Here is a 72,089-nt window from a genome sequence, read left to right on the forward strand (position 1 = left end):
TGTCATTCTCTTTTATGATGACAGTTTTCTTCAAATATCTGGTGACCAATGACATTTTGTTTATATAGAAAAATGGGACAATAAAAAGTGATTGGTAGTTTCATATACCGAAGTAGAGAGTTAACCATTTTGTTGGAGGGTTGTCTAAATGCAAAAATACAAAGGACTCTTCCCTTGAACCTCTCAATTTCTTTGAAGAATAACACTCCAATTTTTTTGGAGCTCATGGAGGGTATAGCTGGCTACAAGGCATTCTGCACACCAGACTAAGGAGGAAAATGAGGAGATTAACAGTGTATAAAATGACTTTATTCATCCCCCTTTCTGCATTACATTCTCACTTGGTTGTCTGTGAAACCTAGTATTTACGCAGGGGAAGGCTGATTTTATCTTTCACAGTATCAACCCTCTGCAAGTATCCTAAAGTGTGGTTTCTCCCATACTGCTTCATCAAATATCACTCCTCCATCTACTTTCCAGCTTTCATCCATCAATGTCTCCTTTCTCATTTTCTTCATTGTTTTAAGTTTATATCTTTTGTATGCCTTTGCTGCCTTGGGATGTAGAGGCAATACATGCATATAATCTATGTTCTATCTTTAACTTATTAAAATATATAAATTTATTTTGAAGATAGCTTGAGCTCTCACTTTGCTATTTCTTCCATATTTTCTGGGAGTAGAGCAATAAAGAGTATCATATGCATTACTGTGATTACTGATTTGGTAATGAAAGCCCATTTTAAAGCATAGATGACTGAAACATTACAACTGCAAACTTCTATTAATATATACCTCCTTCTTAAGCAGAGTTTCTAGACATTGACCAAGAATGTCTGATATATTAAGTATAATTAGCTCATTAGGCACCTACCCATCTGTTCACCCAAGGTAGTTGTTCTTAAGCTGGGTAGCTTGTTAAAAAATACATATTCTTAGGCCTCATCTCTGCAGAAGATTTGGGATGGGGCTGAGACTCTGTATTTTGAAAGAGCTCCCTGGGTGAAAAGCATAGCTCTGGTTAAAAACCACTGACTGCTGGAAGGCCAGCAATAGCAAGGTTGAGCCATTCGCATTCCCCCTCCTCCTCATTTCAACTCCTATTCTTGCTGACTCCAAGAGTACGTGGCAGGCTTTAAGGTGAGTGTTTTTCAGACAGTAATTGCTACATGGCTAAATCTAGCTTTTCAAACTATGCTACCTCAATAAAAATCCACCAAGCAATCAGTGAAAAATTGACAGGTTCAATCTGTGCTGAGTGAACTCACTTTCCCAAGGTCATCAGTGTGAGTGATGAAGATGAGAACAGTATTTGGATCAATCATCATATGTAGTCTAAGCCAGAGGTTGCCATTCCTTATAAATGTCTAAATCTATAATGAGAATGTAAGAAATTACATTATAGCAGTGCTAGAGCTTAGCTACCGGAAAAAAAAGCACTTCTGTAAGGATGAAATATGCAAACTCCTTGAATTTGAGCAATGTGTGCCATTTTATTGGGGGCATGGGGTTATTTTTAAAGGGCATACTAGAGTTCTAATTTAGACAACCCAACATTATTGATAATTGATTCACCACCTTATTTTTAAGGTCTGTAAGCCCTCTTAGAACTTTGTCATTTTCACCCCCAGAAGTGAGACAAACAGAGCTGATGATTTGCAAATACTATAAGTAGATCTTAGAGATAGCTTCAATACTAGGGCAGGAATATGATACAATGGCTAAGAGCACATGTTTGGAGTCAGATATACCTGGGTTAAGAGGCTAGGCTCCGTCACTTACTAGTTGTGTGACCTTGAGCAAACAACTTCTCCAAGGCTCAGTTTCCCCTTCTGTAGTTTCTAAAGTGAACCAAGCTCTCTCAAGATTTGGTGCCTCTGTACAGGCAGCTCCCTCTGCCTTGAATACCATTCATCTCCTTAACTTGCACTAACTCCTACTCATCCTTCAGGTCTCAAATCAACATTGCCTCTTCCTAGAAGCTCTGATTGCCCATTCAGAGTTAGATAATACTCTTCTGTGTCTCCTCCCCAAGTTCTCTAAACACATAATAAAGGTATGATAATTGGTGGCTTTAAAAAATTTGTTTCTTCCATAGTTTAGGACCCAGAAAACTAGGGTGCACAGGCCAAGTCTGACCCATGGCCTCTTTCTGTACAGTAATCAAGAATGCTTTTTGCATTTTTAAAGACTTAGAAGAAGGAGGAGAAGGAGAAGACGAAAAGAAGAAGAAACAGAGATCATATGTGTCCCCTGAAGCCTAAAACACTTAGCCTCTGGCCCTTTACAGACAAAATTTGAGGACCCCTGCCATAGACCATAAGCAATATGAGGGGCAAGAGCTCTTTTTTTTTATTTCACTGTATCACTATATGTCTTACTTCCAAAACAATGCCTGGCATATCATAGACACACAGATGCTTGTTCAATGAAGAAATGAATTGGCGAGTACAATCAGTATTTTTAAAAGTACAATTTGTCATAGAATCAAAACACAACTTTGTCTCCCAATGTCCTAACAAAATGTATCCCATTGGCAGAAGCTTTCCCTGACCCTAGATGGAAGCTTGGATAGATCACATGACTTTTCTATTCACTTTTACAAAAATAAATAGTCCTAAGGACACTCTAAGTCACAAAACACAATCTTGATTTACTAATCAGGATGCATTCAGTCCAAGATATTAATCAAATTCTTCAGTCTTTACTCAAAGATAAGGTCCCCTCTCCCCACTCCCATGCTAAGGCCTGTAGTGGTAGCTACCTTCCTTTGGAAAAGGAGAATTGATAGGTTTTCTTCTTTCTCTCCCCACATGCCAGTTTCTATTTGGATTCTCACCAGGGTAGAAGCAGGAGTAGGGAAGAGAGGTAAAGGGATTGGTCATATCTTCCTTGGTGGCATGGCTCACCATTCTCTGAGTCTCTGGCTCTTCTGTGCATTCTTCAAAGTCTCCATCACTGAGGACTCTTCCTGTAATTTGGAAGACCTGAGTTGATGCATTTCTATTTAGGTTGGTAATTTACAACTCCTTCCTCAGCTCCTAGAAATCTAGCAGTTATCTCCAGTTTCCTGTTGCTGGGTCCTTCCTCCCACTGCAGGTGGCTCCATTGGACAAAGTCCAGAATGACTCCACCCTGGCTCTCTCTCTTGCATGGCCCCCATTTATTTCCCAGGAAACACTCAAACATCCCTTGTGCCCTGACAAACTATGAGAATGCAAGCCAATCCCAACACAGTCAACCCTGTTCTCCTGCCAAGGGCCACATTAGCTTTCTTGGAATGGAGTACAGCCCCAATTCTCTGCCTCTCCACTGCAGGGAATAAATGTCAAGGTCTCTGAGTGGTCGAGTAACATACTCTCTCACTAGGCTTGAGGTGAAAAATGTTGTGTACCCCCATTCCCATCAGTGCTATGCAAGGTGAAGTAGAGTCTTAGCCTGGCAACAGCTCTCTGCAAAGAAATGTTTTCACAAATTTCCCTTTCCACTCCCCTCAACAATCTGACTCCTTTTTATTTCTTGGAACCTCTTCTGGAGATTTCCTTTGTAAATTCTTTGTATGATAACCTGGCTTTGGAATTCCCATCTATTGTAGGACATCTATTATGTCTTCTTGGAAATTTGAATTTTAATATCATTTTAAATAAGGCTTATTTTTTTCTAATTAGGTAAGAAAAGGTAAACTACCCCTGGTGAAACCCTCAGTTAGATTTAAGTAGCCTCATTTTCTTTTAACATCTAGAAATTTGAAACAACAATGTTAACATTTATTGATCATCTACAATGTGCATACTTTAGATATATTTTCTCATATAATACCTCTTTTATATTTTTGCCTCTTTTACAGATCATAAAAAAACATGTCTCAGAGAAATGAATTGCCTTTCTTAAGGTAATCCAGAAAATACAGATCAAAGCCAAGGCTAAATCCTAGGTCAATATGACTTCAAAGTCCCTGGTCTTGCTGCTACATCATGATCTCTTCCACCAAAATACCCCAAATGGCAGAGGAGACTGAACAAGTATTCCTGGGAAAGTCTGAGTGGCCCAAAGAGGCCCCACCACAAATGCAAAACTTCTCTGAAGTTTCATGCTTGATCATAAAAATGAATGAAAATTTGCATTCTATTCTATAATATGTTTTTATTGTCATGTAAGCTATATTTAAAATCACCACTTAAATTAACTATGTTCCTCCTGTCCAAATAGTCAAGTAAAATCAATCCTTTATGAAAATGCACTATGTTTATCCTGTACTTTCATGAATTTCGAGCTTACTACTCCAGTTTGAGAAACCCCAGCACACTCCATCTGGGTGAGATACAAGATAATAGAACATGCTGGTAAAGGATTAAGGATTTCAAGGAGAACCGCAACCCATTGTAACCACTGGAATGAGGTAAATGAAAAGACATAAGATATAAGAGTTGTTAAGGGGAATTTGGGAATAAAGGGAAAATCACTGTAGTAATTTCTTAAAGACTGTGATTAATACTGTTATTAATATTGGTACCATAATAAAAATTGTTGATGGCATCTATTATTGGATGAACAATGCACTAATGATGGTATAATACTGGAGAAGTAACATGGGGACATTCAGCTGTTCTTCACCTGGAAGCCATGGAGCATGGAAATTGTACACCTATTTCTGAGGGAGGGGATGGTCCATAGCTTTCATTAGGTTCTCAAAGGAATCCAAGATCCACAAAGGTTAAGAACCACTGTGACAGAGAAAAGAGCAGAGACCTTGAAATCACACTGCCTGGTTTTCAAATGTCAGCTCCAGGCTTACTAAACTGCATGACAAACTTTCCCTCTGAGCCTCAGGTTCCACATTTGTAAAATGAGGATTATGATACCCAAATTACAGGGTTGTAAGGATTAAATGAAGTTCTTTATGTTAAATGTTTGATACAGAGTAGGCAGTAACGTTAACCTCCTTCCTCCTGCCACAATATGCAAAAGTTGGTAAGGGCATTTAAACTACAGGTGGATAAATCATTTATAATGGAACATATACCCTAGATAGATATGCCTTCTTCAGAGACATTCTACCTAAATCTTAGAACCCCAACCAGAAACTCAGGCTGATGTTAAATTTCCACTAACTGAATGTATTAAGTTGGTGCCTAAAAAAACTTTCCCAAACCTAGAAACATACACATGGGGACATTCTGTCTGTAAAGATGGAATTATTTAAATACTACCACATCCTGGTATGTTTGGTTTCAATTCTAAGTATATATTAATGTAAGACCTAGGATGAAAAACCTCTTGAAGTGAGCAGATCTAATCCTCTTAAGTGACATATGAAGCGGCTTTTATAAAGCTAGGGAGCCTCAGCTAATCCTACAGATTTCACGAAGAGGCCTTGAAGGGGTTAAAGTGGAAAGCTTACACAAACTTTGCTTCTCAGCTTTCCTCTTATCTCCTCCCTCTCGGGCTCTGCACTAAGGCAGAGTGAAGCTGAATCACAACCTTTCCTGCATTACTCTCAACTGTTGCCTGCGAAAGAGGAACTGGGGATTTAACTAATTCAAGCTGCTTCCATTCAAGTGTTCCAGACGGCACGTACACATCCAAACAGAGACTTCTCTTTGCTCTTTGGAGATTACAAGGAGCAGGCATCTGAAACTGCACTCCAAAACCGTAAGTGGTAACTGGCATTTTAAGTAACTAATAGAAGGTGCTTTTCTGTTTTTCTGGAAAGGGTTAGGGGAAGATGACAGAGAAAGCATACTTTGCATGAACATACTCCTGCTTCTTTAGCAAAACAAGGCTTTAATTCTATTTTCCAGCTATTCCTGAGATGATCCCGAACAAGTTGCCTGTCAGTGCAAGCTTCAAAAGGGATACTTAAATGGCCAACCCCAATCATACTGTGAACCAGAAGAGGTAAGAGAGATTTAGAAATATTACAGTGTTATTCCCTGTGAAGTGAGCGGCATTATTTTATTTATCGGCAGGTGTGACAAATAGGCACCATCTGCCGCAGAAGGTATAGCAACTCCCACTTGAGCAAGCTTATTACTTAATGGCTCCAGCCATTGAATAAGCACTTGCTGCTGGAATTGTTTTTTCATAGGCTGATGTGGAACTAGATTCTCTAACAGCTCTTACCTTCCTTAGTCCCCCCCCACACACACTGGGCAGATAAATACAAACAGAATGCGTTAATTCTTGAAAGCTGTTGCAATTTATAGTTTAGGTTTTCTATTCTGGATTGTTCCACTGATTATCCTCCCTAGCTACTTGGTGAGATTTTAGCTCTGGAATTATATAGGCAGGTGCCATGCAGAAAAATGTAAAATTACCAGTAGATTGTTTTCAGAACTTTATCATGCTAAAGAAAATAAAAGTAACTACTAGGAGCACCTCAAGAACCAAAACAGGTGTAGGGGTACACTTATTTCTATATCCCCAGCACATAGCAGAGTGTCTGGCGCTCAATAAAGGTTTGCTGAATAAATGTCAATCTGATTTTGGAGGTCCATGCAGAACTTTGTCGATCTTGTTAGAAACAAGTTTCACCCCAGGAATCCCTCTCAGGGTTAATAGATAGGGAAAGCTCTATAGTCCCTTCTCATCTTAAGAAGCAAAATTCATGATCTGTAGTGTATGTTATTTTGCTCCTGTGACATTATATATACCTTGCTGTTGTCAAACATTAGCAAGGACTTGGCATTTCAATGCTCATATTAAAAAAGCCATTAGTTTTTTTTTTATTACCACGAGTTTTATTTACCAAGTTAATGACAAAACATGCAATCAGAAAACCAAAGGTGCATTCACATCACTTGTGAGTATTTTGATTTACATTAGAAGTTAAATAAACCAGATGTTCAATTTAATGTTGGACATTGGCCAATTATTAAGTTAATCCCTTTCCCTTCTCCCTTTCCCCAAACTTCTCCCTCTTTCCTGTCTTCCTCCCTTCTTTCTTGATTTCCCCCCTTCCCTTCCTTCTCTCCCTCTTAATCATTCACTTCCTCCTGCCTCTTATCCCTTTTCCCACATCCTTCAACCTCTTTTTACTCCTCACATTTTTTCCCTCCTCTCTTCCATCCCCCTTCCTCTATCTTCCTTCCTTTCTTTTCTAATTCCTTACCCTTTCCCCCCATTCCTCACTCTCCTCCTTATCCCTCAGCAGCGTTCAATCACTTTTACAAAGACTAGAAACTGATTTTTATTTTATGAGCTTTCCAGAAGGACTGTAGGATACTAAAATAATTCTTTCCACAAAAATTGGATCCTTCAAAATTAATAGAATTTCAGTTCCTTTTGAAAGTGCATGGTTGTTTTTCTTTCCAAATGGTGCAGAGGTTTTAATGGAGCAATCACATTATCTGTGCAACTCATTAATTAGTTAGCAAAGAGAGCCATGGCAATCCTCTTTGGAAAGCTTTTATGAAAGGTTGTCACAGATATGGGATCGAGTAACAACGAGGATTCCCCAATACCTAACTTTTCATTTATTCATTTCAAAGTCCTTAATGGATTTAAGGAATTAAATTGATGGACCTGTGTGAATTGACCAGGCTATTTGGTCTCCTACAGACTGTAGAGGTTTTATGAAATATGTGATTAGTTTGTTTTCCAAACCCTCAAAGGAAACAGTTAGAGAAATTGACAACTGTAGCTGAGATCATTATTTTCTGAGCTTCTTCAAGCTTCACAGAATTCTAGTAAATATTTAATAAATACTCAGACCTAAGAAAGATTCAGGGTCAATTGTGTAGGAGGCAGAAAATGAATGTACTATAAATTATTACTGAAAATCATCTGTAGACATGATTGGCCTTTTTAAAATATAAATTTAAAATTTAACCCATCCCCATGTAGTTTTCCTTTAAAATTATATAACTGAAATAGCACTTCAAGAGCAAAGTTTCTAACAAAGTGATCTTTCCTTAATTCTAATCTAGAATTTAGTCTCTTTTATACAATAAGAGATTGGGGAGCCGGGGGGGGGCGGGGGATAAAAAGAAAAGGGAGGCCGGGCGCAGTGGCTCACGCCTGTAATCCTAGCACTCTGGGAGGCCGAGGCGGGTGGATCGTTTGAGCTCAGGAGTTCGAGACCAGCCTGAGCAAGAGTGAGACCCCTGTCTCTACTAGAAATAGAAAGAAATTATCTGGCCAACTAAATTATATATAGAAAAAATTAACCAGGCATGGTGGCACATGCCTGTAGTCCCAGCTACCCGGGAGGCTGAGGCAGTAGGATCGCTTAAGCCCAGGAGTTTAAGGTTGCTGTGAGCTAGGCTGACGCCACGGCACTCACTCTAGCCCAGGCAACAGAGTGAGACTCTGTCTCAAAAAAAAAAAAAGAAAAGGGAGATTCAGGCTCTTTGCCAAGCTATATTAGCAATCAGATCAAAGATAAGACTGTGCTTCTTTTCAAATTGTCAGTATTAAGTATGTTTCTTCAGTCATACTCATGCATTTATTCAATAATTATTGAGCAGCTACTGTAAGCACTGTATAAGGCATCAAATGTTGAAAAAGACCCTCAAGGAGTTTATAAATTAGAACGTAGGGGAAATATATCAAATAGAAATCTACAATATTAGGCAAATGTAATTTCTCAAGGAGAGCTACAAAGAAAGCATTGTGGGAATTAGGATTGGGGTGGAAAATCAAGGTCAACTTCATGAACTGAACTTTGAAAAATGGTAACATTTCCCTATGCAGAGATGTGTTCATACAAAAACATGGAAGCAGGGAAGTAGGTAAGAGTGAGCATTACAGTTTGATTGGAAAGGGGGATAATGGAGGGAATTAAGGTCAGCCAGAGCCAGGGCATTGACAGCCTTGAATGTCAAGCTAAGGAGAATGGAGTAAAGTCCTAGGCAATAAGGAACCTCAAAAGCAATTTGGGGCATTCCAAAACTTTACTCCTTTTTCATCCTATAGAATAGTTATAAATAAACCATATAGTAATAAATGTAGAGTAAAAAGAGCAAGTTGAAAATTACACACAACCTGATACTTTTTTTATAAAGTTCAAAATAAATAAAACTAACATATTGTTTAAGCATAGGAATATGTGTGGAAGGGGGAAGTGTGTAAATAAAAGTATGGTGATGATTCACAAAATTCAGGGTATTGGTTATGTCTAGGGAGGGGTAGGTAGGAGGACGAGATGGGGAGGAGCATAGGTAGATGTCATGTAAATGATTAGTTATTCTCAATCTTAAAGTTGGTAAGTATTTGTTCACAGGTATTTGTCTATGGATATTCATTATATCATTAAATAAGCAAATAAAAGAGGGCTCGAATTTACCAACGATGACAATGTTTCATAAACTAAGGAGTATGATTTATCCCATTCTATGTATTTGGGGTCCAAAGTGGAATAAAAAGATACTATAATACTATGTAGATTTCTCCCCCTAGGCTTGCACTAGCAGTGAGTATTTTCTTTCCACTTCTCTCTGGAAGGCAGGTGAAAAACTAACTCAGGATATACATGGGTGAAAAATCATTCAACTCTTATCTCTGGGATAGTCCCATTCCTAAGGAAAGGAGCTTCCTGGAGAGAAGAGGTGGTGAAGAGAAAGGCTGCTTGCACTGACGACCTATATATGAAGCACATCTAATACACAGGGGGGCAGCTGAGATCAAAAGATGCCTCTGTGTGAGCTGCCTGGCACTGTCTGAGTCCTGAATTTCAAATGTTCTGTTCTATTTGTAGAGTGGGGCTTCTCAGCCCTGGCTGCATACCTAAATCACCTGTGGAGCTTTTAAGAAATACAGATATTCATGCCCCACATAGACCCACTGAATCTGAACCCCTGGAGGAAGGACTCAGGTATATATATTTTCAAAAAGCTTAATAAGTAATACTGAAGTACAACAAGAACTGAAAAACATTCCCTGAAGAGTATACTTAGAGACTTCCAGCGGGCAGCTTGTTACACACATGTATTCCAGGGTCGCAGAGACTCTGCTCTAAGAAGCAAGGGAAAGGGTCTAGGAATCTATATTTTTGATAAGCACCCTTTAGGTGATTCTGATAAAAGGACTTCCCTAGACCATGCTGAGAAACATTGCCCCAAAGGTTCCAAAACACTAGGGCCTCAGGGTGATTATGCTGTGTATTTGCATCCATGGGCTGCCATAACAAAGTTGCACAAGCTGGGTGACTTAAAACAACAGAAATTTATTCCCTCAGGTCTGGAGGCTGCAACTCTGGAATCAAAGCATCAGCAGGGCCTCAAGCCCTCTGAAATCTGTAGGGTAGATCTTTTCCTTGCCTCTTCTAGCCTCTGGTAGTTGCTAGCAATCTTTGGCATTACTTGGCTTGTAGATGCATAATTCCAATCTCTGCCTCTGTCTTATCCATGGGTGTCTCTGTCTTCTCTTCTTATAAGGACACCAGTCATTGAATTAGGGCCAACCTAATGACCTCATTTGAACTTGATTACATCTGCAAAACCCTTATTTCCAAATAAGTTTGCATTCACAGGTACTGGGGGTTAGGACTTCAACATATCTTTTTGAGTGACACACTTCAACCCATAATAGTGTTTTAAATACTTAAAAAAAAAACAGTAAGACAGATTACCTATATCCTTTAGCTCAGCTATCTAGAGAAAAAAAACAATAAATAAACTTTTCAAGCTTGTTGCACAAAGAATCACTTGAAAAGCTTATGTTTAGAATGTATATTCCTGGGCTTCAATCTCAGATAATCAAAAATCAAAATAGATGTACCTTTTAGTATAGCAAAAATGTTTCCCAGGCTATTGCTCCAAATACTGTAGAAAGATTCTCTCTCTTTGCTCTTGTTTCTTCTGAATGAGGTGGCTCTATGTGGGCGATAGGGGCAGTACGTAGGTAGACTAAAAAACATGCAGATTATGGAAAATATAGTAACATGGGCTAGGGAATATAAACTTTAAGCTTTATAAACTTTAAGCTGAAGTGCTCCCAGCTAGGGGCAAAATTCAAGATGATAGGAAGAGTAATGTGATTGTTGGAGCTATTTCTATGGATGTTCCTTGGGTATGTTAACAAGAGACATAAGTAGGCTACATTGTCTGCAGTCTACTATTGCACATAGAAGTGTGACAGGTAATGGTTGTTTATATTGTTTATTTTAGTCACCCCATATTCAAAATTCACATTTGAAATGATAAGCTAAATCATTCTGGAAGATTTCAACAATAAATAGTTGACCCTGTATGCACACTGGAATGTTTTTGCCAATTATTGTTTCTGTCTTTACCAATAATGAAGGATGCAATTATTTGCTCAGAACATGTATATCCTCTCGATTCCTTCCGGTTTATAAATACTGGGGGAAAAATGTGTATTCTCACCCCACAGATCTCAGTGAGAGAGAACAAAAACAAAATTGGGAAAAGCCTGCATTTTTTAACATTCTCTGATTAGTTCAAGTGACAATTGGCACTGGGACCTGGAGATTGACAAATCCTTAAATTTAGGTCTCCTTTATTTCAGTGCTAGGCTTTCCTGGTTAAGCTAGATCAATGGTTCTCAATCCTGGCTGCAATTTAGAGTTACTTGGGGAGCTTTTAAAAAATAGCGATGCTTGGGCCCCATCTCGGACCAATAAATTCTGAATCTCTAGAGTGGTTCTGAGGCCCCTACTATGGAGATTATAATTCAGAAAGTCTAGGTTGGGAACCAGGGTCTGTATATTAAAAAGTACCACAGGTAAAACTCATGATCAGTTAGTTTGGAAAATACTTTCCTAATCTAGCCTAGATATTAGCTACTATTTAGTGATCTGAATTTTTCTTTAACCTTTTAATAACTATTTTCCATACATACGAAAAACATTCAAAATTATGGAAACTCAGGATATCATTTTAAAACTAGTTTGCCTATAGCAAACCATTTTGCAAAGTATCCATTTATTTTTATTTCAAAATAAAATACCCATCTGTTTTTCTTAGAGATGCCTGAATCTTTTATTTCTGTTTTTAATTTTCAGGAAAATAAATCTGGTGAAGAATCTTAGGAGCTAAGTCTTCTGAGCCTAGGCCTATTGCTATCAACCTCTCTGAGACCTCCTTCATCTGAGAATTACCAGGTCTGACAACACTTTCCCTCCTGTCTACACTGAGGGACATCAACAAAACTGTAGAGAACTCACATCTTCTAGACTTACAAACCTCAAGCTGCACAGCTGGGCAGGAACCTTACAATCTGCATCCTTAGGGAAGATTCAGGAAGACAGACAAGAGGGGTGAAAGATCAGATATGCTGAGCTTGAAATATACAAAAGCCTTTAGAAAGTCTCTTCACAGAAGAACCCAGTTGAATCCACATAATTAGTCCACACAGCTAGATGAGGTATAGGCAAAAGAGATCCCTTTCTCCCTCTACCAAAACATATTAAAAATTGGATATGATGCTATAGGAGATTCTTGGTCCCATTACAGTATTATAAAGCAATGTCATCATATTTATTTTAATTAGTTTAAGAGTAGGCGTGTAGAAAATAAAGCTTTATTTATATATTTTTAAAAATTGATGAAGAAGCTCTGATAAAACCTATTGGAGGAACTGTGCTTGCTGTGCTGAAGGACAGAAGGTGTGTGGCAATATTTTCTTGTTTGTGCATTACTGACTTAGCTCTGCAAAGATTGGTGTCAGATTGTTAGAATACTCCCAGTACATTCAGAGACAGTCAAAGTGACCAGGGAATGCCTCAAGAGAAATAGAGATTAAATATAAACAGGCACCAACTCAAGTCTCGAGTGATGACGGAGGTGCATTTTAAGTTCCATGGAAATCTCACTGGGCGGGCCCATTTTCCCACTCTGGCAACAGAGGTTGACACCACTTCAGACAAGTATTCCAACCTGTACATGTATGTGGGCTTATTCCTGAGCCTCCTGGCCATTCTCCTCATCCTGCTCTTCACAATGCTCCTTCGGCTCAAACATGTCATCTCACCCATCACCTCTGAGAGCACAGAAAGTGTTCCCCAATTCACAGATGTAGAGATGCAAAGTCGCATCCCCACTCCTTAGAGCCAGGATGAAAGTGAGCTTTAGCGGATCTCAGTGAACCCTTGTACATGCATATCCAGGAAAGCCTGCTCTCTTGCATGAAGCTTCCCATGTAGGGAATCAACAAGTTGTTCATTTAATAAGCTGTTCATGTTTTCTTTGTGTTATTATTCATCTTGACTCTGCTTGTGAGATATCTAAGAGGTTAAAGACTCATTCTTTGAAAGGAATATAGGAAATGGCAGCTGGTTGGGAGGGCAGGTTCCCATAGTAACCAAAGAGAGCCTGGACCCTGAACAACTCTCAGACCACAGAAATTCATATGCAGCAGTTGTAAAAAAACACTGGATCCCTGGAAGCTCCAAAAATAAGGAGGATTTGCCTTCGAAAGGACTGATTGTTCAAAGAAGGGACTCCAAGAAAAGGACAAGTTTTAATTTAGTACTTCAGCCCTAAAGAATCACCTCTACTGACATGCAGCCAAATTATGTCAGAGGTTAACAGAAGGGACCACTAACCCTTTCCCAAATGAGCAATGATTTGATCATCTTAGGCCATCAGGTTCGTCCCAAATGAAAGATTTAAAGAAACTGTTAAAGAGTAAATTTGCAGAAAGAATTTTCTAGTAAACAAACCAATCTAGAGAGGAAAAATGTGCATATAATATCTGTGTTAATTCTATTACTGGACTTTTAAAAACTCGGATAATGGTAGATGTATTGCTAAAATCTAGAACAACGAACTGCCTCCAAATCAAGGGAAAATTAAATCAAAATATTCTCATGATAATGAACCCAACACTATACATGCGGGTTCTTTGCCTTTTTCTCCCTCCCCATCGCACCCCAGGATTGAGTTACACACAAATATGAACTTGTTGTTTGTTCAAAGGTGGCCTTGGCAAAGAAGACTCCCTGTACTTTAAAGCAGAAATGAAGTGACCTTGGGTGTTCAGTGGTTAAATGATTATGGCTTAGGACAAAACATTCAAGCCTTCTGGGTCCCAGGATTTTTTCTGAAAAATGATCAGAGAGCTATTTCATCCATCACTAGACTCTTTTCATATCTGAGTATAAGAAAAGCAGAGAGACAAAGGAGGAAAGGACTAAACAACACCCTCTAACAAATCCTTATTGAGATCAATGTCCTCAAGTGTCACTTTTATATTTCCGAGAAAATGCTTCTTCCTTCCTGATCCCTGCCAAAAAATGGAGTGTTTCACTTATTATCTATGAGAGAAGTATATTTTGAAAAATTCCATTCTCATAAGTAGCCCTAGTATGCCAGTAGTAGAGAGAGAATTTAATTTTTAAAATTAACTTTCCAAAGGGGAACCAAAGGAGATGAGTACCATTTACAAATTAGAATTTAGAAAGCTATTCGTATTCTTGCCACCAAAGGACTAGTAGACCTGTGTCAAATTCTACCTGCTAAAAAAGAAATCAGTTCTCCCTTGCACCTAACAGGTAGTCATCAAATTTCACAGAGTGCTCCCTCGGGAATTGTAGTGGTAGTAAGAAATGGAATAGATGTTAGGTTAATGCCACCTTCACCAGACATGTAGCTCTCTATAGTCTGTAACCAATTTAGATTGGCCCCTTTACTCCAATCTAAATCTAGCTTGGTGGTGAAATTCCCAAGTGCTTTCCACTTTTATACGCAGTCATTTGCCAATGCTCCACTCTCCAAGGGGCTGCAAAGTGTGAAATCCCCACATGCAGAGCTAAACTTAGCAGCAAGGCTGATTCTGCCACACCTGTTAGCACTGTGCTCTGTCAGAGATGGCAGCTGCAGTCTAGACCATTCAGAACAAATTATCAGGTAGGCTAAGTCTTGGATAGGGTGTACAGTTCCCTTTTGGCTTTATATTTTCCGAAACCCAAAGTAACTCATTATTACATCTTGGTTTAAGTTATACATTTACTCAACACCTAGATTCCATGGACCCTTTAAATTTTGAGTTCTTGGCAGCCATACATGGACTTCGTCACAGGCTGGGAATACACCCCAAAACTTCTTAAAGACACACATCTCCCTTCATGCTAGGCTCTCCCTTTTGTGCCCACAGTATTTGAATGTACTTTATAGTTGAGCAGTCAATGGCTGGATAAATGATGGAACTGATTACACTTTCAACAGCTGTGAATAGCAAGATGCCCAATACCTTGTTGCTGAATCTGATGAAGACACAGACTGCAAATCTATTCCCTGCCCACCTGACCTCTCCAACTCAAATTTCAGGAGATTAAAACTGCTTTTTAAGGACTGAATTGGATGAAGAATTCTAATTTATGATTAGGTTACTCCCCTGGAAAACAACCACCCTCTTTCATCACAACTACCCCAGGGGATCCAGATCTTCACTGAGCATTAACCAAAGCACACAGCACAGATTACACTAAAACAGCAGCATAACCCCCTCCCCCCACCCCAGTTTCCAGTGATAACATAAATGGAGACAGTTTTAAGTAGATATGTCATTATGATGACTCATATGGTATTTAATCTTTAGGAAAATAAACTGAATGTTCTCATTCTAGCAAACTTACTATAAAGAAAATAAGTTTTCCACTTATATTAACTTATATTATATCCCCCAATGTATTCATTAACATATATTGCTGCTCAAGGAAGCAACTAGAGTAACCCATGGGCATAATTTAAATTTATCCTTCTATCCAAAATGCTGACTTGGCAATTCCCTCCCCCAGCCCACCCCCCAAAAATTGCACGTTAGCTGATATATAAAGAGGTACGTTATTTATATATAGGTGTGCTCTGTTTTAGGATGAAGAGAACACGTCACTTTTTGTTTTGCTAAACCATATGAAATTGCCATTTTTCTAGGCCAAAAATGCTCAAATATCAGCAATTTCATATAATTCAACCTAACGTATAGACTCACCACACGAATTCTTTAAATAGTAAATGTTTAAAAAGAATATATGTTTAAACATGTTTTTAATATGTTTAAAAATCATTTAATTTCTGAAAATGTACTTTGTATATACTTCAGAATCATGGGTTGTATAAAACAAGGTATATTGTAAAAGGCTTATGTATTATGTATTAGGCAGGAAATACTAAGGTTAATCAAGTAAAGATGGATTCATCCAGCCATCCTTTCCATCCATGCCAAATCTGAAGCTTTGGACTCATAACTGAGTTTCACCACTGCAGATCCCACTGTACTTACTAAGTAGGTATAAGGGGTCCATTTAAACCATACATTTAAGTGGTTATATTTAGTAATACATTTTATTCACCTGCATTTGTACAAAAGAAGAACTTTTTTAACAAAATGAAGTCTAATGTAGAAAAAGTGTGGGTTTCTTTTGTTTGAAATCATTAATATTTAAAATAGATTTATAATGTATAAAAACAGAAATATATTTGCATAATATTTGGCATGTAATTTTTGATCCCTGGACAATAAATGGTAACTGTTTGGTTTGCTGATAACACATATCTATTATCTGAAGAATGTAAAGAGAATGACATTAATCTCTTCATCCCAGTATAAATTGTGACAATTGCACATTTGTGAAACTCATAATTTTGAGGTCTCGTTATTTTTCCTTATTCCCTAATTTCCCAGTTTTTATTCTCTCCCCACTTGCAAACCGGTGCATTCGTTTGTTTAATAGTAAGATGTGAAAAATGAATGACTCCCAGCTGTCCATGAGTGTGATGTGAAGGGAGAATGAGAGAGATAAGGCTTCTAAAGTACCAATAGCCTTCCACATCCCCCACCTTAGGATATATTTTTTAAATGTAGCTTCCATTTTGTATTTTCTTAATTTGGTCCTCACAGCAACCCTGTGAGTAGTGAGTAGAGGTTTTATGAAGTCTGTTTGACAAAAGCGGACACAGGTACAGAAAGATTCATGAGTCATTCACAGTTACACAGAGGCAGAGTCAACATTACACTGCAAGTATTTGGACCCCTAGTTTAGTGTTCATTCCACTATACTTTGCTTTCAGAGCACTGAATAGATATTTCAAAACTATCCATTCTATAACACTCCAAGTTCTGCAAATAATTGGGGTCTGTAGTTGATTAACTCCCTATATCCAATAATTCAAAACAAATAAGCACAATTCTGCCATCTCTCCAAATAATTTTGTAGCTACAGGAAGACACATGAAAAGGCTATGGGAAAGTTTGCACAAAGGTACACCCTGCAGCTTTAATTTGCATTGATGAAGGCAATTGGCAGAAATATGGATGGATTATCACCCACAATGCAAATCCCAGTCCTCCGATAGTTGAATTTAATATTCATAGTCAATGCTGGTTCTGAATATGTATGATTGTTATCTCTTTCTTCCCCCCACTCCAGAAATGACAACACCTACTCTTAGCAATAGTGTTCTTATTTAAAATTGTATAAAGTTTTGAGTATTCACAGCAATTCCATTTGTGCTCTATAATAAAAGCTATGCCATTAAAAGGGAAAGAAGGTAATTACTGACTAGAGAAGCTTCCTCTAGCCACAAAGATTGAATTGTAGAAAAAAAGAGACAAAAACATGAAACACATGTAGAATAGGAAAAGGAAATGCACATAATAAATATAGGTGGGAAGATTTTGAAGAATAACTTGAGCAATTTGAGGTATTCCAATTCATTTTCATAGCAGGTATTTATTGATTAAATCATACAATAATAAAAGAGAGAGATTATACAACATACTGGGCCAGTTTCTGCAGGCATCTAACGGTTTGCAATCAAAAAGTTTGCAATCTGGCAAAGATTATAAATACTGGAATTCACTCATACATTCATTCAGTAAACATTTATTCAGCACACAGTCTACACCCTGGTGTAGGTTATAGCCTACTAGGATGGACAATACCAACCAAATAATCACAAGAATACTGTGTTATAAAGGAGAAGTATAGGGTGCTTGGGTACATATAAAGTGGAGTGGGTGCTGTGTAGCCTGGCCTAGAGTGACAGGAAACATTTTACTAAGAAAATAATATCTAGGCTAAAATCTCGTGAATGAGTAAAGGGAGAGAGTAGGGCAAATATTCCACAGAGAGAACAGCATGTATAAATGTTCTGGGGTCAAATAAACTTGACACACTTGAAGAAGCACAGTGAATAAGGGGGAGAAGTCTCCAGAAGGATGGAAATGTTGACAGGGACCAGAACATGCAGGACCTTGTGGGAAGTGCTATAGATTTTTAACTTTATTATAAGCATAGAGAAGAGAATTCTGGCAGCAGTATAGAGAGGATGCAAGAGGGATCAGTTGAAGGGCCGTGACAGTGATTCAGGAGAAAGGTAGTAATGTCTTAGACTTATCACTCAGCAAGTGGTAATTGGTAGGGAAAAAGAGAAGTTGATCAGCATTACATGGTGATGAACTGGCTAAGTGCGGTAGGTAAGAAGGAAGAGTCTAGAATGATTTACAGGTTTCTGGTTTGAACAAGGGTCTGGTGACTCTGTTCACTGAGATAGAGAGCAATGGGGGAAAATCAGGTCAAGGGAGAGATGAATTCAGTTTAGGTCATATTTAGTTTGAAATATCTTTGCGATATCCAAGTGCAGATGTTAAGTATGTGGTTAAATATAAGGGTCTGAATGCAGAAGAGAGGTTTAGGCTGAAGACATAAATTTAGGAGGTATTAATGGACGAGATTTCCCAGGGAGGGGTTATAGAGTAGACTGAAGAAGGAATGACAATAATGTACACTGAATATTCCCAAACATTCTCCTCCCCTGTTTTTTGAAGGCTTAGTCACTTGTCAAGCAGGGTTGAGAAAGAAGATTACTTTTAAGGGTTCTCAAACTAAGGCAAATTGCCCAGAGATACTTGGGAATAGGAGAAGTAGAAGAGTGGGTCAGGGCCAAAGTCCTTGGAGGAGAAGTAAGACTCCCAGGTGGGGAGACAAAATACAAACATTAAGTACAAAAGGTAGGAGCAGGACTATAAATAAGAAGGAAATAGAGCCAATGATTGGAAGTCAGAAACCAGTGGAGCAGTGTAGGTACACGTCAGGAAGAGGGTCTTGAGAGGTTGCAGTGAACAAGGGTGAGTTGTCAAACGCAGTTATATAGTTGTATTGATCATGATTCTGGCAGAAAACACATGGCATTCTCAAAAAGGGTGGGTAAAGAAACTTTAATGGAGGAACTATTTACAAAGAAGTGGCCAGGGTTAAGGGGCCACTAAGAGATGACAAAACACCCCAGGACTAGCAGCAGCTGGAAGCTATTACTACTCCTAGGCTTGAAAGGGGAAGGAGAGGAAGCTGTGATTGGAATCTGGCATACAATGTAGCCATGAGAAAGAAACTAACAATCAGTAGCCTCAGGTAGAGAAACAAAACCAGTAGGAAGCTGGAAGAATAAAAACCGCAAACATTTTTCTCCTCCACCTTTCATTCTGCTAGTGCAGACTGAACCCACTTAGAAGCCAGAAGGCAAGCAATGTGGGGTGATGCAGTTTGTAAAGGTCAACCCCTGAGAGCTAAGAGGAGGGTGGAGAAAGTTCATGAATGGATATGGAGGAGAGAACAGAAAATATCTGGCACAGAAGTAAATAGGCATGTTGGGATGGCTTAAAAATGAGACTTGTGGTTTACTTTATATGATTTTACCATAAAAACTATACTAAAACATACTATAGATTTTCAAAGGAAGTATATCATTCAGAGGACAATCAGAAAAAAGTCAAGACTACTCTAGCTATTTCAAATAGAAGGTATTTAATACAAGGAATTGATAATGCATACGATAGAAGACAAATGGGGGATAATAAAGCAACCTAGAGATTAGCAAAAGCAGAAAGAAAGCTACCACTAACCCCAGGGTTTAAGAAACAATGAAAGAAGGTGATACTACCAGAGACCAGAAGCTGGGCCCCTTTTTGGTCCCTAGCATCATGGAGGGGCCTGCCTGGAGTGAGATGAGATCGTAGAAGGAGCTACTTGGTGAAATCTGAGCCCTCAACAGAAAAGGCTCTCTGATGGGAGCTACAACCATGGAGGAGAAAGATTTTAAGCCATTTCTGGTAAAGCATGGAGTGATTGATTAATGATGTCTTTTGTGGTAGAAAAGATAACAGAGGCATGCATGCTACATATCTTTCATCATGAACATAGATATATTTCCTTATATCACATCTGTGTACCATGGATATATAAAATGTTAGATTAAGGCCGGGCACGGTGGCTCACGCCTGTAATCCTAGCACTCTGGGAGGTCGAGGCAGGTGGATCGCTGGGGGTCAGGAGTTCGAGACCAGCCTGAGCAAGAGTGAGACCCTGTCTCTACTAAAAAATAGAAACAGATGATCTGGCCAACTAAAAATATATATAGAAAAAATTAGCCAGGCATGGTGGCACATGCCTGTAGTCCCAGCTACTTGGGAGGCTGAGGCAGGAGGATCGCTTAAGCCCAGGAGTTTGAGGTTGCTGTGAGCTAGGCGGACGCCACGGCACTCACTCCAACCCGGGCAACAGAGCAAGACTCTGTCTCAAAAAAAAAAAAAAAAAAAAAAAAAAATGTTAGATTAAGAGCTAGGGTCAGGCCAGATGCTGTGACTCACGCCTGTAATCCTAGCACTCTGGGAGGCCGGGGCAGGCTGATTGAGCTCAGGAATTTGAGACCAGCCTGAGCAAGAGCCAGACCCCGTCTCTACTAAAAATAGAAAGAAATGATTTGGACAGCTAAAAATATATAGAGAAAAATTAGCCGGGCACAGTGGCGCATGCCTGTAGTCCCAGCTACTCAGGAGGCTGAGGCAGGAGGTTTGCTTGAGCCCAGGAGTTTGAGGTTGCTGTGAGCTAGGCGGACGCCAAGGCACTCTAGCCCGGGCAACAGAGCAAGATTCTGTCTCCAAAAAAAAAAAGCTAGGGGCAGAATTTCTTTTAGGAAAACTGGTCTTGATCTGGCAAAACACTGTAATAGGCCATTTTAATTATAGAAAGATAATCCACAGAGTATATCTGTGGTTGGGCTAGAAGCAAAAAAACAAAGGTTAAACTATTGTTAGAGCCGGTTCCCCTCGGCCCCAGGAACAGAGAGGCAGAGTCACCGAGGCTGCAAAAGGCAAAGGAGTTTATTGACTAGCTCGAGCTAGGGTCCAAGTCCCAGAGAACCAAGGCAGTAGCCTCTCCACAAACTAGGACCCCGACCTGGGGTAAAAACTAAGTTTTTATACTTTTCAGCAGATTACATGCACTGGACATACCATCCCACCTTCCTCCCTTAGTTCATTTGCTCCTTCAAAAATGGCCGATCGTCTTGGCTCCTGATCGGTTGGTTTCCAAGCTGCGGGCCTAGATTCTGATTGGTTGGTTTCCAAGCCATGGGCCTGGCTTCTGATTTGTTGGTTTCCAAGCCGGAGGACTGGCTTCTGATTGGTTGGTTTCCAAGCATGGGCCTGGCTCCTGATTGGTTGGTTTCCAAGCTGCAGGCCTGGCTTCTGATTGGTTGGTTTCCAAGTCACGGGTCTGGCTTCTGATTGCTCGGTTTCCAAGCCACGGGTGTGCCTTCTCATTGGTTGGTTTACAAGTCGCGAGTCCAGTTTCTGATAGGTTGGTTTCCAAGCCACGGGTCTGGCTTCTGATTGGTTGGTTTCCAAGCCGCGGGCCTGGCTTCTGATTGGTTGGTTTCCAAGCCCCGGGTCTGGCTTCTCATTGGTTGGTTTCCAAGCCCCGGGTCTGGCTTCTGATTGGTTCGTTTCCAAGCCGTGGGTCTGGCTTCTGATTGGCTGGTTTCCAAGCCCGGGCCTGGCTCCTGATTGGTTGGTTTCCAAGCCCCGAATCTGGCTCCTGATTGGTTGGTTTCCAAGCCATGGGCCTGGCTTCTGATTGGTTGATTTCCAAGACCCGGGTCTGACTTCTGATTGGTTGGTTTCCAAGCCCGAACCTGGCTCCTGATTGGTTGGTTTCCAAGCCCGGGCCTGGCTCCTGATTGGTTGGTTTCCAAGCCCCGTGTCTGGCTCCTGATTGGTTGGTTTCCAAGCCCCGGGTCTGGCTCCTGATTGGTTGGTTTCCAACCCTGGGACTGGCTCCTGATTGGTTGGTTTCCAAGCCCCGGGTCTGGCTCCTGATTGGTTGGTTTCCAAGCCCCAGGTCTGGCTTCTGATTGGTTGGTTTCCAAGGCATGGGTCTGGCTTCTGATTGGTTGGTTTCCAAGCCGCGGGCCTGGCTTGTGATTGGTTGGTTTCCAAGCCCGGGCCTGGCTCCTGATTGGTTCGTTTCCAAGCCCCAGGTCTGGCTTCTGATTGGTTCATTTCCAAGCTGTGGGACTGGCTTCTGATTGGTCGGTTTTGAAACAACGGGCGTGGCTTCTCATTGGTTGGTTTCCAAGTCGTGGGTCTGGCTTCTCGTTGGTTGGTTTCCAAGCCGCGGGCCTGGCTTCTGATTGGTTGGTTTCCAAGCCGCGGGTCTGGCTTCTGATTGGTTGGTTTCCAAGCCGCGGGCCTGGCTTCTGATTGGTTGGTTTCCAAGCCCCGGGTCTGGCTTCTGATTGGTTGGTTTCCAAGCCCGGACCTGGCTCCTGATTGGTTGGTTTCCAAGCCCCGGGTCTGGCTTCTGATTGGTTCGTTTTCAAGCTGTGGGACTGGCTTCTGATTGGTTGGTTTCCAAGTCGCGGGTCTGGCTTCTCATTGGTTGGTTTCCAAGCCGCGGGCCTGGCTTGTGATTGGTTGGTTTCCAAGCCACGGGTCTGGCTTCTCATTGGTTGGTTTCCAAGCCCGGACCTGGCTCCTGATTGGTTGGTTTCCAAGCCCCGGGTCTGGTTTCTGATTGGTTGGTTTCCAAGTCGTGGGTCTGGCTTCTCGTTGGTTGGTTTCCAAGCCGCGGGCCTGGCTTCTGATTGGTTGGTTTCCAAGCCGCGGGTCTGGCTTCTGATTGGTTGGTTTCCAAGCCGCGGGCCTGGCTTCTGATTGGTTGGTTTCCAAGCCCCGGGTCTGGCTTCTGATTGGTTGGTTTCCAAGCCCGGACCTGGCTCCTGATTGGTTGGTTTCCAAGCCCCGGGTCTGGCTTCTGATTGGTTCGTTTTCAAGCTGTGGGACTGGCTTCTGATTGGTTGGTTTCCAAGTCGCGGGTCTGGCTTCTCATTGGTTGGTTTCCAAGCTGCGGGCCTGGCTTGTGATTGGTTGGTTTCCAAGCCACGGGTCTGACTTCTCATTGGTTGGTTTCCAAGCCCGGACCTGGCTCCTGATTGGTTGGTTTCCAAGCCCCGGGTCTGGTTTCTGATTGGTTTGTTTCCAAGCCGTGGGTCTGGCTTCTGATTGGTTGGTTTCCAAGCCCGGGCCTGGCTCCTGATTGGTTGGTTTCCAAGCCACGGGTCTGGCTTCTGATTGGTTGGTTTCCAAGCCACGGGCTTGGCTCCTGATTGGTTGGTTTCCAAGCCCCGGGCCTGGCTCCTGATTGGTTGATTTCCAAGCCCCGGGCCTGGCTTCTGATTGGTTGGTTTCCAAGCCACAGGACTGGCTTGTGATTGGTTGGTTTCCAAGCCATGGACTGGCTCCTGATTGGTTGGTTTCCAAGCCGTGTACTGGCTTCTAATTGGTTGGTTACAAGCGATACTGGGAACATACGCCATGCACAAACTGTTCATGCGCTGATCATGCCTTGCCCTTCTTATCTGATTAGTTGGTTGGAGGGCCCTGGAACTCTCCAGCCCTTTATCAGGAAGTAACTTGCGGTTATCTCCCCGGGGCCTTGTTTTCCTTAACATTAGTGAAGCCTGTCATGGCTCTACTTAAGCTAAGCACCAAGCCAGCAAGCCATATTTACAGAAGCAGAACTAGGCTGTTAGCTTCTCACATCCAGTAAGCCCAGCCTATCATGGATTTACCCTTGCTCTTATACCTGTTTTTCATTCTGATTAACTATATTTATCAAACAACTAAAAGCAAGCACAGTCACAGAAGCAAATAGCATCAGTTAGAATCAAAGAGAGCACACATTTTTTTTTAAAACAATTCCTGTTCTTCATTATGACAAAAGAAATGAACAGATATTTGAATGGTTGTTGGGCGTGAACCAGAGGTGAGAGGTGAAGAATACAAAGTAGAAGGAGCCTCGCAACATGTTAGGAGGCTGGAGACCAAGCAGAAGAGTAACCAGTGAAGATTCTTCCCTTAGAAGAACAGCAGTGGTGAATGTTTAATTTTAAGACTTTTGCTGTGATGTCCTAAAATATAATCCTCCTCCATGCCCCTAAACTTCATTAAAGTCTAGAGATAGCAGTACTTTTGGTAAGTGAAGGGACTGTGATGGTATCTTGAGTGATAACATGGTGCAGAAAAGAAACCACACACACAGAAGACAAAACAGAGAGCAAAAATAGTGAATTTAGTAAAAGCAGGAACTTGAATCCAAAGGTAAATAAAAGAAATACAAGACTTTCCTTTACTCCCAACCTAACATTCTAAACTCATTAGATGCCTGAAGACAGGCAGGCTAATTACATGTCTAAACCAAACCCTTCAAAATTTAACATTTTAAACTACTGGAATATCTAATATTTGCTCAACAATCTGATATATTAATTTGTAAATGATGCTGAAATCTGCTAGCTAATTCTAACATTGGTTTCTTTTTTTTTTTGAGACAGAGTCTCGCTTTGTTGCCCAGGCTACAGTGAGTGCCGTGGCGTCAGCCTAGCTCACAGCAACCTCAAACTCCTGGGCTTAAGCTATCCTACTGCCTCAGCCTCCTGAGTAGCTGGGACTACAGGCATGCGCCACCATGGCCAGCTAATTTTTCTATATATATATTTTTTAGCTGTCCATATAATTTCTATTTTTAGTAGAGATGAGGTCTCGCTCTTGCTCAGGCTGGTCTCGAACTCCTGACCTCGAGAGATCCACCCGCCTCAGCCTCCCAGAGTGCTAAGATTACAGGTGTGAGCCACCGCGCCCGGGCATAATTCTAACATTTTTTATACTCTAGAGTTCAGACTTGTGGGTAGAGAATGTTCTGGAGAATAAGAGATACTGACATCAAACCTTTGAAAAATGTCCACAATAAAGTGGTAGAGACTTAACCTACATAGTTTCAAAGGACAGAACTAGGACCAACATATAGAATCGAAAGGAAATAGAGTTTATAGGTAAAGAATTTTGGCTCAGTGTAGTCAGGCTTTCTTGCAAAATAGAATATTGTTGACACAGTTAAAGTAGAGGCTGATGGCCATATCTATCAAAGATAATGATAATAATAAGTGCTAGCATACTTTGGAGATTTATTATGTGTCAATCTCTGTGCTTGATATTGTACATGCACACTGAACAAAAGCCTCCAAAGTAGGTATTGTTATTATTCCTATTTTATCTATGAGATAGTGAGGTTTAGAAATGTTAAATAACTTGCCCCAGTCACACAGCTAATAAGTGATATAGAACTGAGACTCTCACTCATAGTCAACTGACTCCAGAACCTATATACTATCATAATGCCTGCTAAGTCCTGTAGAAGGGATTTTTCTATTGGCTAGGAAGTTAAATCAGATGATCTGGGGACTTTTAAGACGCTGTATGTTTGTGCATGTATATGTAAATATGTCCATGTATAAATATGTATACATATATATACACAGTATGTATATGTCTATATCTCCATACATAAAACCCACACATACATTTGTATGTAGCTATATCTCCATAAATAGGACATATATATATACATATATATATATTTCCATACATAAAACACTAGAGAAAGAAACTCCTTAATCCAAGTAAAAGATGGCCCTCTCAATAGCAAAAAATCAGCACAAATTGAAATCACTACAAAGTGAGAGGTGGTTTGTAAAATTTTGGTTGACAAGACATGGGAAATGGCCATGTCACTATGTTCTCAGTGACCAAGTCCTATGTAGTAGAGCTAGATAGCCTGGAAGTTATGAGTAGGATGTAAAGAGACATCAGTTACCACAATTGTACTGTAACACTAGACCATCTGGAAGCTGAATCAACACAACGTCTTTTAAAAAGAGACAAAGAATTGGTCATTGTTTATGAAGCAAAAGCACTTGTTTTTAAACTTATGAAATCTTTTAAGCCTATAGAAAAGTGGAAAAAACTATTAGAAAACAAACAGCCATTTTACCTGTGAATCCATTACTATGCTTTGGCAAGTCTTAACATTTTGCCGTATTAGCTTCAGATTTTTTAAGAGAAATAAAACATAGGCAGAGTTGAAGCCCCTGTGTACTTCTCCATGATCCTATTCCTCTGCCCTAAAGTTAAGCATTTTGAACTAAAACTATCTACCCCCACTCTCAGCTTGGGCACTGAGGACTGAAATTATGTACCCTCCTCTGCCCCTATATACCTTACTGTCTATCATGACATGAGTCTTCCAGGAGACTCTTGTGCAAGAAGATGGCTTGATTGTTCATTATAGGAACTTCCCAAAAGAGTAATTAGCTTTTCAATGGTAAGTGTCAAAAGACAGGTTGTACCTTAAAACTCTTTGCATATCCTTCCTCAAAATCCTCCCCTTGCTGTTTCCACTAATTTTGGACTGCTGTATCATGATCTTTACTCAATCCTAATCAAGTCTCCACATTGAAAGACCCACTCATAAACAAACTGCCAATTCTCAATAAATTCTGACCTTACCTTTCTTCCTCTGAGATACTACCAAAGCTTTGGGGAGTTGGTATTCTCTCTTACAAGCAAACACACTCAACATGTTGTGTTGATAATATTGGAAAAGCCAACATTCAACACTGCTATTCAGACCTTGGTGTTTATCATTACAATGTATAATTTAATTTGTTTCACTACATATATATGTATCCAAAAGTGATATGTAATAATGTTTTTCAATGCATGTTTTTAAATAATATAAATATATCATAATGTCCATATCCTACTACAACTTCTTATGATGATGCTCTTTAAGTTTGTGGTATTTATTATTAATTATCACTGTTGTACTCTATTGTATAAGTATACCACAAGTATTTTATCCATTTTCCTAGATGAATATTTTGTCTGATATTAATGAGCTACATCAGCTTTCTTTTGGTTAGTGTTTCCCAAGTATACATTTTTCCATCCTTTTACTGAAGTATGTATGTTTATATTTAGATATGTATCTCATAAGTAAAATATTAGTCAAATTTAGCTTTCTTATTTTATTTCAAAATGTCTGTTTTAATTGGCTCATTTATATTTACTGGGATTACTAATTTAATTTGGTTTATTACTATTATTTTGTTATTTTTCTTGTTTGTTCTTTGCTCTTTTTATCTATATTTCTTTCAGTTGCTTGAGTTTTTAATTTCCTTTTATTCCCCCTACTTATTTGGAAATTAGGTGTTCTATTTCTATTATATTAGAGAATTATCTTAAAATAGTAAGACATTTTATGATACTCAATGTAAAGGATAAAGTTCATCAATATGTCTAATCTCCTCTTTTGTGATATAAGGAATGCACAATGGAAATCTTTGAGTCCAGTTTCTTTACTCTCATCTTCTATGTTACTGTTTCTGAGCATTTTATTTCCATCTTGTTTTAATTTTTTATTTAATTTCCAGTGGGTGGGATAAAATGGTGGAGCACAGAGGCCATTTGGGGCAGTGAAACTCCTCTTTATGATACTGCATTGGTGGATACATGTCATTATACAGTTGTCCAAATCCGTACAATGTACAATGCCAAGAGTGAACCCTAATGTAAACTATAATTTTGGGGTGATAATGATATGTCAATGTAGGTTTATCAGTTGTAACAAATATATCACTCTGGTGGGGGGTATTGATAACTGGGGAGGCTATGCATGTGAGAGTAGCAGAGAGTATATGAGAAATCTCTGTACCTTCCTCTCGATTTTGCTGTGAACTTAAAACTGCTCGGAACAATGTCTGTTAAAAAAAAACTGACCCTAGACAAATTCAAATCTATAGTGACAGAAAACAGATCCTTGTTTGCTTGGCAAGACGCAGAAGAGAGGGCCCAAGAAAACTTTTGGGGGTGATAGATATGTTTGCTATCTTGATTACGGGGATGCTTTCATTTATATATATTATTTATGTGTATATATATTATATATATATTTACCAAATTATATACTCAAAACATGTGCAGCTCTGATGTTGGAAGTTTTGCTCGTCTGGTGATCCTTGACTGAATGTTCATATTTAAGAATGAGGCACTGAAACACTGAAGTTTACTCACGGTGTCACTGTAGGATGATCAGATATCAGGTCAAAATTTTTAGCATGATGTATAAAACTTTACATCACCTTCCTTGCTCTACTCAATCCTCAGACCCCACTCCTTTCTCTTTCCAATACACTTCAGCTAGATCACATTCTGTTCCCTCTTCCTGGAAAGTGTCTTCTACCTCTGTACCCACTCACCCTTTAAAACAGCTTTATTTATCCCCATTATCCGGCTCTGACACTTTCCTTGATCCCTCCCCCTAGAACACAGTTAATTACTGTTTCCTCTGCGTGATCTCGGTGATTATGATGGTTTCTATTCTTGCATTTAATCCCTCCATTGCAATCCATTTATCTGTATATATGGGTGCACCTTGAGGGAAGACATTCATCTCTACATCCTCAGTAACTAGCATAAACCGCGGGCACACAGTAGACATTCAGTGATACTGGGCGAGTGACTGCATAGCTAAATGTCATACTCTGACTCTAACACTGCACTGTAGCTGACGCTTACAGCTGGATTTGCTCAGTGGGAAGGTCTAATTCCATGACCTGGCCCACCTACTCAGTTCCAACCAGATGCAGTTAATCCTGGTTACCCCCAACTGGGACCTAAAATATATGAAAGACTTAGAGATACTGTGAACATTTTAGTTGCCATTACTGGGAGGTTGCTTTTAGTAAACAAATTGTTCACTTATATGACCTAAATATGATACTAACACTGTTCTTTCTGTATCCATTTACTTACCAAACCTTTTCCTTACTATTCTTCAAATGTTGAATTCTGAAAATTTATGATTTAGTAGAGCCTAAATTCGTGGGATTTTATTTTACATGTGGAAAAGAAGGATAATCATAATAAATTTGGAATAAAACAAATTTGCTTCTAATACTACTTTGTAATCATTTTCATTTTCTAGTAGAATTTCAGGTTGGAATTACTCCATTTGCTTTTCACCAGAGTTTATCATTTTACTTGATCATTTATTAAACTGTGTATGTTCTATTGCTATCACAGTGTTATGGAAATAGTGGTGATGTCACAAATTCAATATTGTAGCATAATTTTGAAAGTAGAAATGAAAATGCAGATAATAAAGAAAACTTCTTGCTTACACTCAAATACATATGGTAATTAGGGAAAGAAAGAGCCATATGAAAATTTTTAAAAGCGAAATTTAAATATTCTGATAGCTATTTCATAATAATTTTATGGAATGAAAATTTTTCATGACAGCTGTGCTCATTTATGTTAGATTCATGTATATAGTCAAGCAAAACAAGGTAGTTACACAGTAATGACTAATGTGATAATGATGAGACTCTACAACAGGGGCAATTAAATATGTATCACTTGCCTTTCATATGTAAATTCCATTACTAACCAAGCATTACTGTTCCCTTGTATTTCTATATAATACTATGATTAATAGGGGTATCAGAATAGAATAACACAAGAAAAGGTCCTTATGTTGCATTTGCAAATTTATAAGAAGCAAAAAATCCAGATCTAAATCACAGCAGAAAATCTTCCTTACCTGGGCAGTTAACAAATAGTTTGAAATGAGAATGCAACCAACATATTAGTATCTAATCTACAATTCAGCTATAATTTTCTGGTGAGTATTGATCTGTTTCCTTTTCTCCAGGAGAAAAATGTGCAAAGTGGTTTTTTTTTTTTTTTTTTTTTGCAGACTCTGGATTTGTATTCTTCTTTCATATCCAGTTATAACATTTGGCCACTTTGCCTAGAATGACTACATCAATAAGTATGCGAATTTACCCCTTAAAGGAAAATGTAGATTTGCTAAGTATTCTGCATTTATTTCACTGAACTATCAAAAGAGTGGGGAAAGCAAGAGAATAGAGGCACCCCAATTAGAAACTCTGCACAGTGGCCTCTCATCAAAATCTTTAAATTTTTTTCAATTTGTTTACTAGAGTCAGTTAGCAATATTCACTTAAGTCTGTACTTGTATATAATCCTCTAATAAGCACAGTGGAAGGAAAACTTGACTGGGCTCCATTCCTGCCTCAAGTAGCATATGTAAACTGGATATGAGACATGATTTAATGAAAGAGCACAAAGGTGTTCTTCATCTCTGTAATGGCACCATTTGTTCAGGTCAAAAACATTGGACATATTCTTGACTACTCTCTCCCATCCACATCCAACCCATCAACAAATCCTGTTGGCTCCACCCTCCAAACATGTCCAAACAACCCACCACTTCTGTTTTTTTTTAAATTAAAAAAATTATAAATATGGAACGCTTCACGAATTTGCGTGTCATCCTTGCGCAGGGGCCATGCTAATCTTCTCTGTATCATTCCAATTTTAGTATATGTGCTGCCGAAGCGAGCACAACCCACCACTTCTTACTGCTTCCCCTGCTACCATCCTGGTTCAGACTATTATCATCTCTCACTAATAGATGAAAGGCAATAACCTCCTTGGTGGCCTCTCTCCTGCTCTTGTCTCTCTGTAGTTTCTATAATCCATAGAACAACCAAAGTAAGCTCTTAAAACTAAATCAGCTCACATTACTCCCTTGCTGAGAATATTCCAAAGGGTTTCTATCACAGTGGAACAAAATTTCAAGGCCCTACCAGACTGATAAGATTTGGATATTTGTCTCCTCAAAAAATCTCATGTTGATATTTGATCTCCAATGTTGGAGGTGGGGCCTGGTGGGAGGTATTAGAGTCATGGGGACAGATGCCTCATGAATGGCTTGATGCCCTCTTTGTGGTAATGAGTGAGTTCTTGCCCTATTAGTTCATGCAAGAGCTGGTTGTTTAAAGGAGCCTGGCACCACCTCCTCTCTCTTGCTTCTTCTCTCGCCATGACACCTGCTCCTCCTTCACCTTCCAGCTTGATTGGAAGCTCCCTGAAACCCTTCCAGGTAGCAGATGCTGGCACCATGCTTCTTGTACGGTCTACAGAATCATAAGCCAAATAAAACTCTTTTCTTTATAAATTACCCAGCCTCAGATATTTCCTTCATAGCAACACAAAACAGACTAAGACACAGATCTACTCTCTACCAATCTCTCTAACCTCATAACACTTTCTAACACTTTCTAACACTTTCTCCACTCCAGCCACACTAGCTTTCCTGCTGTTCTCCAAACACATCACATTTGGGAGAATGAATATACATACAATGGCCAGACCGTATTTAAAAATAGAATTCTGTCATGCCTGTAATCCTAGCACTCTGGGAGGCCGAGGCAGGAGGATCATTTGAGCTCAGGAGTTCGAGACCAGCCTGAGCAAGAGCAGACCCAGTCTCTACTAAAAAAAATAGAAAGAAATTAGCTGGACAACTAAAAAAAAAAATATATATATATGTATATAGAGAGAAAAAATTAGCCGGGCATGGTGGCACATGCCTGTAGTCCCAGCTACTCAGGAGGCTGAGGCAGGAGGATCACTTGAGCCCAGGAGTTTGAGGTTGCTGTGAGCTAGGCGGACTCCACGGCACTCTAGCCCGGGCAACAGAGCGAGACTCTGTCTCAAAAAAAATAAAATAGAACTCTGACCCTCAATCTGCAGAAACTGCTCCAGAAAGCCAATTTACTATCTACAGGTCAAATTTGTAGGAAGTCAGACTAACTATCTCTAGCAACTAATCCAGGAAGCCAAACAACAATCCCTGTAACAATCAACTCAAAATAGCCAGGATTAACTAATAACTGATAGCTTTCCTAATTTTTGCTCCCACTTCCAATTTAGGACCAACCAGAGAAAGCCAATTATGCACCCCCAACTAATCATGTAGGATGCCCTGTTTCTAGTTAGCCTGCCTACGGCTTCTCCATACCAACAGCCTCTAACCAGGTCATACCTGAAACCATCTCTTTTTTCCATGATAAAGCTTCTCCACTCCTCTGCCTTTGAGTCTCTGCCAAATGTAATGGTGGCTGCTGACACCCTTGCTATAACAAGCCCTGAATAAATAGCCTCTGCTTGTGCTCATTTGGGTGGTCTCCTTTATTCCCACATGATTGTTTGTGCCTCATGGTCTTGACACTTTGTTTTTCTGCCTGGAATACACTTCCCCTTTGCATCCTTGCTCATTTAATGAAACCAGATCTCTGTTGCAAAATGACCTCCTCAGAAAGGCCTCCACTTGCCATCCTATCTAAAATATTCTTTTCAAAGCAACTGGTTCTAATCAGTGATTTTCAAAAAAAAAAAAAAAAAAAAAAAAAACAACATATTGGCTAGAAATATTCTATACACTGCTCCACCCTTGCACAAAAAGGGGTGTAAGAACTTAGTGAGCCCAGCAGCCTAACACCTTCTAAGGAGTACCCATAACAATGCTGAACTTTATCTGAGCCCCATGCTCCTGGAAGGCAGCAATAGTTAAGAATTCCCCCCACCCCTTTATATCCTGGCTTACCTCAAAGGACTACTTTGCTCTCATATGTCTCCTGGATGACTACCTTGTTTACCAGCCAGGCTCCCTTTCCTTTCTTTGAGATGTTCCTCATTAATGAACATTCTCCCTATTGCAGTAGCTTGAATAAAATGATCTCTTTAATTGTCCAGGGCATTTTTTTCCTTCATATCTGGAGCTCCTTTCCTTTCCATAATGCCCCTTCCCCGGACCTCCCACCCCCATGTTAATAAGAAAGGTTTTTATTCCTTGACCCAAGTAGATTAGGTGGGCTTACTGTCAGAAAATTTGCTTTGGAGTGAAACTTTCATGCAAGATACTTGTTAAAGTGTTCAAAAAGATGGAGCAGGGACTTTTCTGAGCTTATTGCAACAGTTTGTAGGGCTTTCTTTTGCCTGCTTGCTAATAAATGTTTGTACATGTGGGATAATTTAGTTTAAGACTGCCCTTCATTATAACATACCATGCCCTAGCAAGGTTGTACACTTGAAGACGTATAGTCCTCAACTTCTAAATAGTCAAACCAAACTCTTGTGAATGCCAAATTGGCTTAGGTTAGATTACAACAAAAATATTATTATTATTATTATTTGAGACAGAGTCTCACTCTGTTGCCCAGGCTAGAGTGAGTGCAGTGGCATCACCATAGCTCACAGCAACCTCAAACTCCTGGGCTCAAGCAATCCTCCTGCCTCAGCCTCCTGAGCAGCTGGGGCTACAGGCATGCACCACCATGCCTGGCTAATTTTTTCTATATACTTTTAGTTGTCCGGCTAATTTCTTTCTATTTTTAGCAGAAACAGGGTCTCACTCTTGCTCAGGCTGGTCTTGAACTCCTGACCTTGAGCGATCCTCCAGCCTCGGCCTCCCAGAGTGCTAGGATTACAGGCGTGAGCCAATGTGCCCAGCCTACAACAAAAATATTATAATAAATGGAAATTAATTGTTCAGTATCCACTATTAATAATCAAATGTGTAAATATCTTTTAATTCCCTTTCCTTGTCTCTATTTATTGTCTTCTTTATAATGAAAACTGAGATCATTTATACCCACACAGCTTACTATCTACATTAACATGATTTTATTCTTCCACTGCCTTCATCAGGCATAATTTTATTATTCCAGGAAACTTTTATCAGAAAGATAAAAGTTGCAAATAAACTTATCTTACATTCCAGGAACTTCCTGAAGGAACCATCTTGAAGGTACTGAAAGTTCACTGGTGTCTAAAAATCTTGAACTATTATATCATGATCCTTACCCAATCATATCCAAATCTCTTTCCCCGATTGAAAGACCTAACTTAGACTAGACTTTAAAGTCTTATATATATTCCAACTTCACCCTCCCCACTTAATAGATGCTATTAAGTCTCTGTCGAGGCCGTCCCCTCTACCTCCCTTTCCTTTAGGTAGAATGAACTCAGCTTTATCTCATCAATAGGTTGTTTTAGTGATATTTGGGGAGCCAGCATTTATAATAAGAACTTTCATAGAATCATTTACAAGCTAAATTTCCTTAGCTTGTTATTTCTCACAAGGCCGTTTGATTCTGCAACCAGGAATTTCTTTCCAAAGAGGTTTTTTTCTAATCTAAGCTGCACTGCACCTAACCTAAGTTGGGGAGTGCGATTTCACATTGTGGTGAGCTTTTTCACATCTCTCTCTCTCTCTCTCTCTCTCTCTCTCTGTCTCATGCACGCGTGCATACACACACACACACACACACACACACACACACACACACACACAGTTACTTCTAACCATACACTTGTAGACACAAATCTGCTAGGACCAGTTTGAAGCCCATGTCAATAGTCCAACTGAGAGATGGCAAGGACTCTGCCTAAAGCAGAGGCTGTAAGAATGGGGAGAGCCTACATTTGAGAAACATTAAGGTAAAATTGATAGCATTTTGTGATTAACTAGATTTAACAGTGACAGGGAAAAGCCAAGAACTGCACTGAGGTTTCTAATTTTTTAGAATAGTAGAATTATGCGCCATTCAAAAAAATCCAGAATATTTCTGTTTTAATTGAGATGTTTATTGAGTGTCTGCTATGTGTAACGCACAAGTAAGGAAGAAGAATGGAGGGGGAGAAATTAAGTTAAATTGGAGATTCCTGGAGGATATCAAAGTGGATACAACTAATTAATAGTTAATATTATGGATGCAGAATTCAGAGAAGAAATTGATATGACAAAAAGAGATGTGAGAAACATTTGCATAGATTTCATTACTGAAGCGATAGAGAACATTAAAGATGAGAGAAAAAACTAAAAATGGCTGAAGAGACAGGAAGAAAACTAGGGGAAAAAGTGATGTCACAAAAACTGAAGAAGTAAGGCTCTTTTAGAAAGGAGAAATTGGTTAACAAGGACGAATGTAGAACGATCAACTAGGACTTGCATTTGGCAAATTAGGATATCTTTGGTGGTTTTGGTAAAAAATAGTTGTTTAGTAGAGTGGTGGAGGGAAGAATAAATTATGTAATCCTCATAATCTATTTCAAAGGAAGCTGATAGATTTCAATTACTTTATGCTACTGCCTGGTAAGTTTCATTTTGGGAGATTAATGGTATATTGATTGGAACCTCTCAAGAAGATTCTCTTTAATGAAATGGATGGTTGTTGAAAATGTATTTATTCGACTCTGCATTAACCAGAATCTTGGCCATAGAATGCACTCAATAAATGAAATTTAAATTGAAGATAACATTCATTTATCTCTCTCTCCTCTCTCCTCTCTCTCTCTCTCCATATACATACTTTTTATTGTGTGTGTGTATATACTTTTTATTTTGAAATAAGTAGAAATTCACAGGAGGTTACAAAAGAAGTGTATGGGGAAGTCCCATGTACCCATTCCCTAGCCTCCCTCCATGTTAACTTTTTACACCACTATAATACATTATCAAAACCAAGAAGTTGATATTGGTATAATCCACAGAGCTTATTCAGATTTGAGGTGTTATACATGCACTAATTTGTGTCTGTGTGATTCTGGGCAATATGATCACATATGTAGCCTTGTGTAACCACCACCACAATCAGGATATCCAACTGTACCATCACCATGGAACTCTCTCATGTTACCCCTTTATAGCCTCACTTGTCCTCCTTATCCTTATCCCTAATCTGTGGTAACTACTGATCAGTTCTCCATCGCTATAATTATGCTCTTTCATGAATGTTATATAAATGGAGTCATACACTATCCTTTTAAGACTGATTTTTTTTCACTCAGCCTAATATCCTTGAGGTTCGTCCAGTTGTTGTGTGTATCAATAGTTCATTCTTTTTATGACTGAGTAGTATTCCATAGTTTGTGTGTACCACTGTTTGTTTAAGCACTCACCCTTTGAATTTTTTCTGTGTTATTTTGAATTTGTGGCTATTAGAACCAACCATGTGATTAGAGGGTTGGAACTTTTGCCCCCACCTCTCACCTGGGGAAAGGGAGAGGGGCTGAAAGGTGAAGGGATCACCAATGGCCAATAATTTAATCATTCATACTTACATAATGAAGCCTCCATAAAAACACAAAAGGACTGGGTTTAGAGAGCTTCCAGATTTGGGAAGAACATATCCATGTGCTGAGGGGGTGGCACATAACAATTCCATGGGGACAAAAGCTCCTGCTTTCAGGACCCTTCCAGATCTTGCCCTATATATCTCTTTTTTTTTTTTTTTTTTTTTTTTTTGAGACAGAGTGTCACTTTGTTGCCCGGGCTAGAGTGAGTGCCGTGGCATCAGCCTAGCTCACAGCAACCTCAGACTCCTGGGCTTAAGCGATCCTACTGCCTCAGCCTCCCTAGTAGCTGGGACTACAGGCATGAGCCACCATGCCCGGCTAATTTTTTTGTATATATATTTTTAGTTGGCCAGATAATTTCTTTCTATTTTTAGTAGAGACGGGGTCTCACTCTTGCTCAGGCTGGTCTCGAACTCCTGACCTCGAGCGATCCACCCGCCTCGGCCTCCCAGAGCTAGGATTACAGGCGTGAGCCACCGCGCCCGGCCCTATATATCTCTTTATCTGGCTGCTCATTTGTATCTTTGAAAATATCTTCAGTAATAAATGGGTAAAGGTAAATAAAGTGTTTCCCTGAGTTCTGTGAGCTACTCTAGCAAATTAATTGAACGTGAGGAGGAAGTTTTGGGAACCCCTATTTTTAGCCATTTGGTCACAAGCACAGGTGACAACCTGGGGGTTATGATTGGCATCTCAAGTGGGAGGCAGTTCTGTGAGAGACTGTAATCCCAGCATTTTGAAAGGCTGAGGCAGGAGGATCACTGGGGGACAGGAGTTGGAGATCAGCCTGGGCAACATAGCGAGACCCTGTCTCTACAAAAAAATAATAATAAAAAAATAGCTGGGCATGGTGGTGTACGCCTGTAGTCCCAGCTACTCAGGAGGCTGAGGCAGGAGGATTGCTTGAACCCAGGAGTTTGAGGTTGCAGTGAGCTATGGTGACACCACTGCACTCTAGCCATGACAACAAGAGTGAGACTCTGTCTCACAAAAATAATAATAATATTTTTGGAGGTTGAAGAGATCTATGATCGTGCCACTGCACTCCAGCCTAGGTGACAGAGTAAGACCCTGTCTCAAAAAGAGGAAAAAAAAAAAACCTTAGGAAAGAAATTCTAATGGTGGTTAACAAAGGAGGGGATATAACAAGGCATGTCCAACCTCCTGTCCCACCTCCTGCCCTGTCATGGCTGAGAACTCAGTTTTTAAAGTTTCTCTGGGGTCCCCTTGGCCAAGAGGGGTTTAGTCAGTTGGGGGGGCTTAGGATTTTATTTTTATTTCACATTAGCTATATGGTTTTCTTCAAATATTTTCTTCCACTGTAGTTTGTCTTTTCATCCCTCTTTACAGGGTCTTTTACAGATCAAAAGGTTTGAAATTTTGATGAGATCCAATTTATCAGTTTTTTTTCCTTTTATGGATCATGCTTCTGATGTCAAGTCTAAGAGCTCTTTGCCTAGTGCTAGGCCTCAAAGATTTTCTACCATGCTTTTTTCTCAACGTTTTATAGTTTTACATTTAAATATGTGATCCTTTTTGACTTAATGTTTATATATGGTGTGAAGTTTAGGTGAAGAATCATTCTTTTGCCTATGGATGTCGTTTTGTTTCAGCACCATTTGTTAATAAGGTTATTTCTGGGTTTTTATTCTGTTCCATTGATCTATGTGTCTATCATTCTGCCAGTACGATACTCTTTTGATTATCGCCAATATATAGTGAGACTTAATATCAGGATGAGTGATTCTTCCAATTAATACACACATATTTATTTATATTTTATATTTAATTTACTGTTTTATAGTAATTGTTCTGTGGTAGATGTTCCTATTTTTCCCCAACATGAGTTATCAAATTGCAAAGACTTAGAATATAATAAAATATATTTTAAACATTAACTGTATTAGAAATCCTTTAATATTTATCATAGATAGAGTGATATAATGGAAAGAGCACTGGACTTGGAATCAGGATACCTCCCTTTGACACTGATGAGCTGTATTACTTTAAGCACCTCTCTTAACCTCTCAGGGTCTAAGTTTCTTCATCTGTAAAATGTGCAGGAAGTGGGTGGTCCCTAAGGTCTTTTCTAGAAAGATGAATAATTCTCGAGTTGATGATTTAACCCATATGAATTATGTACAGGGCTACCACATCACACAACTCCAGGGCACCATTCACACAATATTCTATGTCAGGGCTTGGAAAAGGATAGCCTGCGGGCCAAATCCAGGCTGCAGCCTGTTTTTGTAAGTAAAGCCTTATTGAAATACAGCCATGCTCATTCATTTACATATTGCCTGTGGCTGCTTTCCCCACTACAATGGCAGGGTTTCCTAGTTGCAACAGAGACCTTGCAGGCAGAAAAGCCAAATAATTCTGGGCAACACTCATTCTTTTGCTTTTCTTTTTTAATTATAGCCATCCTAGGTGTTAAGTGGTAGTTCACTGTGGTTTTGATATGCATTTCCCTAATGGCCACTCCTCTATTTCAGTTTTGCCTAAATATTTCCTCTGGAGCAGATTTTGGGAAACATTTTCTGTAAAGGAACAGACGGTAAATATTTTAAGCTTTGTGGGCCACAGTCTCTTTCACAACTGTTGAACTGTTGTAGCATGAAAGCAGCCATAGACAATACATAGACAAATGAGTGTGGTTGTGTTCCAATAAAACTTCATTTATAAAAATAGGTGGTGGGCCATATTTAACCCATGGACCATATTTTCCCAATCTATTATCTAGAGCTACAGAATCATTGCTGCTGAATTTGCTCCACATGTAAAAACATGACTGTGGAGGGAATCACATTTTTATTTATTCAAAAATATTTATTGAGCACATACTATATGCCTGCATATATTAGGTGCTGGGTATACAATAGTTAACAAGATGTAGTTCTTGTTCTCAAAAAGCACTTTGGGAAGTTCTGCGACACTTCCTTTTACTGAAATGGCTTTTTATATTTTTCTGATGCAATTAAAGTTAGCTCTGCTACAGTGATATTATGGTTTTATTACAACAGGGAATAAAATAGAATACCCCACAATTAAAGGTTTACACTCTCCTGGGAAAAGTCCTTGGCTCAATACATTTTCTTATTTCTTTTTCTTTTTTTTAAAACCACACTAATTATTTAAGGGAGCAAAGATACTCTAAGCCCCTACAATTTGCTTGACTACTTTTACACATAAATTTTAAGGTAGCATAATGTTTTAAAATATAGGCTCGTTGTATTAAAAATCATAAGTTTATTTTAGGATGTGAAGTTGATAATCTTTTCTCAAGTTTTCTATGTTTAATCCTTTCTATTATGCCCTTTACACTCAAAGCTATCACTGAGGTGAATAAGAACTGAGTGTACAAAAGAAAATTGAAAGGGTGAAAAGGACAAACATCAAGTCCAATATGAATGTAGATAATCATATTTTGAATCTTATAATTAATTTAACATGTACAGTCCACAAAAAGATGCTGGCAGCAATAGAACCATCCTGGATTAAATCAAGAGAGCCTAGGGATGAGAAGTGACATTTAATAGAATTATTATTATAAGCATATCTTATTATTAAGATGAATGAAATTCATATTTTATCTGAGCTTCTGGACACATACTGAGTAATTGCAAGATTGTTTAAACAAGTAAACCACCAGAAGCCTTCCAGCCAGGTTAATTCCCTTTAATTAGACAATAGCTTAATTGAAAAGATTAGTCTTTACAGAGCTATCAGTCTTTGAAAACTAAATTCTATTTTACAAATGAAAGAGATTAAATTCGAAGCAGAGTATAGGGCAAGAGTATAGCACCTAGGATGTCTATCTGAACACCTGATCCATTGAGTAAGCCTGCAGGAAGTACATTAAATCCTCAGTTCTCGATTGATGAATGAATAGCGGGATCAATAGTTGGAAGAATATGTGATAAAGCAAGTAAAGTAAAAATACAAATTATAGAATACAGGTGGTGAGAATATGGATGTTCACTGTAAACTTCTGTCATCTTTTCAGTATGTTTGAACAGTTTCATTATAAACTATTGGAAATAAGAAAAATCCTCAGTTCTGTATAACTAGTAAAAATAGCATCAAATTTCCACTTTGACAATAAAAGACAGTTGTATGTGTGTGTTGCCTGATATGCTAACCAACTTGCAGTACCTGTAATACATTTTCTACTTATTCCAATATTTTATCTCTGATTTAGCACATTGGATGGGAAGGGATAATGGATATGGCATTCCTACATCATCATCATTTACGCCAACTCCCCTGGAGTTAGGAGAGCAGCCACAAGACCAATCAGAAGAGAGTGCGCTGGAAGCTTCATGTCACCAAGCTTTATAAAAATGATTCCAAAGTTATAGTTGTTAGTCCAACAAACCAGAGCAATGGCAGAGTTCACTATCTGTATGGATAACAGAGGGGCCATATGTCTTAGGAGTGAAGAGATAATGGAAAAAGAAAAGAAAAGATTCCTCAAACAAATACTTTTTTCTTAGTATTTTGTTGGCAACTTATCCAATTAAATGTTCATACCATCAAGGAAAAAAAGAGTGTCAAAAGCATAACTGTCTTTTCTTATGGAATATTATCAGTTCCTTATCACTAAAGGGATTAATAATCAAGACCCTACCTAGAAGCAGGCTGGCTAGAGATATATATAAATAAATCTGAAAATGAGGGTTAGGTAGAGGAGGCAAACCATAAGATGCAGCCAGGTTTAAAAGTTCTGTGAAGGCAGAGACTTTTGGGCTGCTTCTATTCACTGCTATACTCCCAGGGCCTGAAACAGAACCTAGCATATAGTAGGTGCTCAATAAATGCTTTGTTGACTGAAGGAATTCTCTTCAATTGATTAGATTATAAACCCATTTAAGGCATTGCTATGAATTTAATTGTGTCCCTCTCTGATTCATATCAAAGCCCTAACCCCCAATGTGATGATATTTGGAGATGGGGCCTTTGGAAGGTAATTAGGTTTAAATGAAGTCATGAGATTGAAGTCCTCATTATGGGATTAGTGCCCTTATAAGAAGTGACACTAGAGAGCTTTCTCTCTCTCCTATCTCCAACCCTCTACTCCCATCCCACCATGTAAGAACATAGCAAGAATGTGGCTGTCTACAAGCCAGGAAGAAATCCCTCACCAGGAAACTGAATTGGCTGGACTTCCAGTCTTCAGAATTACAAGAAATTAATTTCTGTTGTTTAAGCCACTCAACCTGGTATTTTATTATGGCAGCCCAAGCTGACTAATGCAAGCATGAACCATGGCTTGTCTCTGATCATGTTGAAAAGAACCAGGTGGTCTATCCCCAAAACCACCATATGTTAAATAGAATGTTGATGGAATTAAGACCACTGGGACTTAGGGATGCTATGTCTGAGGCTGTGAGAAGAAAGGAGGTGAAGGAATTGCCTGAGCAGAAGCCTGAAATAAGGGCAGATGTTAACTGCCTAGTTGGGGAACATATATCAGCGATCTGGGAGCACAGCAAAGCATGCTCCAACCTCAGAGCCTAAGGGGTCTCATGCATGAAAAGCCATGGAGCGGCCTGACCTGAAAACTTCTCATGGCTGTAGAGGTAGATTGCCATATGTTAGCCCAGGACAAGGGTCTTCAGGCTTCCATTGTTAGAACACTGGGCCAAGCTCCTTCTCTCCCTTTCTCTCCACAATGCCTCAGTTAATGTAAAACCAGTCTCCCAGTGGAAAGTCTGTAGTTTCTTTGTTCCTCGATCAAATGGGTCACAGCTACTGAAGTTAGAAGATTGATATCTATGTACATAGCTTTAGCTTGGGATAAAATTAGTTAGTTTACCTTGATCAAAAAGGTTGTACCTACTGAAGAATTATGTGTTTTTCCCTTCTAGAAAGGAGAAGAAAATTAGCTAGGACACCTTCTGATTTTGGGGGAGCCCCGAGACTTTTGTTCATTGTATCCCGTGATTTTTTTTGCATGAGATCATTGTATTTTGCAGCACGCCAAAGAGAATAAAAAGCAAGTGCTGGGTTTCAGTCACGGCCACCTTGGCACCAGAGTGCTAGTGGTCGCCTGATTTCCCTGCTCTTTTAAATACTATTTCTGTGTCTGTGTTTCTGTTTCTTTCATCTCTTGCAACACATTCTGCCAGGGGACCCTATCTTTATCCGGGACGTCGCGAACCCCCGATAGAATCTCGGTGAGATGCAATGCATTTTTTATCATACATATGTTAACGTCTCTTTCTCTTAGCTTCTATATTGTTCATTCAGTAACTTTAACAGTTTAACACTTTAAACTAGATGTGGTATGTGTTTTGGAAAAAGAAGAAAAAAAATGGAACTTCTACTTTCAGATGTTTAGGAAACTAATAGTTTCTATCTGTAATCTTAAGGCATTTAGGCAGCCTTGTGTATATACCAACTGACTATTTTATGCAAAAATTGCCTATATTTATGTTGCTATGACTTTTGGATGACTGGTAGAGCTCTTGTGAATCAGGAAGTATCAGCGATTATTATTCCTGAAAAAGAAAAAAAAAAAGAGAAGTCATAAACTTGCAAATTTTCACTGACTGATGTAGAGCTTATAATTCATTATTCATTCATTTAATCATTCACCAGATATTTAATGGATGGCTATGACACTCCAGGAACTAGGCTAAGCCCTGGGACATGAAACTGAGACTTGGTCCATCTCCTAAAGGAGCTTACGACCTATCAGGGGAGAGTGAGACAAGGATAGCAACCATCACAGCACAGTGTGACAGAAAAGTGCCCTGAAAGAAGAATGGAGAAATGATGTACTCAGCCATTTTGCAGGTTTAATTGATTAACAATGATAACCCTAGAGTCATTTTCATGTGGGAGTAGTTTTGCAAAACTGTACTACTAGTACTTCATTTTAATAAAAGAGATAATTTATATTATTACTTGGTTAGTGAGTATACACAATTTTTAAAAGCAAAGATGAAAAATAAATTATTACAGATGAAATATGAGCTTAAACAGTACAATTTTTAAAGCAGCTTTATTGCAATATAATTCACATACAATAAAGTTCACATTTTAAAGTTTACAACTCAGGGGGGTGTGGGGGTGAAAAATTAAAAAAAAATAAAGTTTACAACTCAGTGTTTTTTAGTATATTCACAGGATTGTGCAACTGTCATCACTAATTCCAGAATATTTTCATCTTTCCTAAAATAACTCATTAGCAATCAGTCCCCATTTCTCTGGGGAAAAACCTCCCTCCTAGCCCTAAGCAGCTACTGATTCTGGACATTTCATCTTAATGTAACTATACTATATGTGTCCTTTTTGACTGCTCTTTTACTTAGCATAATGTTTTCAAGGTTCATTCATGTTGTAGAATGTATCAGTACTCCATTCTTTTTCATGGCTAAATAATATTCCACTACATAGATATACTACAATTTGTCCATTTGTCAGTTGATGGACATTTGGGTTGCTTCTACTTTTTGGTTATTATGAATAATGCCACCATAAACAGTTGTGTAAAAATTTTTGTGTGGATGTATGTTTTCAATTCTCTTGGGTATACATCAAAGAGTAGAATTGCTGGGTCATATGGTAACTCTATGTCTAACTTTTTAAGGAGTTGCCACACTATTTCCCACAGTGGCTGCACCATTTTACCTTCCTAAGAGCAGTGTATGAGGGTTCCAGTTTTTCCAGATCTTCACTAACACTTGTTATTATTTGTCTTTTTAATTAGAGCCTTCCTTGTGGGTGTGAAGTGGTATCTCATTGTGGTTTTTATTTGCATGTACCTAATGACTAACAACGGTGAGCATCTTTGCTTGCAGTTATTGATCATTTGGATGTCTTTGGAGAAATGTCTTTTCAGACTCTTTACTCTTTTTTAATTGGATTATTTTTCTTTTTATTATTGACTTATGTTAGTCATATATTCTAGGTAAAAATCACTTATAATATGTTTTTTGAAAATGTTTTCTCCCATTCTGTGGGTTATCTTTTCACTTTCTTGATGGCATTGCTTGGAGCATAAATGTTTTTAATTTTGATGTCATCCAGTTTGCCTTTTTTTCTTTTGTCACTTGTGCTTTTGGTGACATATGTAAGAAACTATTACCTAACCCAAGATAACAGCACAATTTCTAAACTACAGGTCAAATATAACAAAGTCCTGAAAACACTGGTATCTTCACAACTACCTGTGATTGCTAGATGTATCACTATCATTAAATCATTTTTACATAGCACTTCTGTCTTTTTCAAAGCACTCTTTATTTTACCTGGAGACTCAAACTAGCATTTAATTCAATAAAATATTACAAAATTAATATGGGTCACACTCCCTGTTTGATCCCTAGGATTCAAGAATGATTAAAATGGTATCCCTGAGAAAGACATTGAATTCTTATCTAAAATATATTATATTGTACACAACTATCATGAGGGAGGCAATGTACAGGATGCTATCAGAACACTGATGAAGTAACTTTATTTGGGATTGTGTGAGGAGTCAGGAATGGCTTCCTAAAAGAGTTCAGCCAGTCAAACAACAAATATTTACCGAGTATCTACTTTGTGCTAGGTTCCAGCAGCTAATTTTTTTCTATTTTTAGTATGCTCCAGCTGGCCTGGAACTCTGGAGCTAAAGCGATCCACCACAGCCTTCCAGAGTGCTAGGCTTGCGGGCGTGGCACCTGGCCGGTTTGTGCATTTTTAAAGGATTGTAGCACAAAGAAGAATATAGAAGAAAAAAACAGATATGGCCCACAAAACTTAAAATATTTACTACCTGGTTGATTACAGAAAAAATTTGCTGTCCCTTGGTCTAGAGCAGTGCTTCCTAAGTTTGGTTACATATTGAAATAACTTGAGAAGCCTTAATGAATTACAGATGCATAGGTACCAAGCCGAGATTAACTCAACCCGTCTGCTGTATGGCCTGAGCTTCAGGATTTTTAAATGCTCTCTCGTTGATTGTAATGTGCAGGCAATGCTGAGAATCATTGTTCTAGAGCAATGCTGTCACATAGAGCTTTCTGCAATGATCAAAATGTTCTATATACAGTCAACCCTCCGCATCTGTGGGTTCTGCATGCACAGGTTCAATCAGTTGTGGACCAAAAATGTTTGAAAAAATAAAAACAAAAACAATACAACAATTAAAAATACAGTATAGCAACTATTTACATTGTATTAGGTATTATAAGTAATCTAGAGATGATTTGAAGTATATGGGAGGATATGTATAGGTTGTTGAACACTTGAAATTTGGTTTCTGTGACTGTGAACTAGATTCTTAGCTTTATTTATTTAGCAATTTAAATTTAAATAGCCATATATATGGCTAGTAACTAATGTATTAGGCATCCCAGCTCTAGAGGGAGGCTGATGTGAAAAACATCAAATAATAATGTTTACCGAGAGGTTATATTTGCTAAGTATTGTATATATAACAACTTCTTTACTCTTTACACAACCCTATGATCTAGGTGCTATTATCATCTCCATTTTACAAATGAAGAAACTGAGAAACAGAGAGGTTAAATAATTTGCCGAATTATTTAATTACTACATGGCAGAGCTAGGATTAGAACTCGAGTTATTTGTCTCTAGAACCCATGCTCTTAATAATTTCACAAAACTACTAATTAGTTAAATTATAATAAGTGCACAAAGCGTGGCTGTCAAAGCTGGAGGATAGTATGTCTAAGACCTACAGTGAAACCTAATACATTTGTCCTGTTACAGCACGTGTTACAGCGGGTGGTCCCGAGGACAAACCGAGCGGCACACGGAGAGTCGGAGAATCAAGGTTTATTCGCCGGCGGGCTCAGAGGGGTCTCGCCACCAAATTCTGAGAACCGTCTACCCAATTTTTCCCATTTTTATTAAGTTGGGGTGATCCAAGGGGAGGGGCCTCAGGTGACTAATGCCCTCCAGGTAATAAGTTTAGTGTTTGCACTAGGCAATAGGATTAGTGTTATGCTGATATGCCAGATGTTAGGTTAGTGATATGTTAATGTACTAGGTGTTAGGTTAGTATCTTGCACCAGGTAATTAGGTTTAGTGTTATGCTGATGTGCTAGATGTTAGGTTAGTATTATGCTAATGTGGTCTTCCGTGAGGGGTGGGGGTCTCAGGTGGCTGCTGTGCTAAGTAATAAATGGGGGTTTTTCCTTATCATTCCCCCCTTTGATGCCCTTATATGTCTTATCATAGGGCATCATTTCCCAGTGGGTGATAGCTTTGTAAGGCCATTATGTGAGCTGTTGCTCTCAGGGTTACAGTTGTTTCTACAAATTTAATAACTGTGCTGAGTATGCAGGGGCCTACAGTGACAAGGAGAAGAATAGTTATTAGCAGCCCAGCCAGAGGTAGTAACCATGAAGTCCATTGACCCAAGTCGAAACCCCAAGTTTGTTCTAATTAGTGGAGGGAATCCAAGTCCTAGCATAACAAGTCTCAGGGTAGGGTTTTTCTGCCATAGTTGTTAGGGCGAATGCCCCAACCAGGAGGACTGAGGGACTGAAGTAAGAGCAGACATCCTACGATGAGCCAATCAATATATCACAGTTAGAGATGCCCTCAGCAGTACAGTCCAATCTTCCGGAGCTACCGAGAAGAGTCCAATTCCCAGTAAAGTCACTACAGCCCCAGTGAAGGTCAAGGCCAGTGGTCCCATTTACTCCTGTTCAGTCCTGGGTGTGGCTGTCCCCATTGGCAGACAGTTAAGCTGGATCTTCAGCAGGTTCCGCTGGTCCTGACGTGCAGTCCAGAGATCAGTTTCCTTGTCTGGTTCAGCCTTTTTCACCTGGGAGTGGTGGATCCACGGAGTGATACCTGCAACTTTAACTATAAGAGCAAAGGTAACTCCATGACAGGCTAGGCTTCCTGGAGTAGGCCTAAGTTTTGGTTTCCCGGAATAGGCCTAAGTTTCGGTTTCCCAGCGTGGGCCATCCCCTTCCCCAAAATGATGCCGATGACCACCGGAGGAGCCGGAGACCTGGAGCCGACCAATCAGGAGTTAACGCGACCATGGAACTGACCAATCAGGAGCCGACGCAGTCAGCCAGTCTTGAAGGAACAAATGAACTGAGGGAGGGAGGGGGGATGGTGTGCCCAGCGTATGTAGCCCACTGGAAAGTATAAAAGCTTAGTTTTACCCCAGGGCGGGGTCCTAGTTCGTGGAGAGGCCACTGCGTTGGTGCTCTGGGACTTGGACCCTAGCTCAAGCTAGCCAGTAAACTCCTTTGCCTTTTGCAGCCTCGGTGACTCTGCCTCTCTGTTCCTGGGGCCGTAGGAAACCGGTTCTAACAAACACATATAGTTTAGGAAGCCCTAAATATGAAAGACAAGGAAGGGCGGGCGACTACAATGTAAGTGCTTACTATGTAAAAGAAAAGGGCCTACCACATAATGGCTGCTTCAACAAACATTGCCCCAATGTGAGGATCATCAACGTTTTTATTCTACAGAATAGGAGACAAAGAGCTATGTTAAGTAATGTTAAGTAACAAACCTGATGAATATAAAGCTAGAATTTGAATTCAGATCTGACTCCAAAACCATTTTCTTCTATGTGACACTGCTTACCAGTCAAATTACAAGTGATATTTCTGCAGTGAGTGGGGAAGTTGCACTAGATAACCTCTCTTCTAATTCTGAGATGTGATGAGAACATTTGATGTAAAGAACCATTCAGGTCTGCTTCAATGGTGATTTTCATAGCTTATGAACATCCAGAGGCAAGAACCATTTTGTCTTACTGCCTTTGAATGATACCCAGTAGAGTGACATGTGTAAGTGAAATTAATAACTGTCTGTGAAGATGATATGTTAAACATTGACTTAATGCTGACAAAAGCAGAGATATATGATAATTACTATTTTTGGAGTTTTTATCATTGTTTATGTAATAATTGACACAAGTGTTATTTATACTTATAGTCAAAATGCAAATTTGTACTTATAATACAATTTGTATTTATTCAAAATAGATTTCATAAAATAAATATAATATACTTTTATTTTAATGAAGGATCCATACTCCATGCCTAAGTGAATGAGATGAATGGATTACGGCATGAAGATCATTTCAGCCTACAAATATTTACAAATCACCACACAAATAATTAAGCTATTGTCATCAGTATGAATGAAATGGCCTTATTAATGTCTGGTTAAATTATAACATATAAGCTTGCCAATATTCCATGGACTATTGATTATGTTGCTACCCAAATTATATCATTAGCAATAAATTCATTTCATACAGATAGCAAACCACATTAGAGGGAATAAGAGTGCATTATTTTTTATGAAATAAAGAAAGTTCATTTGATTTTACCCAATTCCAGAAAACAGATATAAAAACACTCCAAATTTATTGAACCAAAATCAAGTATAAAGTCAAATGAGTTATATCATATACTCAGTGCTTTTACTTGCTTCCAGTGTAGTTTATCTTTCCCTTAACCTTCATCATTTTAATACACTGACTGATGCATGTTTCCTTTGGCAAAGATATTGAGAAATGTATAATAATTGGTGTTCTACAAGATATAAGATTTCTGTTGGGAAGTACTTCTTTAAAGATGAAGGATTTTTCCATTCAGGGATTTAGACCATAATTAGAAAAATTATGGTCTAAATCCCAGTGGAAAGATCATACTTTAATTGGTATTCATTTGTTTCAGACAAGCCCATGAAGAAAACTATGAGCTGCTTTTTATTGAAGTTAAATTGTTAACTGTGAAATCAACTAATCACATTCTCAATATTTGAAATGACTAGCCCATTTAATTACTTTTTTTAAAAAAGAGCTAGTATCTGACATTAACTGAACAATCCTTCAGAAAAAAAATTTAAAAACCCTTCACAGAAAAATATAGGCTTAGGTAAACTTGGAGAGGCAGTAGAATATTTTAAGTATAAAATTACTTTCTTTTAGGAAAACTCATACATTTTACACATATCTCTAGCTGAAATAGTATGTGTCCTATTTTTAGTGTTTCTTTACAGAAATATTTGATTCAATGTCAGATGAGCCAGGGTCAAAGCCTAATGGCAATAAGACTATGCTGGAACTTCTCATTTACAAGATAAAAATAAAAGCATTTGCTGCTTATCCACCTCATAACCTTCCATGATAGGATAAAATCATATTTCAATTTAATTCAGATGATATTTACTAAGTAAAATTTATATGGTGACATGGAACTTTTAGACAAGGTAACATTCAGTCTACTTATCTTCCTAAACCACCCAAATGTTCTGGAAAACCCAAAATATCATCATCCAAAGTACAGTTGACCCTTGAATGACATGGAGTTGAACTATTTGGGCCTACTTATACACAGATATTGGTCAATAAAAGTTACACTGAATGTGCTTGTCACTCCTGTGTCCCCTTTCACCTCCTCCACCTCTTCTGCCTCTGCCACCCCTGAGACAACAAAACCAATCCCTTCTCTTCCTCCTCTTCAGCCTAATCATATGAAGATAATGAGAATAAAGACCTCTGTGATGACCCCCTTCCACCTAATGAATAGTAAATATATTTTCTCTTCCTTATGATTTTCTTAATAATATTTTCCCTAGCTTACTTTATTGTAAGAATATGGTATGTAATACATGTAACATACAAAATATGTATTAATTTACTGTTTATGTTATCAGTAAGGCTTCCAGTAAAGAGTAGGCTATTAGTAGTTAAATTTGGCAGGAATCAAAAGTTATATACACATTTCCAACTGCACAGGGGTTCAGGGCCACAACCCCCACATTTTTCAAGGGTCAACTGTATATCTTCTAGACCACATGCTACATATAAAAATAACAAAAAAAATTCCTTCATCACAATATGTTCCCAAATTTTTTTAAAAATTGGAATATATTATTACATAAACATGGTTTTCAACAATTTGCCATTGTCAGTACTAGATAAACTTTTCCTGACCAAATGTGTTAATTTTCAGTAAGAAGTGCTAATAAAATGCAAGTTATTTATTCTGAGTTTAGTGACATTCTGCATAGTTTGGATATTTGACCCTCTAAACTTCATGTTGAAATTTGACCCTCAAAGTTGAAGGTGGGGCCTAATGCAAGGTGTTTGGGTCATGAGGGCAGACCTCTCATGAGTGGCTTCATGCCATCTTCACAGTAATGAGTGTGCTCTTGCTCTGTTAATTCCCAAGAGAGCTGGTTATTAAAAAGACCCTGGTATCTCTCTGCCCTCTCTTTCTTGCTTCCTCTTTCACCATGTGTGATCTCTGCACATGCTGGTTCCCCTTCACCTTCCTCCATGAGTGGAAGCAACCTGAGGACCTCACCAGAAGCAGATATTGGCACCATGCTTCTTGTATAGCCTGAAGAACCGTGAGCCAAATAAACATCTTTTTCTTATAAATTAACCAGTCTCAGGTATTCCTTTATAGCAACATAAATGAACTAAGATACATTCCAAATTGTTAGGTAACTGACTAATAATATTCACATCACAGAGATGGAGAAACTATGGCACATTATATATAAGTGTTTGGGTCCTTGGGGATAATAAATTTAGTGGGAGATTTTATATTTTGCCTTTATATAATTTTACATAGTAATACATTTATCTTCCACCCACCCATCCCTGCAGTCCTCCCTAAGCAATTCCAACCTCCAGGCGTCCCTGAGGAAACATGTTTTCACATGTTTCACAATGTTTCACATTCCATGTTTTAATTTTGATTCAATTCATTTCAACAAAGATTTATTGAATATCTACTATTTGCAAGGCACTGTGCTAAGTGCTATAGCAGATACAAAGATGAACAAGATGCTCTCAATAAACTTAAATTTAGTAGGAAAAAGATCATAGTACCATGATATAATGTTATATAAGAGAGTAAGCATTTCCACCAAGGCAGAATCAGAACAGTAATAGAAAAATTACCTGAAACTTGGAAATAATGCAAAAAGATTTGGGAGAGGGGTGCATATTTTCAATGCCATAAGAAGGTCAAGGTAACTCAAAGATTATCTAGGGCAACAGCGAGAAAACTTTTTCTATAAAGGTCCAGATAATAAATATTTTTGGCTTTGTGGGCTATATGGTCTCTATCACAAGTACTCAACTCTGCTGTTGTAGCATGAACCATATGTAAACAAATAAGAGTGGCCAGATCGGCCCACAGGCTATATTTGCTGACCCCCTGGACTAGGGGACCCAGGTCAATAACTTATTCAACTGATTGTTACTATTTATTTAAAGTACCAGATTTAGTGAAGTTGCATGTTAACATACAGATTTTTGTCTAGTCTAGATGCAAATAGTTTCTGTCTGGTAGACAAATAGCCTCAAAGTTTTATGGCCCTGTTGGACATTATCTAGTTTGTATCTAATCCAACAATTTTATCTTCCTATCAATACTCTATATTTTAAAATGACGTTTGACCCAGTCATGACATCTTAATGGTTGGCTCATTAATTAATGAGTTAAAATCTTTGACATTTGTTCATTTTATATTTGCCTGAGTACTATGATTTTCCTTGGTTTTAAATTATACTTTGACAGTTTTGGAGGATGCACAGCGATGCAGAAATTGAACCACCTAATGGAAACAAGTAAACTGTTACCAGAGAAATGCACCTTACACCCTGTTTAAGCCCAAGTTTATCTTCTTGACTGTCAGAGTGAATCTCGAGCAGCAATAGAACTTTTTTTTTTTTGTTTGTTTTTGAGACAGAGTCTCACTTTGTTGCCTGGGCTAGAGTGAGTGCCGTGGCGTCAGCCTAGCTCACAGCAACCTCAGACTCCTGGGCTCAAGCAATCCTTCTGCCTCAGCCTCCCGAGTAGCTGGGACTACAGGCGTGCACCACCATGCCCAGCTAATTTTTTCTATATATATTTTTAGTTGGCCATATAATTTCTTTCTATTTTTAGTAGAGACGGGGTCTCACTCTTGCTCAGGCTGGTCTCGAACTCCTGACCTCGAGCGATCCACCTGCCTCAGCCTCCCAGAGGGCTAGGATTACAGGCGTGAGCCACCGCACCCGGCCAGCAATAGAACTGTAACTTTGCAATTCCATTTCTGTAGGTTTTATTTTCTTCTCTCTACTGATTTTTGTGTTGCACATGATAACAAAATTATTTCTCCCTGGTGGCCGCGTGATTGGGAATCTGGTTTTTTTTGTTTGTTTGTTTGTTTTTGACCATTTGGTGATCTCTATTGGCTGGGTGGTGGAGAGTTATACTCTGTTGGGTGAGAAACAGAGAATCTGATTTGTTTAGGCTTTTTGTTTGTCTATTTGCAAACTCAAATCAATTAAGAAATTTGTGTCTGTTGCAAAGGAGAATGGTTCTTTCATATTTAGACCTGAGTTTTTGTGTTTATGTGTTTACTCTTGATCTGTAGCAGAAGCTGCAGGACTGAAGCTGTAAGTTCTCCATATATATGTTTTCCTAAATTAGAAAGCTCTTTCTCTCTCATGTATGAAATAATTTCTTACCTATGAAAGGTAATAATAGATTATAACAGCTATTCAGCAGATCAGTTGTGATTTACACATACATAATCACTTATATAAATCTAATATTCCTATAAATGCCAGCAAATATTAAAAATGAGCTTCTAATACTTGAAATACACTATACATTTGTAAAATGCAAATGGATGGCTCAGAAACATTTTAAGAATTTATGTTTACAGAATTAAAATGAACCTTTAGACAGTTTAGATTGGTTTGATAATTTAAGTTTAAGAAAGAAAACAAAACAGCTCCAGGTATTTTTTTGAATGTATATTAAGTATAATAAAGTATACATTTTAATTTTATAAGACTTTTTTTATGAAGATAGTACTTAATGTGAACTTCTTAAACTTTTTAATTTTGGTTTACTAATCAAACAAGCTAACATTATTCCTACATACTCTTTAAAATTATCAAAAATGTAAATTGCTCTCCTACTAAATTCCATCATTATTCTGACAGACTTTTTACATCAACTGTAATTGTTTTGTAGCTGAAACATAATTTTCATCATCCTTAGTAAATTAAACACTTGGATCAGTATCAAATCAAACTAATTAATGAATAATCCTTGCTAGATAATTTGTAAATGAAATAGAATACTAAAAATAATGACTACTAAGCATGATTTCAAGCTGACATACATTTGCTTCATTTTTTAATATTCTATAGGATGACTATGTCTTAGTTATGTTAACAGACTTTTTTGATACTTTAAGGTGTAAAAATAAGTGTGAGACTGTACAAAGTTGTGTATTCATAAGCTTTGCTAGTTTGATTAAATTCTAGTGTACAACATTTCACAATTATTTATCTTCCAGTGAAATGGAAGGAAGTTACTTTGGGTTAAAAGTTATTATTAGCGTGAGTGGTTGAAATTATATTAGGAACAACAATAACAGAAATCAATTTGGGTATATAACATAATGCTTGTGTTTTGGTTAATCAAGATAAAAAGGTAATAGTTTTTTTAAAAACATCCAATTGTTTCAGAATGTGAAAGAGGAGATGAAACGACAAAGCTTTAATAGTTATACAAAGTTATAGATTTTCAGAAAAGGAATTTTCATTTACAATAGTTTATAATGCTGAGTCTATAAAGAAGCAATGAAATGTGCTAAAATTTTGTGGAAGTTTGACTTTGTTTTGATGGATTTGTTCATGAGAAAAAAAATTGTGAAATTTTACTGCCAATACTACATTAATGCAAAACTAGAATCTAGCTCTGTCTCTATTACAATGATAAATTGCAGAGGGATACAAAAATAGATCAATGAAATAAAATATAGAACACAGAAATAAATACCAACAAATATTTCTAATTAACTTTTGACAAAGAATCAAAAGCAATTCAATGGGGGAAGAATAGCCTTTTCAATAGATGGTGCTGGATAAATTGGATATCCATTAGCAAAAAAAAAAAAATGAATCTTGACCTAAACTTCACACCTTATATTAAAATTAATTCAAAATAGATAATGGATATAAATGTAAAATATAAAACTACAAACTTCTAAAAAAGAATACAGGAAAAAATCTTTGGGACCTAGGTAAGACTAGTCGAAGTTCTTAGAATTGGTACCAAAAACATGATGAATAAAATGAAAACTTGATAAATTGGACCTCAACAAAATTAAAAATTTTTGCCTGTGAAAGATTCTGTTAAAGCTGAGTACAGGCTGGGCACGGGGGCTCATGCCTATAATCCTAGCACTGTGGGAGGCTGAGTTAGGAGGATCACTTGAGCTCAGGAGTTCCAGACCAGTCTGAGCAAAAGCAAGCCTCCGTCTCTACTAAAAATAGAAGAAATTAGCCAGGCATGGTGGTGGGGCCCTGTAGTCCCAGCTACTAGGGAGGCTAAGGCAGGAGGATCACTTGAATCTAGGAGTTTGAGGTTGCAGTGAGCTATGATCATGCCACTGCACTCAACCCAGGGTGACAGAGCAAGACTCTGTCTCAAAAAAAAAAAAAAAAAAAAAGCTGGGCACAGTGGCATGCACTTGTAGTCCTAGCTACTCAGAAAGCTGAGGCAGGAGGATCGCTTGAGTCCAGGAGTTCTAAGCTGTAGTGCACTATGCCCACTGGCTGTCCACACTAATTTCAGCATCAATATGGTGACCTCCTGAGAGGCAGGGACCACCAGGTTGCCTAAGGAGGGGTGAACCGGCCCAGGTCAAAAATGGAGCAAGTTAAAACTCCTGTGCTGGTCAGTAGTGGGATCAGGCCTGTGAATAGCCATTGCACTCCAGCCTGGGCAACATAGTGAGGCCCTGTCTCTAAAAAAAAAGAAAAAGAAAAAGAAAATACCCTAAAACTTAACATCACAACAAACAAACAATTCAATTAAGAAAAAGAAAAGCTAATCTACCACTACCATGATTAAAAGCAGATCATCGGTTGCATGGGATGGGGAGTCAGAGAAGATTTAACTGCAAAGGAATATGAGGGAGGTTTTTGGGGTGATGGAAATGTTCTAAATCCTAACTATGATGGTGATTACACTGATGTATACATTTTTCAAAACTTATAAAAATGTACATTTAAAATGCGTACATTTTATTGTATGTAAATAATGTTGATTTTTAAAAACTGAAAAAAATGGACAAACAATATGCACAGACATTTCATCAAAGAGGATGTACAAATGGCAAATAAACACATGAAAAGATGTTCAACATAATTATCATTAGAGAAATACAATTAAATCTACAGCGAGGGCTGGACATGGTGGCTCAGGCCTGTAATCCTAGCACTCTGGGAAGCTGAGGAGGGAAGATCGCTTGAGGAGGATCGCTTGAACTCAGGAGTTCGAGACCAGCCTGAGCAAGAGCAAGACCCCATCCCTACTAAAAATAAAAAGAATTTAGCCAGACAACTAAAAACGGAAAAAATTAGCTGGGCATGGTGGTGCACACCTGTAGTCCCAGCTACTTGGGAGACTGAGCCAGGAGAATCGCTTGAGCCCAGGAGTTTGAAGTTGCTGTGAGCTACGTTGACACCACAGCACTGTAGCCCAGGAAACAGAGCAAGACTCTGTCTCAAAAAAACAAAAAAAGAAAACAAAAACAAAAAAAATCTACAATGAGATATCACTACACACCTATCAGAATGGCTAAAATGAAAAAAATAGTGATAATAGCAAATGCTCGTAAGGATGTGGAGAAACTGAATTATTCATACATTGCTGGTGGGAATGTAAAATGGTACAGCCATTCTGGAAAACAGTTTGGCAGATCCTTTCAGATCTAAAATGGACTTACCATATAATCCAGCAATTCCACTCTTGGCATTTATCCCAGAGAAATAAAGAGCTATTTTCACACAGGAACTTGTACATGAATGTTAACAGCAGTTTTATTCATAAAAAAACTGGAAACTACCCAAATGCCCTTCAGTGGGTGAATGTTTAAATAAACTACTCAACATTTAAAAATGAATGAACTATTGATACATATAACAACTTGGATGGATCTTGGGGTCATTAAGATGAGTAAAAAAAAAAAAAGCCAATCTTAACAGCTCACATACCACATGATTTTACTTATATAACATTCAGGAATAGCATAATTTTAGGGATGGAGAAGAGATTTATGGTTGCCAGGAATTAGAGATTGGAGGGGATGAGATTGGTGTGACTATAAATGAGTAACCTGAAGGAGTCTTGTGATGGTACAGTTAAATATGTTGATGTGGTGGTGGTTATGCAAGGCCACATGTGATAAAACTGCATAGAACTAGACATACAAACACAACTGCATATATAACTGTTGAAATGTGAGTAAGCTCTACGAATTGTACCAATATCAGTATTTTGATATTGATATTGCTCAATAGTTGGGTAAGTTGTTAACACTGGGGAAGGCTGGGGGAAGAGTACACAGAACTTTTCTGCACATTTCTTTGCAATCTCCTGTGAATCTATAATTATTTCAAAGTAAAAAAAAATTTTGAATGAGAAATTGACCTTCAAGCTCTCCTCAAATGTTAATAAGAGGAAATATTTACCTTCTGTGTAATCTGCCTGATAGCAGAGATTTCATATATTACAGGAATAATTTGATGTGCATTTTATTGCCTCTGTCATGTTTTTGATTTTAAAAAAATACACATATATCCAACCAAAGGTGCAAAAAAAGAACATAGGTATAAGAATTGTTTTCTTATAACCATGTTATCTTCCTCTATAGTTATTTGTAAATGTTTTATTGTCATTTTGATTATATAACCAAGTGTTGTTTTTAAGGTATACATGATTCTATCTTAATCTCTTCTGACAAGTTGTTTTGACTTTGTCTTCCCAAGAAAGGATTCTATATATAGAAAAATAAAATTTTTAGGATGGCTTCTTCATATTTCATAATTAACACTATTGTGAGGCTGAATGGGAAGAATTGTCAATTCAGAAGAGACACTCAGCCTTTCCTAGGTTAAATTTGTATAAATACCATGGTATTAATGTAAACGTTTGAGAAATTATACAATTTATGGAAACGCACTGGAGACTTGCAATGCCCTCACTGTTCAGTATTTTCTTAAACTCAGGGGAAAACATTGATCAAACTCTTACAGAAATAGTTCTGGCCGGGTGCGGTAGTTCACGCCTGTAATCCTAGCATTCTGGGAGGCCGAGGCAGGAGGATCGTTCGAGGTCAGGAGTTCAAGACCAGCCTGAGCAAGAGTGAGACCCCGTCTCTACTAAAAATAGAAAGAAATTATCTGGCCAACTAAAATATATATAGAAAAAATTAGTTGGGCATGGTGGCGCATGCCTGTAGTCCCAGCTACTCGGGAGGCTGAGGCAGCAGGATTGCTTAAGCCCAGGAGTTTGAGGTTGCTGTGAGCTAGGCTGATGCCATGGCACTCTAGCCTGGGCAACAGAGTGAGACTCTGTCTCAAAAAAAAAAAAAAAAAGAAGGAAATAGTTCTGTTCTGTGTGCCAATAGAGAATTTTACTCTCTGCCATTCTAATATTGGTGACTGTAATAAATTCACTATACCCTTTCAGTCTCATTATCAAATATGTTTCCACTTCTTGGTGTATGGTTAAAGTCTCTGCTATATGGTATTGCCTGGAATTTGTGTCTACAACAAAGGAGAACAGTCCTAGAAGCTTGTGGATAGGACTATATCAGGTACTCTTAAATATTAATACTTAACAGAGAATAGACACTTGGTTACAGGCCTCTGAACCGATATTGCTTAGACAGGTTTTAGACTTAAATGAATGGAATGAGTCAGTTTCCAGGACCGTTTATACTCTAGAAATAGATGTATCCCATGAAGGCTGACTGCTCAACCAAGATGCAATTGACACACATGAAACAAGAATTAATTGCATAGACGTGAATGAACTCATGACACAGGGAGTAAACCTCAGTAGGCAGGGCCACTGCAGAGAGTCCCCCATTAGGGCAATGCCTAGCAGAGCCATGAGTACGAGGTCATACCCAAGAGTCCAGATTGGTCAAGTCCCATGGCTCCATTAGGCATTGCCCTAGTGGAGGCTTTCTGTGATAGCCTCACCCTGAGAGTAGCCCTCTATCTGGGTCCTATGCCTGAGGCTCCAGGTGGCTGTAGCCTTTGAAATCTAGGTGGAAGCAGCCATGCCCTTACAGCTTGTGCTTTCTGCCAGCCAGTGGAGATGGCACTGTGCAAACACTGACCATGTTTACTGCCTACGTCCTCCAGAAGGATGGCCACTGGGGCCCTTACCACCCCTGGGCTCATAACATGTTATAATCAACCTCTTGAAATTCAAAGACAAAGAGAGAATTTTGAAAACAGCAAGAGTAAATCAACTGGTCACATACCAGGGAACCTCCATAAGATATGAGCAGATTTCTCAGCAAACACCTTATGGTCCAGGAGAAAGTGGGATGAAAAAAACAAACTGCCAACAAAAAATACTATACAGTCGGCCGGGCAAGGTGGCTCAAGCCTGTAATCCTAGCACTCTGGGACGCCGAGGCAGGAGGATTGCTTGAGCTCAGAAGTTCAAGTGAACTCTGCCTCCCAAAGTGCTAGGATTACAGGTGTGAGCCACTGTGCCTGGCCCTCTCTTGCTTTTTGTCTGTGCATTCACATAGAGACGTGTAGGTAGCTAGTGCTCAATTTGGTCTCTGCTCTGCATGTGCATAGAGCATGTGGAATTGTTTATCAAGTCCATTCTGGCTATCTCACTTTCTGAAATTCCCTGTCACATCCCCTGCTAGTCTGATGTTCTATTGCCTGCACCAAACAGTCCTGCAAACTCAGGCGAGCAGCACTTCTTGTCTGCATGCCAGAGAGATCACTACAGCTGACCTTTGAACAATGCATGAATTAGGGACAACAATCCCCTGCGCAAAAAATCTGCATAAAACTTCTTGACTCTGCAAATCTTTTTTTGAAACATTATTTGTTTTATTGATGTACTAAGCTTAGACCTGTGTTTAACAAGCAAGCCTAATGATAGCACCATGGTTAGACTCCAAGCCTTCATTTTACAATTTATTAAGCAAACAAGGAATGAAGTATCTCTCATCCATCAATCTAATGGGATCTTTTTATACACACACTAGTAAGTCCCATTTGAACAGCCAAAAATCTTTTAGTAAAACCTTTAAAGATGAGCTCATGAACTCAGTTGAAATTTCACCAGTTAAATTAGGTCAAATAAAAGGACCCCAAATAAGTAGTTGCCCAATCAGAGCCCATTATTTATGTCATCAGTCCCCCCAACCTTAAAACTTATCTTTGACTCAAATTTCCATTCTTCAACCTCTCAATCCCAGGTTTTCAAAGAAAAACCTATCTACGAACTCCTTCTAAAATCAGATAGGAAAATTAAAGCCTGCATAGTTGTGAATCAAAGTTGTTTCACTACAACCAGGTTGCATACAATTACATCAATTGGTTCTGTATAACATAGAATCTGTAAGAAATAGATTCCTAACTACAGCAGTTTCAAAGTTCAAAAGAGTATGAAAAAGACTAATTTAAATTTGATATTCGCCCCCCCCCTTATTTTTCCAAGAAATAGACTTTCTGTAAAAATACATACCATTTTTACAGACAAATACATTTACAAGTTGTTTTTGTCTTAAAAACTGAGAATATTCCATATTTGTAACAAATTATTAAGCCTTAAGTCAAGTATTCTTGGCCAGTACTAGGCTAATAAACTAAGAAGCATTCAAACCAAGCCAACAAAGAACAGGTATAAAAGTCCTGAACATTCACCCAAGTCCACGAATGAATTTGTGGGCATATTTAATGAATTCTATGACTAGCCCGGCTACTGTCCACTCTCCTGTTCGCAACAAGGGAATAAGTCTTTCCACCCTATCTTCACTAAATCTAAAAGTCCTCCTCTGTGGCCTCCCAAAGTTTGCTTGTTGCTGAAACTGAACTTTTCTTCTTTCAGACAGTCACTTGTCAATCAAGGGGGGACTACTTCTCCCATTTACTTGTTCTTGTTAGCCATAATCCTCTTGCCACTTGCTTTTCTGGTTGGTTGCTAGAGTGGAATTCCTGGAGGTCACAGCCTGCGCAGCTTTAAGTTCAACTTCATGAATACATTTGATCTGACAGATGTACGTGGTTCTGGTGGCTGTTGTTGGTTAGAAGTGAAAAACGGCACTTACAAGGCTCTTCTTAGATATACCAAAGCAATCCCTACTCCAGCAAAAAGTAACAAAGCCAGAAGCACATTTCTGATGCTGCCTTCTAGATCCTCTGCATAGAAGAACTCCACGAACCCATCCCAGCCTCCTTGCTTCACTAGCCAGTCTCGTTTTGTCCTTAAAATAATACCTGTGATATTTTCTGCTAATAGTTCAATGCAGCTTTCTTGGTTTATGCTCTTCAAGTGTTTGGCCACAAAGGCACCAAAAGAAATTAGAGTCACAATCCTGCACCAGTTTGTTACGCTGTCATTGAAAACACGGAGCATAATTGGAGACAAAGATTTGACATCATCTTTGTTTTTTATGTCCAGTTTCCGAAGCATGGTTTGGAAGGCCATCTCGTGTTTGCGCTGAACATTGCCCCCGACCCGACGTAAGGTCTCTAGTGCCTTCCTGCTGGTGGCCCCAGACCAGCCCATTGGCTTTGCATCCTTGGCGCCGGTTGCCTGCTCCCAAATGTACCGAGAGATAATCTCCAGAGACTGCCTGTACAACTCGTCTTCCTCCTCCTCTGCTGGGGGTGGCATCGAGGGTAGTGACCCTTCCGTGCTGGGGCCATTACTGGCCTCCCCGACCAACTCCAGCAAGGGCAGACCAGCCGCCGGCATCTCGAGAGGCTCCGGTTCACAACCGTCCACCTCATCTTTGGGTGACACAATAGCGTGGGCGGCTGAGGCTTCCATCCCTTCAGGCCGCAACGTGCGGTGGGTGGGTGGGAAGAGCAGCAGCCTCGCAGGGGTGGCGGTGATTTCGGGGACCTCGGCACCAATGGGTGCCTGGCGCGCAACCCTCCAGGCCTCTGGCGTGACGGAGGCCGAGGCCGAGGCCGGGGGGCTTCCTCTGGGACTTCCGTCAATCACTGCACCGGCTTCCCCTCCCCCTACATCTCGGCGGGCCGTGGCCACCTTCTCTGTAGCCAAAAGCTGCCCTCCCGGGGGTGTGGTGCCGCCGCTGCCAGCCCCCAACCCGGCCCTCCTACCGTCCACGTTGTGTTCCATTACCGTGTTTCCTTTGAGGCCAAACAGAACAAGCCGTACACGCCTGGGTGAGAGACGAACGAGTGAGGCCAAGACGCCTTACTTGCCGGAAGCGGAAGTGAGGGGCGGAAATACGTGAGAGAGGCGCTTTCCGTCTCGTTTTTAGGGCGGGGCCTACTGGTGGTGTCAGCTGACTCTGCGAATCTTACTACCAATAGCCAATTGTTTGCTGGAAGTCTTCCGGTCGCTTAACACATATTTTGTTACGTTGTATGTATTACATACTGTATTCTAATAATAAAGTAAGCTAGAGAAAAGAAATGTTATTAAGAAAATCGTAAGGAAGTGCATATCTATTTACCATTGGTTAAGTGGAAATGGGTCTTCATAAAGGTCTTCAGCCTCATTATCTTCACATTGTGCAGGCTGAGGAGGAAGAGGAGGGGTTGGTCTTGCTGTCTCAGGGTTGGCAGAGTTGAAAGAAAATCTGCAAATAAATGGACCTGAGCAGTTCAAATCTGTGTTGTTCAAGGGTCAGCTGTACTTTAACTGACAATGCTCCAAACTGAGTTCCTTTCAGCAGCAGGAGAGCCCTTCCCTCTACTTGGGGCAAGGATAGAGGGAAGGTGGTGGACAATTGGGGCAGGCCCATGTAAAACACCACAGACTTATTCATTCCGTACCCAAGTTATACAGTTTAAATGTTTTTCCCCTCCAAATCTTATGTTGAAATTTGATCCTCAATGTTGAATGTGGGGCCTGGTGGGAGGTGTTTGTGTCATGAATGCCTTGGTGCCCTCCCTGGAATAACGAGTGAGTTCTCACTTTATTAGTTCTTGTGAGAACAAGTTGTTTAAAAGAGCTTGGCACCCCCTTCTCTTTCTCTTCTCTCTTGCCATGTGACACACCTACTCCTCCTCATGAGTACAGGCTTCCTGAGGCCCTTATCAGAAGTAGATATCAATGCCATGTTTCTCATACAGCCTGCAGAACTATGAGCCAAATAAACCTCTTTTCTTTATAAATTACCTAGCCTCAGGTACTCCTTTATAGCTGCTGCACAAAACAGACTAACACACCAAGGTTCAGAAATTCTGGTTGTTGAATCATTGGGTCAATTTCCAGAGTGCTAAAATGGTTGTTTTTGACAACTTGTCCAGCTTTTTAGTTGCTATGCACATAGGTATAAATTTCCCAAACTTGGGAATTTATTTACTCAAATACAGGAGGATTACCTCCATCAAGGTCAAAAAAACCTTTCAACGGAGGGAGATGTCAGTCTGTCAGTCCTTGACCACCGTGAGTGCAAGAATCAACAGAAGAGTGTGGGGCTGTGCGCCGGGGAGGAAGGTGGCTGGTGGTCCCCGCACCACCTCTGCCGCTGCCTCCTTGGCTTGTGTTGCCGCCGCAGGCGCTGCTGGGCTACTCGGAGGGTGGGACGAGACCGTAAGGCTAGCAAGGAATGGGCGCCGCCCGCCATATTTGGCCGCTCGCCGAGCTGGGTGGGCGGGGCCATGGCAAGTCCTCCCGCAACATTCACTCCTTGGACCACCTCAAGTGTGTTGGGGGCGGAGGGGGGAGGCGGGGCTAGGCATGGGGAAGGAGGTGCATAGCCCCGGGCCGGGGCCGCTGGGAGGTGGAGAGTGAAGGTGGGAGGCGGAGAGGGGCTCTCAGGGAAGGAAGGCTGTAGGGTGGTTAAGAGCGAGGGCTCTGGAGTCAGAGCGCCTGGGTTCGAACCCTGACCCCGTCGCTTTTGGCTGTGTGACCTTGGACAAGTTGCTTAGTTTCTCAGTCTCAATATCCCCACCTGTAAAGTAAGGGGATGCAATTTCAGTTTATGAACGCGCACTTTGCTTTTGCTGGGGACTGACAGTGGCCACCAAGCCTCCCGGGGTGGTACTTCTTAGACTGGACAGTTTAGGGGTCAAAGGCCTGAGTCCCAGAGTTAGGCAGATCCCGGTTTGAATCTAGGTGTGTGAATTTAGGCCTCGGTTTCCTCACTTGTAAAATTGGTGGTGTGACAGCACCTGCTTCCTGCAAGTGTTTTGAGAGCTGATTGGATAAGAGAATGAACATAGAGCTCAGAACATGTATTAGTGCTTAATAAGGAGCAATAATTAAAAGAACAAAGTATTTTCTGGGGGGAGTCTAAGCAGGGAATAATCAGAAGTAGAGTTCTGTGGGAGGACAAGTGGCAAACAGGGCCCCTCGGAAACAGGAGTGCACAGAGATTGAGACTGGCTTTGCAGTCAGACCTGCCTTCAAATCCTAACTCCACCACTTAGTGGCTGTGTGACCTTGGACAAATTACTTCATCTCTCTGAGCCTCCAGTTCCCCATCTGCAAGTGGGGATGATGAACATGGTACAGGATTCAGTAATGTCATGCTGTGTTTATCACTTCGGCAAGGCCTTTCCAGACCACCCTACCTAAAGTGCTCCTCTCATCCCAGTTCCTTTCTGCCAGATCTTTCTCTTGATTTCATTCAGTGCATCTCCACTATCTGTGATTATCCTGTTCATTTCTACTTCTTTTCTGTCTCCAATTAAACTGGTACTTCCAGGGGGATAGAGACTGCTTGGTTTGTTCACAGCTGTATTCCCAGCATCTAGCACTGTGCCCGGCACACAGTAGGAGCTCAGTGGATACTTAAAAAATGAAAAAATGAATCAATGAATTGGGAAGAGGTTCAGAGCATGCAGGCTGAGACCCAGGTTTTGGGGGCAGGTGAGGAGGGTGATGAAAAATAGAGACCTTTGAGGAGGAAATGACTTTAGGGAGGAAGTGGCATTTAATAAATGTTTGTGAGTCTCAAAGAGTTGGGGGCTGGAAGGTTCATTATGTGGTGAGGGATGGTTTTGGGGGGAGGTGGCAAGAGAAGACAAAGAGAGGAAACAGGCCCATGATAAGGTTGGGGGTGAGTAGGAAAGCAGAAATTTTGAATGGGAGGGCAGCTGGCAGGGAAAGAGACTTAAGGATTTCAGGAATTTATGAGTGGGTGGATGTGGCAAGGAGGGAGGATGGTTGTCCAGAGGAGGCTGGGCCTCCTGCCGCCACCACCCAGGTACCTGCAGGCTCTAACCTAACTCTGCCTGACTCTAGCCCTTTTGAATTACTTTAATAGTAATTGAATGCTTTATTCTGTGCGGGGTACTTGCTAAGGACTTCCTGTGTATTATTTCCATCAGTCCTCAGACATCTATGAGTTGATAGGAACTATTATTGTTTCCATTTTATAGAAGTGGAAACTAAGGTTCAAGGTGCTTAAGTCAGTTGCCTCCAGGTAACAATAGCTAAAGAATGTCTATAGAGCTTACACTGTCTTTCTGAATAAAACTTCCTGATAGGTCAGTTGGGGACACTTTTGATTCAGCTGAGCCTCATCACCAATGGGGCATCTTTGCCACCTGGCCAGCCAGGGAATGGTAAAGGTTCCCAGGTTTTTTTGCAGTATCCTGGGAATTGCCCAGGTTCATCGTTTAGGTGATGTGTCTGTGAGGTGCTTCTTTGGAAACCCGAGCTGCCCGCCCTGGATCAGGCAGATCAGCTTAATCCATATTACAGCTAGAAGAACCTGTGATTCATGCATTGGTGGGGGGCTTAGAAGATTCCCAGGTGACTTGGAAAAGAGTGCCATAAAAGCTAGTGCCCACACCAATGCTTGTGCTGCTCTTCATTTGACTCTGCTAGTAAACATGTAGGGTCTCAGGTACAGAACAGCTCATTCCCAGAGAGTTTGTAGGCTGGTCGGGGAGACAGCCATAAAGCCAGTGGCTGTGCAGTGTGACAAGTGCTGGGATCACTGTAGGCCCAGGCTACAGTCACTGTAGGCTGTGACATTGACTGACAAATGCCCACTGCTAAGTAGAAAAGCTTTACTGATGGAGTCTGTGGGAACCCTCCTTGGACAGGTAGGAGCCACCCTATGGGATCGTGGGGTGCAGGAGGGAGAACACCATAATCAGGACCCTGGGGTTTGTGGCCTGCAGGGGTGGTGGTGGTGGTGGTAGCTGTGGGAAACAAGGCTAAAGGTAGGAAGGGGCTTGGGATTTATCTGACATTTAGGGTGATCATCCATCCAGGTTTGCCTGGGACATGGAACTTTCAGTGCTAAGACTGAGAAAGTCTTGGGCAAACCAGTAACCAGTACAAACTGGTCAGCCTATCAGTGACAAGTGACAGTTCCTAATATACTCTTGCCCTGACCTGGGGCAGTATGGGTGGAGAGGAGAGGTTAAGATATTTAAGCAAATTTAGAATCAATAATTATTTTGGTTTTTTTTTTTTCAAACACACAAAACATCTGATCTGGGAACCCTCCTCTTCTAATAGACTAAATGTTTTTTTTTTTAGAACAGTTTGAGATTTACGGAAAGATTGAGAAGATAGTACAGAGAGCTAGAAACCCTTTTTAAACCACATTATTCTTCATAACACTCCTAGCTTGCAAACTGGAAAGGAATTTTCCTGTTAGGGTTTTGCTTTTGCTAAATAGTAATGGAATAATAATGGAAAACTGTGTACTGTAGTCTTTGTCTACTGGATCTAGTTAGTGATTTAGAGTTGAGGCAGATTGAAATAGTCAAGAGGTTATTTCCTACACATCATGGGTGGTTTATTGCCCAGACTAGTGGCAAGGCTGTGACATTGACTGACAAATGCCCACTGCTAAGTAGAAAAGCTTTACTGATGGAGTCGTGTGATTGCTACCGAAATATCATCTTTACCAGGCACTGCAAGTCCACAGCTGGTAGAACTTGGTGGTGGTTGTGTTGTGCTGTTGCCTTAGTTCTGGTCATCTTTGTGTGGGGGCCAAGATTCTTGGTTGCAAATGACAGAAACCCAGTTCGAATTGTCTTAAGCCCCAAATGGAATTGGATACCTCCTGTCACTAAATAGTCTGTCCTGGCTAAACCATGGCTGAATCCAAGTATTTAGACAATGCCGTCAGGAATCTGCCTTTTCCCATCTCTCAGCTCTGCCTCCTTCCACATTGGTGTCATTCTCAGGCAGGCTCTAGGTGTGCATCATATCAGTTTAGTAATCCCTGGGAAAAAGAGAACTTCATTTCTTAATATTGCCAGCAAAAGTCCAGAATTGAGTATTGTTGGACCAACCTATGTTCTCATGCCATCCCCGAGCTGTCACTGTGGCCAGGGACATACGGTGCTCTAATTGGCCAAGACTCATTCATATACCCTTCCCTGCAGCCAGGGTGGGATCAGCTGCACCCAAGCTAGTGGACAGAGAATGAAAAGGGTGGTTCCCTACGGGAGAATCAGGGGTTATTACCCAAAGAAGGTGGGGAATGTATGCCCAGCAGGTAGATGTTCACCTACTCTTGGTGTATTCAACTTTTGGCTAAGATGGTACTGACAGTTTTAGAGCTGTGGGTACAACATTGCCATATTGATTTTCTTAAAATATCAGGTTCACCGTATGACACATAATAGGTCCCAGGCACCCACTATGTCAAGTCTAAATTCTTTCTGGCTTTCAAAGTGCTCTAGACTCTTTTCCCACCCATCCAGTTTGGAGCACGGGGGTGGGGGGTGGGGCGGTGGGTCAGGAACATTCTTGATTGGCAGACACCCGTTTAAATGGAGACCTAAAGGATGAGTCATTGTTACCAAGCCGTAGGGGGACAGGGAGGAAGGTAGGGTGTTTCAGGCAGAGAAATGGCATTGGAGAAAGCTGAGCGGGGGACAGAGCAGGCGGAGCAGTGTACATTGGCAGAACTCAGGTGGTTCAGTAAGGGAGCGTACATGAGGTGAGGGGGAATTGCAGGACCTGAGTGCAGAGCTATGGGGTGGGAGAGGTCACCAGAGGCCAGGTCCCTCTGGGCCCTGTAAATCATGTTGAGAATTTGGATGTTAGAGTACAAACAATGGGGAGCCATTGAAAGTTTTTAACCAGAGGAGTGCTGTAGTCTAGCTAAAGTTTGCAGAATGGATTGGAAGAGGGCCAGACTGAAGGTGGGCGTCTGCTCAGGGGCCACTGCCATCTTCTGGTGAGTTACAGGAACAGCTTGCTGTCATCCACGTGCATTCCCGTGGATGCTCCTTCTCTCTCTCCCCACTTGAGCACCTGTCCTCTTCCTGCCTATCCAAATGCCAATTCTTCCCTAAAGATTGCACGGGTGACTTCAGCTGATAAGAGTTTTACTGTCTTCTCTAACTTCTCTTGTGCTTGTTCTCATTGTCCCACTCAGTTATCACATTATACAGTTTTCTCATCGCCAAGGAGTGGACCGGCTGTTAGGTCCTATGGATTCTTCAAGCTTCATCTCAACCTTGGATTAGATCCCCAAGAAGCTTGCCAGGATTCCTTGGGCATGTCCTTTTGCCATTATAAATCGTCTTACTTTGTTATATATTTTTTTGTCTTTCTCTCTCAATTTGAACATAAACTCCATGAAGGCCTGTGTGACTTGTTCAGCTGCATATCTTCAGATGCCAGCACAGGACCTGGCAGATAGTAAGCAATCAACAGATATTTGTCACAGGATGAATGAAAGAGGCAAGTTCTGGCCAGTCTCTTCTTAACGACTGCTTGCTCTCACCAGTTTGGTCACAGTGCCTGTTCTGCAGCTGTGACTTTTCTCTGAAAGCTCTGCCTATACCCTCACCATATATCCTAGGCCCAGTCTCATTCACTGGCCCAGTTTGACATCTTTAGGGGATAATTCATCAGGAGAAGTGCTGCCTGTGAACAGCTTTCTCTGCTCCTCTAATCTGATCCCCCTACACCACCCCGAGTGCAGCTTCTCCTTGTCCTGCTGGCCAGAAGACTGGACACTGACCAGATGGGACACAGAGTGGGACACACTGGAGAACGTCTAGAGGGCCTCTGCCCAGGTGCTGAAAACGCCAAACAGACACAGGTTCTGTGGCCCCCACCTCCCCACCACACCTGGCACATTGTTATTTGGAGGTGTGTGTGAATTAGGGGTAAATTACTAATTCCCCAGACCTCCTACTTACTGCTCTGCTTATCCTTTCTCAAGCTCCAGCCTGGGGATAATTTTCAGGATCTTCAAATAGGAGCATCCTGAGAGGAATATTATGGTATGAGGCATAAAACTTGAAGCTATCTTCAAAAAATGCTGTCACTGATGTTGAACTTGGACAGTATTTCTGTCTGTGAAATGGACACAAATATTGATTTCCTAGGGATGTGGGGTTTTATTAACTGTAGTGGTTTAACTTGTGAAATTAGTGACTCTTTTGAGAAAGCAGGGTCTGTGGAGGCAGGATTTGTTTATGTCCATTGTCCTTGGTGATGAATCTCCAGTGTGTTGGTTGGAGTTTTTCCATCTCCAAGCATTGGAAACTCAAGCTTGTCTGCTAGGCTGGGGTTAGCTAATGTGCAGGGGTCTGCTTTGGGCCTCTACGTCTGCAGAGCTTCTTTTGGGAATAGGATAATGCTGGCTGTTTGCCAAACAAATAGAGTAAGGGTCAGTTGTAAGGACTTCCCTTAAGATCAGAAACATATTTTCATACCTTTTTGGTTTATTGTTTATTTGTTTTTCTGAATGTTAGGCATTCATGATTTCATGTAAGTGTTTGGCCAATAGAAGTGTTGTTTATTTAAAACAAAAGAATAAACGGTAACGCCGATGGGGAGATTTTTCTACTATTTTGAAATATAGCTGTTAGCCCAAGCATGAAGAAAGGAACTAATATTTAACAGAAGATAGACATCAGTTTTTCTCTTTTAATATAGATTTAGGGTGTACAAGATGAATTCCATTACATGTTGGATATCAGTTTTGATATGCACTTTCCTGATGTGATTTGAACTTTGAACCATGTGGGTGGCTAAGTCTAGGTGGCAGAACAAAAGAACAGAAGGCCATATGTCTGCAGGATGTAAATGAGAAATTAGGAATGAAAGGGATAGAGAATATGAATAGAGTCTAATGACTTCTTTTTAAGGCCTCTTTTTGCCTAGATCAATTTTCCAATTACTTTGTAAATCCTTCAAGAGCAAGAGCAGTCTTTTATGTGCTGTAAGATGCTTTAATGTAATGTCAGTACTGCACATGTGTTAAAATAACAGTAACTAGCGTCAATAGTGTGAGTAGCGTTAAAGGTTAGATTTGTTAGTATTGTTTAAGAATGAAGCCAAAATTCCAGCTCTGTAATGTGATGTGAGTCTGTCCCCCCAAATCTAGAAGACGGGGCTGAGGACTAAACTCTGATCTTCTCTTTGCCCAAAAAATAAAAGAAAATTTTTCCTTTCTAAGGGGGCCTGGTGAGTCATACCTACAAATGATAAAATCTCAGTAAACAGTTTTTTATGTTGTTTACTTCTCAACCTTATTCTGGTATAGCATCACATGAAAGATAAAAGACCCTTAAACATTCCTTTCAGATGATTCCTGGTCTTTTGGACAAACATAACTCTTTCAGCCAATTGTCAATTAAAGAATCCCTAAATCCACCTATGACTTGCAAGCCCCTGTTTTGAGATGTCCTGCCTTAACTCTAAGTGCCTACTTAGGATTTGTAAGCCCCCACTTCCAGATGTCCTGCCCTTTTAAGGCCAAACCAATGTACACCCTCCGTGTATTGATTTATGATTCTACCTATAATTCCTGTCTCCCTGAAAATGTATAAAAATCAAACTGTAACCCAACCACAGTGAGTCCACTTGCTCAAGACTGTTGGGCATGGCTCCAGATCATGGTCCTCAAATTTGGCTCAGAATAAATCTCTTTAAATTATTTCCAAGTTTGGATTTTTCCATGCACAGGGCACTGAGGCATTGACAGTAATAAAACCTTAGACACATAAGAGTCAAATTTTCTTTCTTTTCTTTTTTTCTTTTCTTTCTTTTTTTTTTATTTTTTGAGACAGAATCTCGCTTTGTTGCTGGGGCTAGAGTGAGAGCCGTGGCGTCAGCCTAACTCACAGCAACCTCAAACTCCGGGGCTCAAGCGATCCTCCTGCCTCAGCCTTCTGAGTAGCTAGGACTACAGGCATGTGTCACCATGCCTGGCTAATTTTTTTCTATATATTTTTAGTTGTCCAGCTAATTTCTTTCTATTTTTAGTAGAGACAGGGGTCTTGCTCTTGCTCAGGCTGGTCTCGAACTCCTGACCTGGAGCAATCCTCCTGCCTCGGTCTCCCAGAGTGCTAGGATTACAGGCATGAGCCAATGTGCCCGGCCAAGAGTCCAATTTTCTGACCTCTATGTAAACAATATCTAAAAGGAGACACATTAAGAACCAAAGATAGATGAGCTGTCAAAATTCAGAGTACTCATCAAGTAATGAGGAACAGCATCCAGGCACAACTATACCATTTTAAGAATAACTAGGAGACTTAAATTTACCAAAAATCATTGATTGTATACTTCAAATGGATGAATTACATGATTTATAAAATATGCCTCAGTAAAGTTACTAAGAAATACCTGGGAGACAGAAAAACATATTTTTCAAGTTAACATATGGATTTTAGAAAATATACAGATACCAAAAAAGTCAATTGCATTTTTAAAAAATAGGCACTCTGTTAGGTATTCTAGATATTTAATTGAAACAAATGTCTTACATACTTGTACTTTAATATAAGTGATGCATGCCACTTTGGAAATGGATTTATTAATGAAATGTCAGATGCAATTAGAACTCTAGCTATTCGGGAATAGAAATTTTGACAAATCTATTTTTTCTTTTTCTGGAACTTTCATTATAATGAATAGGTTCAGAAATTTGCAGCTCATATAACCAACCCATCAACGACGTTCACATTGACCACAAATGTATTTGTATGGAAAAACACAAAGATATTTGCTAAATATATGCAGTATCTTCCACCTAATTAGTACCCCAGGGCAAGTTGTTTATAAACAGAAAACAATAAGGGACACCTTAAATATCCCCAGCAGTACTCTCTGCATATTATTAGGTTTAGAAATAAGGAATACAGTTTGCATTTTAAACAATAAGCCAGCTAGCTACCAGATTGACATTAAGTACAAAGGGAACCAACTGGAATAACTTGTGATCCATGAAGAAATAATACTGTCTGAAGCTTCATATATCATATATAATTCCCTTTAGCGTCAAATCAGAAATATGTTTAGAGGACAATGTGGAAATAGATACCATATTTTTGTTTTCAATATTAATAAAAACAAGAATGCTACTAAAACTATTTCTCCCTTGATGCTAAATATGGCACAACTATGCCCATCCCCCACTATCCAACAATCAATCCCAAATGACTACCAAGTATCCATTAACTGGGATCACTATAGAAATCAGCCACTAATCAGGGAGCATCTGGCTCAAGGGCCCGTAATGGGTTGCAGAGGATTGCACATCCTGTTTCACATGCAGATGAGGTTGCCATCTGGTGGATTTTTTCTAACTAAAAGCTAATAACATTTATAGATATAAGTAAATCCTCTTGTAGTTGGGCAAATGCTGCCACTTTTAGAAAATATAGTTTCTTTTAACATATATTGTGTCTATTTTCTGATTTGCATTGAATGGGTACCTATGCTTTGTAACTGAAGTATGAGAAAAAAATACTAGGAAACTATATATACTAAAGCTTTGGATTTAAAAGGTAATAAATGTGACAACACATTTTTTAATTTAGTAAGTTCTTGCTAAATAAATTTTGTCATATTAATATTAAAATGTCTATAAGACCTATGACATAAGTATTGGCTTTTTCTGGTTGTCTATTATAAATAAATAAATATTAAAGTGACTTTTGGTGTCATGTATGTCTTTACCTAATAGCCTTGCCATGGAAATTTGTGGTCAGATACATGCAAGAACTGTAGATAGTTCAATCTCTAATCTACTCTAATACAGAATGACTATTGATTCACATACCACCAT

At 39.6% G+C, this 72,089-nt stretch overlaps 2 protein-coding genes and 1 non-coding gene across 3 annotated transcripts; 1 reads left to right on the plus strand and 2 right to left on the minus strand.

Annotated features, from left to right (window-relative positions):
• Positions 1–12,736: 12,736 nt before the first annotated feature.
• On the plus strand, positions 12,737–13,009 carry SERTM2 (serine rich and transmembrane domain containing 2). The gene has a single exon (XM_045537733.1). The coding sequence runs from the start codon at positions 12,737–12,739 to the stop codon at positions 13,007–13,009; it is 273 nt and encodes a 90-aa protein (XP_045393689.1).
• Positions 13,010–30,403: 17,394 nt separating this feature from the next.
• LOC123628931 lies at positions 30,404–30,510 on the minus strand. The gene has a single exon (XR_006731811.1). It is a non-coding gene; the product is annotated as a U6 spliceosomal RNA (small nuclear RNA).
• Positions 30,511–60,202: 29,692 nt separating this feature from the next.
• Positions 60,203–62,741, minus strand: LOC123628160 (induced myeloid leukemia cell differentiation protein Mcl-1-like). Its single transcript, XM_045537814.1, has 2 exons — positions 62,596–62,741; positions 60,203–61,289 (listed from the first exon to the last, which is right to left on the minus strand). The coding sequence occupies exons 1-2, from the start codon at positions 62,739–62,741 to the stop codon at positions 60,203–60,205; spliced, it is 1,233 nt and encodes a 410-aa protein (XP_045393770.1).
• Between the last annotated feature and the right edge of the window lie 9,348 nt (positions 62,742–72,089).

Source organism: Lemur catta, chromosome X (genome assembly GCF_020740605.2).
Source record: "Lemur catta isolate mLemCat1 chromosome X, mLemCat1.pri, whole genome shotgun sequence".
NCBI lineage: Eukaryota > Metazoa > Chordata > Mammalia > Primates > Lemuridae > Lemur > Lemur catta.

Excerpts from the sequence above, each read along its gene's own strand:
- SERTM2 (XM_045537733.1), top strand. The coding sequence starts at position 12,737 with ATGACGGAGGTGCATTTTAAGTTCCATGGAAATCTCACTGGGCGGGCC.
- LOC123628160 (XM_045537814.1), bottom strand. The coding sequence starts at position 62,741 with ATGGCCCCGCCCACCCAGCTCGGCGAGCGGCCAAATATGGCGGGCGGC. Across the intron at positions 61,290-62,595 it reads AGGAGGCAGCGGCAGAGGTG|GCGTGTACGGCTTGTTCTGT; the intron begins GTGCGGGGACCA and ends TCTCTCACCCAG.